We start from the raw sequence: 60553 nt of genomic DNA on the forward strand, positions 1-60553 counted from the left end.
TGGAGGACCTTACCGCTAATCCAGGTGGTACTCCTAGCTCACAGGTCATTGCCCGTGATGTTGTGGACGGTGTCTAGGCTCCCAGCAGCCCAGGGTCGGTGCCACTCAAACCATTCCTGAGGCTTGGTACAGGGAATTGTTTTAATGATAGAAAATTTCAAACATACATAAAAGTAAAGAGAATGGAGTCTCTATCCCCACACCCACCCCTCACCTGGGGATTTTTTTTTTTTTTGGTAACTTTTTACTTTGATATATAATTTCAGATACATAGAACAGTTGTAAGAACAGTACAGGGAACTCCCATTTACTCTACGCAGACTGAACAATTTCCATCTTATCCCATTGGCTTTATCATATTCTCTATGTGTATATGTATACATATGTGTGACTACTATTTTTTCTGAGCCATTTGAGAATAAGTCGGAGATATTGTGTCCTTTTATCTCTAAATACTTCAGTATGTATTTCCTAACAATAAGAATACAATCACAGTACAATGTTCAAAACCAGGAATTTAACCTTGATATTATCTTTTTTTCTTTTTTTGTCCACACCCAGCAGCATATGGGATCTTAATTCACCCACCAGGAATGGAACTGGCCCCCACTGCTTTGGAAGCACAGAGTCTTAACCACTGGACCACCAGGGAAGTCCCAACCTTGATATTATCTAATCCACCGTGGATAGTCAAATGTCATCAGGTATCCTAGCAATGTCCTTTATAGCTTTTTTTTTTTCCCCCTTTCGGATTAGGTTGAAGCAAATTCAAGACAATTGCATCTGTAAATACTTAAGTATCCAGTATTAGTCGGGGTAACTGGCTACATCATCCACATGGAAAACCTCGGGGACCACCTTTCCCCTACCAACTGCCCCCAGCTTTTTGCGGGAAAACATTTGTGAGGGTCAGTTTTCAGAAGCGGGAAGGGGTAGAAACTGAGAAGCAGACATAGGTAATGAGCGAGGCAGTAGTTCTCAGGCTGGTCTGCGGACTGTGTATTGGGGGTCATCTGAGTTGCTCGTGCAACGTGCAGATCAGGGGGCTCTACCCAGACGGGAGCTCCACCCAGGCCCTACAGGATGAGAACCTCTGGGAGCGACCCGGACTCTGCATTTTAACAGGTGCCACGGGTAGCTCTTATACCCTGTGGGTTGGAGGTGCTCTGACCTGGAGGCAGGTGCCCTGGGAGTGATGCTGTGTCCCTAGCAGTTTAATGTCACATCCCCACACACGTGCCCCGTCTCAGAACAGGTGCAAGGCTTTTACATTGCCTCCAATTCCACTAGCCCGAGATTCCTTAGGGTTGATAAGAGGCAGCATTTGGGGAATGGGAATAGCTGCAGGGGCTCCTCTCTCAGCACACAGCTTCTTACACAGGGCTGATCCCGAGGGGGTGGGAGTTTCACTGGAGAGAGGAGCGTTAAAGCGGAAGGAGAACCTGTGATCGGACCCGTTTCTGGCGTGGAGTGAGCTTGTTTTCCCAGGACGGGGTGGGGGTAGGCGCTTGGATCATCCCTGGGGTGGAAGGCTGTTCAGAAGAGGTGAAGAAAACCCAGGAGAAAGCCTCAAACAAATAGCCCTAGGCAGAAACCTCCACCTGCTTGGAAGAGGGCCCTGAAACCTTTCTTAGGACTGCGGAGGGGACTCAGGTGTGGCAGCCAACTGTGCAGCCTCAGCGCCTCCCCTGCCCGATCTTCCCCTCCGGGAAGCCAGCCCCGGTACGAGTAGCGGTGGCATCATTATTATCGCTCCCAGGACCAGACAGCGAGTTGGTGCAGGAAATCCGCTGTATAGATGTGACCGCGTTCAGGAAACGTGTCCATTTAAAACATGGAGGTCGATGGAGCCCTTCTCTCAGGCCCCTTTCATTTCTGAGGGTCGGGGCTTTCCAGTCGTCTTCATTTGCTGAGGAGCAAATACTTCTTAGAGCAGGCAGGCGGGGACACAGTGCAGCTCTGCCTGGGACAAGGCACACTTTAGGGGCGTCCTGGACCCAGGCTCCTCTGCTACCTGAGATACAAGGACCCTTGTAAATGACTCTGACCCACCAAGAGATGACAACCACTGGGGAGACGCTCTAGATGTTCACTGTGCAACCGATGGGCGGCAGTGGGCTTATTTCTAACCTGCATCCTGTCAATGTGGCCACGTGACAAAGGTGACCAGGTGACACAGGTGACCACCCTCACCTAGGACAGTAATCCCAGTGGCTGTTTCAGTTCCTCCCGCTGTTGAATCTTCCTCTCCGTTCTCTTGAAAAGGCGCTGCGCTCTCCAAGTCCTTTTCCATTTTAGCACGAGTGGTTCTCAAGCTGTAGCTCGTGCCAGTTTAGATCTCGGGGCTCATTCAGCCTTGCTCAGGGGAGCCGGGCTGGGTTTCTCTCATTCAGAGGTAAGTGTGAAGAGGCAGCAGAGAGGCTTCCAAACCCGGGCAGGCTTGGAGTCTTCACAGAGAAAGAGAGATGCAAAGTCCTGAAAGCAGAGCTCGCATTGGCGCTGTGCCCAGACTGCGCGAAGTGTGGGAGCAGCTCCCGGAGAAGCAAACAGACAGGTGGGCCTCCTTGGCCCCCTGGGGCTGCCAGGTGCTTCTTCAGTCTAAAGGCTGGAGGCAAGAGTCTGGACTCAGATACAGCTTTGCTGATTAGCAAAAGTTCTCATCTCCCAAGTCTCTCCCTGGTCAGGGCCATTCCTAGTGGACATGAATTGGGTTTATGAAAAAAGTATTTGAAAGTGCCAAGGAGGTTCCCGCACCGTCGTGATGATGCTGAATAGGCAGACTGATGTTCTGATGTGTACCCGGGTTCAGGAGCAAGTGAGGGAGCACTTCTGGGGTGCGCTTTTCCACCTGCTTGGAGGCAGGCAGGTGGAGAGATTTAGATGACTAATTAACTTGTGTTTTGCACACATTTATGGACATGTGCCCAGCATGGGCCAGATGCTGGGAATACACAGGTGAGCAAGCTATCATTCCTGCCCACAAGATGCTCACGATCTAGAAGAGGAGACAGACCTAGGAGAATTGTAACTCAGTGTGATGAATACGAGGACTGAAGTGGGCCTGAGGTGCAGGGATGGCTAGAGGAGGTGGGCACTGTAACTGTTTTAATCCACACAACAATAATCCTACAGGGCCTTAATGTCTTCACGGCTGTTCTGAACAACAGCAAAACTTTGCAAACAAAATTATTTCCTAACTAAGTAGAGGGGAAGCTTAACCCAATGAATGCATTTGGTGGCAAAATCTGACCTAAACTGTTTATCCTTTTTAGTCTGAATGTTCGTATTGATGTGTTGTGTGACAGACCCACCATGGGTATTACCATAATGCATAGGCACTCTATTACCTTTATCAAATCTGAACAATTCTGAACCTTGAAGCACATCTGACCCTTGGGTTTTGATGAGGGACTGTGGACTTGTCCTGGTATCGTCTGCATTTTGCATCTGAGGAGGCAGAATGCAGGGCGGACTCATTTGCCCAATATCCAGAGCTGCTAAGGGGCAGTCAGGGCTTGCGGGAAAGTCCTTCTGATGCCTGAGCCCTGCTGGGCACCCTCAGGTGACACTGCCTTGAGAGGCACCGACTTACACAGCAGTGGTTTGGGCACCGGGCTCGTGGGTGGCTCTGGAGTGGGAATGGATCAGATAGCATTGCCCAGGGATGTACCCAGGTGGCCGTGATGGGGATGTGGGTGTCAGTCTCCCCCTTGGCCCGGGCTCATCCACCTCACTCTGGTGGTAGTCAGATCCTATTTAACAGGGAATGGGAATTTTGTGCCTCTCTGCCCACAAGATATGCTGTTGCCATGTCAAAGTCTGTCCCCCACCACACCCCGCCCAGGTCATCTCTCACTGCTTCTTGTCTCCATTCTTTGAACATTTTGTTCCCATCACTGGCTTCGGGTCTGTTACCCGTAAGGTCTCTTCAACCAGTGGGAAAGAGGTACTTGTTAATAATTCTGGCGTTTTGTAGGTTGGCCCCACGATCAGCTTCGTGTACAGGCAGGAAGTAGCCAACAGGGAGAAGTGATTTTAGGGACACAGGCCTTAAACAGCCTTCAAATTACCTTCCTTAGCTGTCCTAGCAATTGGAGCAGGGGTTCTGGGCTGAGGCTGGATGCCTCAGTGGTTTCATGAGCCCCCAAAATAGGTTTTGTGTGTGTTGGCGTTTTTCTTCCATTGGATTCTTAGCAGAGCCTGTGACTTTAAAAAGGTTAAGTGCTGCTGGGTTGGAGTGAGGCTCATTAAGCATGTCAGCATTTCCCAAAAGGATAAACAGCAAATGAGTGTTCATTTATATACTCTCTTCCATTATCCTGTCGTATATCTATAGTCAATATGATCACTTTCATGCTTTAGTTAATAGCTAGGATAATTAAACCTTGATAGGCTGAAGGGAAAACTTGGGAGCTCCTGGATTCAATAGGCCTTTATGGGGTGGGTCTACCTGGAGTCCCCCAAATGAGGGATCCCGTTGGATTGTGGCACAACCCAAGGACAAAAAACAAAGGGTGTTTTTCATCACTTTGCTTACTTCATAATTTTGCCAGGTCTTCTCATCACGAGGGAAGCAGTGATGGTTCCTCCAAGGGCCTTTCCCTGCCTCAGCTTAGCTCTGCTTGTTAAACACACCCCGGTGATAAGAATCTAAGGAGGTAGTGCATGATTTTCCTCTTGCTGCTGTAACAAATTATCACAAAGTTAGTGACTTACAGCAAAACAAACTTATAAACTTACAGTTCCATAGGTTAGAAGTCCGACACAGTTCTCACTGGGTTAAAATCAAGGTGTCAACAGGGCAACATTCCTTTGTGGAGGCTCTAGGGGAGAATCTGTTCCCTTGCCTTTTCCAGCTTCTGGAGGCTGCCAGCATTTCTTGGCTCATGGCCCCTTGTTCTGTCTTCAAAGCCAGGCTCTATCTTCTACCTAGAGGTCAAGTCCTTCTCACATAGCATCACTCTGACCTCCCCTTCTGATTCTGTTCCACATTTAAGGACCCTTGTGGTTACATTGGTCCCACTTGGACAATTCGGGATAATCTCATCTTTGAAGTCAGCTGATTAGCAACCTTAATTCCATCTGTAACCTTACTTCCCCTTTGCCATGTAATGTAACATTTTCACAGGTACCGGGGACTAGGATGCAGACATCTTTAGGACATCATTATGCCTACCACACCCAGACACCAAAGAAAACTAATCTGCATTAATTCCTTTGGTTATTCTAAGTACCACCTGGACAGAAACACTCAGTTATGTATAACCTTCCTTCGAGGAGAGCTTGTCCTTGTGAGAGGCATATTGAAGGGTCACGACATTGCAAGTTCTCTGACCTCATCCTCCCCTTCCTGGGGCTGGGGGCAATGTCTAGCCATCCCACAGGCTGTGACCTACTTTCCAGGAACAGCCCTGGAGCATGTAGCCCTCTTAGGGACCTTCTAAAGGATGTGTTGATGCTAACGTTTGACCTCCCACCTCTGGCTAGTCCCAGGGGTGACGTATGTTAGCAAAAATTGGCTGGAGGCAGCTTAGGGTCTTGAAACCATCAGATAAACATTTTATTAGGGATGTGTGTGAGGAGAGATTCGTGGCCTGCCTGGAATATAATTTATGATTGTGTGTGCAGTGTGTGAGCAGGGATGAGAGGACAGAGATGGGAAAACAGAAACCCAACAGTAACATTAGCCACAGAAACAGGTGCAAATCTATGCAGGAAAATGCAGAGGGGAAAAAAGCCCCTGGTCATTTGACTTGTGTCACATCAAAATGGCAGCAAGACCTTGGAGGGTAGGATGTTCAGGGGGAAAAGGAGTCTCAAGCCAGTAGCAGCATCTTTCCGGGCAGAGGGGCTTTGTCTTGGTGAGGAGATATTGGCTAATTGCATGGATCTGGGGCTTTTGTTGGTTTTGTTTTGGTTCCAAACGGTGGTCGGAAAAGCATCTCTTATAGTGACTGTGTGCAGCCCTGGCCCTGCACAAAGTCCTGAGACTGGGGACAGGGAAGGTAGGGAGAAGGTGACCAAGCAACTTTCCCAGAAGCAGGACCAGCTACATAATTTACAGGGCTGGGTGTAAAATGAAAATACAGGGCCCTTGTTCAATAATTATCAAGAATTTCAAGATGGTGGTGGCAGAGTATTTAGCCAAGCATGGGGCCCTCCTACGGCCTTGCGTTCTCACACTGGTCACACACCATGAAGCATGAAGTGGCCACTGCCCAGGGCAACGTTCCCTGTGTGTGTCCTTGGCTCTCTCTGATATCACGAGTGATGTTCGAGGCCTCTTTCCCAGGGAGTTAGCAGGACCATGGGCCTTGGCCCCGAGGACTTACTTTCATATCTTAGAACTTGTCTTGATTGCACTGGATATTTGATGCTGCTTGACAGGTACTTTGCTCCGTCTGGGGGGAGCCCACATTCCAGGGGCAGGAAGCAAGAGGGGCGAGGAAGAGAAACTTGGGACTCTTAGAGCCTTCCCTTCTGGCGGTGTGACCTCAGACAAGCAACTTAGATCCTCCCCATCCCTATGGAGTGTGAGAAAATATTTGCAAATCACGTGTCTAAAAAGAAGTTAATATCCAAAGTATACAAGGAGCTCATACAACTCAGTAGCAAAAACACCATATAACACAATTTAAAAGTTGGCAAATGACCTAAAAAGACATTTTTCCAAAGATGACAAACATTTGGGGAACAGGTATATGAAAAGGTGATTCACATCACCAGTCATCAGGGAAATGCAAATCAAAACCACAATGAGATATCACCTCACACCTGTCAGTGTGTGCATTATGAAAAAGACAAGAGATAAATGCCGGTGAGGATGTGGAGAAAAGGGAATCTGTGTGCACTGTTTTGGGGAATGTAAATTGGTATAACCAGTACTGAAAACAGTGTGGAGATTCCTCAAGAAAATAAAATTAGAATACCATGTGATCCAGCAACTCCACTTCTGGTCATATAGCAAAAAGAAACAATATTTTTTTAGGAGTTCCCCGGCAGTCCAGTGGTTAAGACTTCGTGCTCTCACTGCTGAGAGGAGGGCCTGGGTTCAATCCAAGGTTGGGGAACTAAGATCCCAGAAGCCACGTGGTATGGGAAAAAAAACAAAAACAAAAACAAAAACAAACCTTGAAATGTTCTTCACAGTAATGGTATGGAAAGAACCTGCCTGTCTCTCACAGATGAATGGATAAACAAAATCTGATACACACACACACACACACACACACACACACATACACACAAATATACATATATAACATACACAATGGGATATTATTCAGCCTTAAAGTAAATCCTTACACTTGCAAGAACATGAATGAGCCTGGAGAACATTATGCTAAGTGAAATAAGCCTGATGGAGAAAAGACAAATGCTGCCCGGTATCACTTATGTGTGGAATCTAAAAAAAAAGTTGGAATCATAGAAACACAGAGCAGAAATTGTTGCCTGCAGTTGGGCATGGGGGGAAATGGGAACATGCTGGTAAATGGATACAAATTTTCAGTTAGAACATGAGGGATAAAATGAAGGAATAAGGTCTGAGGAGCTAATGTATAACATGGGGACTAACTGATGATGCTGTATTCTGTAACTGAAAATTTCTGAGAGAGTAGAATTTGTGTCCTCACACACAAAAAGTGAATATATGACAGGTGATGGGTATGTGAATTAACTTGATTGTGAGAATCCTTTCACAATATATATGTATATCAAATAATCACATTATACATTTTAGATATATTACAGTTTTGTCAGTTATGCCTCAAAATAGCTGTAAAAAGAGGTAAACGATCAACAAAATTGACAAAACTAGTTAGATTGACTATTAAAAAAAGAGATAAGAACAAAATATGTAAAATCAGAAATGAAGAAAGGGACATTACCACCAATTTTGTAGAGATAAAAAGGCTTACAATAGAGTACTATTGACAGTTGTAGACAAACAAATTTGATAACTTAGATGAAATGAACACATTCCTAGAAGCACACATCCTACCAAGAAATACAAAATCTGAACAGATCTAGAAGTTAAGATATGGAATCAGTTATCAAAAATCTCCCAACAACTGAACGCCCAGCACCAGGTATCTTCATGGTGAATTCTACCAACAACTTAAAGAAGAATTAACACCAATCCTTCTCAAGTTCTTCCAAACAATTTAAGAGGAGAGAATGTATCTTCACTCATTCTATGAGGTTAACATTACATCAATTACAAACCTAAAGACACTACAAGAAAAGTACACTACAGACCAATATCCCTTATGAATACTGATGCAAAATCCCTTTAAAATAATAAGAGACAGAACAGCCCATTATAAGGATTATACATCATGACCAAATGGGATTTATTCTTGCAAGGCAAGGTTGGTTCAACATATGAAAATCAATCAATGTAGTATAGCACATAAACAGATTGAAGGGACTAAACTCCATGTGATCATCTTAATTGATGCAGAAAAAACATTTGACAAAATTCAATGCCATATTATGATTAAAAAAAAAAAAAAACACAACAAACCAGGAATACAAGTTGATGACTTCAACATAACAAAGGTCACAGATAGAAAACCAACAGCTATTATATTCAGTGGTGAAATCTTTCTCCCTAAGATCAGGAACAAAGGAAGGATGCCTGTTGTCACCACTTCTATTCAGCAAAGTACTGGAATTCCTCGCCAAATAAATAAGGCAAGATAAAAAATAAAAGGCATCTAAATCGGAAAGGAAGAAATAAAATTATATTTGTTCAGAGACAACACACATGCACCAAAAAAAATCTGTTAGAATTAATAAATGAATTTAGAAAATTTGCCAGATACAAAATCAACACTCAAAAATCAGTTGTTTCTCTATACACTAAGAATGAAAAGTTTGAAAAGGAAAGTTAAAAAAAAATACCATTTAAAATATCATGAAATATAGTAGAAGACGAGGAATAAGTTAACCAGCGGGACAAAAGACATGTACATTGAAAACTAGAAAACGTTGCTGAAGGAAATTAATGAAGACACCAATAAATGTAAAGGCATCTTGTGTTCACAGATTGGAGGACTTAATGTTGTTAATATGTCAACACGACTTAAAGGGATGTACGGATTAAAAGCAATCTCTTTAAACATCACAGTGAGGTTTTTTCAGAAGTAGTAAAATTCATCCTAAAGTTCATATGGAATTTAAAGGGCCTGAATAGTCAAAATAATGTGGAAAAAGAACAAAATTTGAAGTTTCAAATTTCTTGATTTCAAAACCTACTACACAACCACAGTAATCAAAATAGTACTGGCATAAACACACCTACAGGACGGAGAATAGGCCAGTGGAACAAAATAGAAACCCAGACGTAAACCCGTATATACATCACCAAATGATTTTCAACAGGAGCGCCAAGACCACCCAATGGGGAAAGGATAGCGATTTCAACAAATGGTACTGGAAAAACAATATCCACATTCAAAAGAATGACGGTAGACCCTTACCTTACACCACATACAGAAATTAACTCATTGAATGAATGACCTAAATGTGAGACCTAAAACTATAAAACTCTTAGAAGAAAGTTCTGGGAAGAAAACAATGACATGAAATTTGGGCAAGAGTTCTTGAATATGACACCAAAAGTGGAGGTTGTAAAAGAAATAGATAAACTAGGTATTCAAAATTTAAAAATACTTCTTTCATCAAAAAATAAAACGAACCTGCTGAATGGGAGAAAAGATTTGCCAATCCTATAGCTGATAAGGTTAATATCCAGTATGTATACACTTGTACACTGTTGGTGGGTATGGAAAATGGTGCACCCAGAAAGGAAAACAGCATGGTGGTTCCTCAAAACATTAAAAATAGAATTACCATATGATCCCATAATTCGAGTTCCTATTAAATACTCAAAAAGAATTGAAATTATGAACTCAAAGAGTTACGTGTTCACCCGTGTTCATAGCAGAATTATTCACTATAGGCAAAAGGTGAAAAAACTCAAGGGTCCATTGAGGGATGAAGGGATATACAAAATGTGACCTATACAAACAATAAGTCAATATTCAGTCTTAAAAAGGAAGGGAATTCTGACACATGCTACAACATGGATCAACCTTCAGGCATTACGCTAAGTAAAATAAGCCAGTCACAAGAGGACAAATACTCTATGATCCCACTTATATGAAGTACATAGAGTAATCAAATTCACAGAGACAGAAAGTACAATGGTGGTTTCCAGGGGTGAGGGGGCAAGGGAAATGGAGAGTTGTGGTTTCATGAGTACAGACTCTTATAGTTTTGCAAGATGAAAAGTTCTGTGGATGGATGATGGTAATGATAGCACAGCAGTGTAAATATATTTCATGCCTCTGGCCTGCTCTCTTAAATTGTTAAGATGATAAATTTTATGTTATGTATATTTTACCAGAATTTTTTTAAATAGAGGAAAATTAAGACATTCATATAAAGAAACACGAAGTTCATTACTAGTAGATCTGCTCAATAAGAACTGTTAAAGGAATCCTTCAGGCTGAAATGAAACATAACTTGAAACCATATGAAGAATTAAAGAACAATGGTAAAGGTAACTACACTAAGTTTAAAAGGCCAACACATTTGCAGTTAAGGTTTGTAACGCCTCTTTTCAAAATGTGATTTAAAAGACAAATATATAAAATAGTTATTATAAGGCTATTAATGGGCACACAATACATAAGGATGTCATTTGTGACAAGTGCAGTGTAAACGAGGATGCGGGATGTAAATAAGCAGAATTTTTGTTATTATTAAATGAAAATTTTATTACTTCAAATTTCTTTTTTCGTAAAATTAAGATGTTTACTTTAACTCCTAGGATAAGCACTAAGAAAACTACCTCACAAGTATACAGAAAAGAAATAAGAAGAGAGTCAAAATGGTAAACTGGGAAAAACATCAACCACAAAAGAATGTAATAATGAAGGAACTGAAGAACAAAAAGGGTATAAGATATCTAGAAAATAAATAGTGTAGCAGTAAAAGTAAGTTCTAAGGGCTCAATATAGGATCAACACAAAAAAGACTACACACAATCACGTTATAATCAACTTGTTAAATGTGAAGTACAAAGAGAGAATATTGAAAGGAACAAGAGAAATGTGACTTGGCACATATGAGGGAACTCCCAGAAAACAATTTGTGACTTTCTCAGCAGAAACCTTACAGGCCAGGAGAGAGTTGGATGATATATTCAAAGTACTGAAAAAAAAAAAAAAACCTGTGAGCAAAAATGACCATACCAAGCAAAATTATGCTTTAAAAATAAAGGAGAGCTAAAGTCAACAAAATCAAAGTCAGTTCATCACTACTAGACCAGCCTTATAAGAAATGCTTAAGGGAGATCACTTTGAAATGAAAACATGTTAACAGAAATGCAAAAGCAAACAAAAGCATAAATTTCAATGGTAAACTCATACACACACACACAAATATAGCATAATAACACTGTAATGGTGCTTTATAAAGTACTTTAATCCTGAGATAAAAGTTTAAATTTGTTAACAATATAAAAAGAAGGTAACTGACTATAAGGACACAAAGTTTGGGTGGGAGTAAAAGAATAGATGTTTAGAACTACAAGATTTCTATGTAGCCTTCAGCTAACCACAAAGAAAAGGCCTACTATAAATAAACAAAAGATAAAGAGAAAAGGATCAAAGTAAATCTCTACAAAAAAATAATCAAACAACAATGAAATAAAGCTACAGAGAAAGAGTGCAAAACAGACATAAGACAATTAACAAAACAGCAATAGTAAGTCCTTACTGATAGATAATTCGTTTAATATAAATGGATTAATCTTCCCAATCAAAAGGCATAGAGTGGCTGAATGGATACAAAAACAATATCCAACCTTATGCTGTCTACAAGAGACTCATTTTAGATTAAAAGACACATACAGGCTCAAAGTGAAGGGATGGAAAGAGATACTCCATGCAAATGGCCACCAAAACAAAGTGAGAGTTCCTATATGCATAACAGACAAAATAGACATTAAGTCAAAAATTGTCTGTATAGACAAAGAAGGTTTCTATATGATAATAAAAGAGTCAAGTCAACAGGAGGGTATAACAATTATATATGCATCCAGCATCAGAGCACATACAGCTCTAAAGGAAATATCGAAATTAAATGGAGAAATTGATTGCAGTACACGAATAGTAAGGGACTTCAATAACCCAGTTACAATAATGGATAGAACACCCAGACAGAAAATCAATCAACAAACATGACTTGAACAACACTATGGACCATATGGTCCTTACAGACATATACAAAACATTTCATCCAACAGCAGCACATACACGTTCATTTCAAGTACACACACACCATTCTCCAGAATAGATAATATGTTAGGCCACAATCAAGTCTTAACAAATTTAAAAAGTCTGAAATAATTTCAAGTATCTTTTCTGATCACAATGGTATGAAACTAGAAATCCCATAATAGTAACAAAACAGGAATATCTGGATGTCCCTGGTGGCACAGTGCTTAAGAATCTGCCTGCCAATGCAGGGGACATGGGTTCAATCCCTGGTAAGCAAAGATCTCACATGATGCACAGCAACTAAGCCCATGCACCACAACTACTGAGCCTGCACTCTAGGGCCCACGTGCCGCAACTACTGACCCGAGTGCTGCAACTACTGAAGCCTGCGTGCCTTAAAGCCTGTTCTCTGCAACAAGAAAAGCCACTGCAATCAGAAGCCCGTGTACCACAACAAAGAGTAGTCCCTGCTCACTGCAACTAGAGAAAGCCTGCATGCAGCGAAGAAGACCCAACAGAGCAAAAAATTACATTAAAAACAAAATTTTAATAAAGAAAAGAAAACAAGAAAATTTACCAATACGTGAAAATTAAACAATATACTCTTTTCCCTGTTCCACTTTTATTGAGATATAACTGCCATAGAGCCCTGCATAAGTTTTAGGTGTACAGCATAAAGATATGACTTATGTACATCAAGAAATGATTACCACAGTAAGTTTAGTGAACATCATCTCATATGGCCACAAAATAAAAGAAAAAGAGAAAAATGTTTTCCTTGTGATGAGAACTCTTAGGATTTACTCTCTTAACCTTCATACATAACACACAGCAATGTTAATTATATTTATCATGTTGAATAATACAGTCTTGAGCAACCATTGGCTCAAAGAGAAAATCAAAAGGGAATTTTAAAAGAATCTTGACACAAACTAAAATGAAACACAACACACCAAGATTTATGGGATGCAGCAAAAGCAGTACTACAGGAGAAGTTTGTAGTGATAAATGCATACATTAAAGGAGAAGTCAAAACTCAAGTAAACAATCTCACTTTATGCCTCAAGGAACTAGAAAAAGAAGAAAAAAGTAATCTCAAATTTGGCAGAAGGAGGGAAATAGTAAAGATTAGAGCAGAAATAAATAGAGAATAGAAAAACAATAGAAAATAGAAACAAAACTAAGTGGTGTTTTTTGGAAAGATAAATTTGACAGACTCTTGACTACATGAATTAAGAAAAAAATACGCAAGACAACACAATAAAATCAGAAATGAAAGAGGAGACAATATAAATGATGCCTCAGAAATAAAGGAATCATAAGGGTCCATTATCAATTATGCCAACAAATGTGATAATCTAGAAGAAATGGATACATTCCTACAAACATACAACCTACCAACACTGAATCAAGATAACACAGAAAGTCTGAACAGTCCAATAACATATAAGGAGATTGAATCAATAATTAAAAAAAAAAAACAAAATAGAAAATCCAGGACCACATGGCTTCCCTGGTGAATTTTGCCAAATATTTGAAGTATTACTATCAATCCTTTTCAAACTCATCCAAAAAACTGAATAGGAGGGAACACTTCCAAACTAATTTTACAAGGCTAGCATTACCCCGATACCAAAGCCAGACACAGACACTACAAGAAAAGAAAATTACAGCCAATATCTTTGATAGACATAGATGCAAAAATCCTCGACAAAGTATTAGCAAACCAATTTTAACAATAAATTTAAATTATCATACCCCATGCTCAAGTCAGATTTACTCCTGGGATGCAAGGATGGTTCAACATACACAAATCAACCAATGTGATACACCACACTAACAGAATGAAGGAAAAATCATATGATCATCTCAATAGAGGCAGAAAAGGATTTGACAAAATTCAACATCCTTTCATGATAAAAACTCTAAACAAATTAGGTGTAGAAGGAATGTACCTCGACACAATAAAGGCATATGAAAAAGAAAAGGCCACAGCAAACATCTTACTCAACAGTGAAGAACTAAAAGCTGTCCCTCTAATATCAGGAAGAACGCAAGAATGTCCACACTTACCACTTCTATTCAACATAGCACTGGAAGACGGAGGAATTAGGCAAGAAAAAGAAATAAAATGCATCCAAATCAGAAAGGAAAAAGTAAAATTACCTCTGTTTGCAGATGACATGATCATACATGTAGAAAATCCTAAAGATTCAAAACCAACAGCAATAAAAACTGTTAGAGGGGCTTCCCTGGTGGTGCAGTGGTTGAGAATCTGCCTGCCAATGCAGGGGACATGGGTTCGAGCCCTGGTCTGGGAAGATCCCACATGCCACGGAGCAAATGGGCCCGTGAGCCACAGCTACTGAGCCTGCGCGTCTGGAGCCTGTGCTCCGCAACAAGAGGCCGTGATAGTGAGAGGCCCGTGCACCGCGATGAAGAGTGGCCCCCGCTTGCCGCAACTAGAGAAAGCCCTCGTACAGAAACGAAGACCCCAAACACCCAAAAATAAACAAACAAACAAATAAATAAATGAAAACCAAAAAACTGTTAGAACTCATACGTGAGTTTAGTAAAGGTGCAGGATATAAAATCAGCATATAGAAGTCATTATACAAAAGGAATGACCTACCCAAAAAAGGAAATTAAGAAAACAACCCCATTCTTAATTTCATTTCAAAGAATAAAATACTTAGGAATAAATTTAGCCAAATGGGTGAAAGATCTCTACATTGAAAAGTATAAAAAGTTGATGAGGAAAATTAAAGATGACACTGATAATATGGAAAGACATCCCATGTTCATGAACTGGAGGATTTACTATCATTAAAATATCCATACTACCCAAAGTGATCCACAGATTCAATGCAATCCCGATTAAAATCCCAATGGGGGACTTCCCTGGTGGTGCAGTGGTTAAGAATCCACTTGCCTGGGCTTCCCTGGTGGCGCAGTGGTTGAGAATCTGCCTGCTAATGCAGGAGACACGGGTTCGAGCCCTGGTCTGGGAAGATCCCACATGCCACGGAGCAGCTGGGCCCGTGAGCCACAGCTGCTGAGCCTGCGCGTCTGGAGCCTGTGCCCCGCAACGGGAGGGGCCGTGATGGTGAAAGGCCCATGCATCGCGATGAAGAGCGGTCCCCGCACCGCGATGAAGAGTGGCCCCCACTTGCCGCAACTAGAGAAAGCCCTCGCACGAACCGAAGACCCAGCACAGCCAAAAATAAATAAATAAATAAATAAAATTTAAAAAAAAAAAAAAAAAAAAAAGAATCCACTTGCCAATGCAGGGGACACGGGTTTGAGCCCTGGTCTGGGAAGATCCCACATGCCGTGGAGCAACTAAGTCCACATGCCACAACTCCTGAAGCCCGCGCACCTAGAGATCGTGCTCTGCAATGAGAGAAGCAAGTGCAATGAGAAGCCCGTGCACCACAACAGAGTAGCCCCCACTCACCTCAACCAGAGAAAGCCCACGCTCAGCAACAAAGACCCAATGCAGCCAAAAATAAATAAATAAATAAAATAAATTTATTTTTAAAATTGGGCAAAGGACTTGAATAGACATTTCTCCAAAGGAGGCATATAAATGGCCAACAGATGTATGAAAAGGTGCTCAACATCACTAACTGTCAGAGAAATGCAAGTCAAACCACAATGAGATATCACCTCACACCTGTTATAATGGCAATTATCAAAAAGACAAAAGATAACAAGTGTTGATGAGGATGTGGAGAAAAGGGAACCCTCGTGCATTTTTGTTGGGTATATAAATTGATACAGCCACTAAGGAAAACAGTATTGAAGTCCTCAAAACATTAAAAATACACCTACCTTATGACTCAGCAATCCCACTTCTGGGTATACAGCAAAAGGAAATGAAATCGGTATCGTGAAGAGACATATGCACTTCCATGTTTACTTTTCACAGTAGCCAAGACATTGGATCAACCGAAGTGTCTGTAGATTCATGAATGGATAAACAGAGTGTGGTATATAAACAGGCATATCTCCTTTTATTGTGCTTTGCAGATACTACGTTGTCTACAGATTGAAGGTCTGTGGCAGTCCTGCATTGAGTAAGTCCATTGGTGCCATTTTCCCAATTAGCATTACTTTCAAGTTAAGGTATGTACATTGGTTTTTTAGACATAATGCGATCGCACATTAACACACTATAATATAGTAGACACATAAGTTTTATATGCACGGGTAAACCAAAAAATTCATGTGGCTTGTTTTGTTGCAATATTTGCTTTATTTTGGTGGTCTGGAACCAAACCTGCAGTATCTCCAAGGTATGCCTGTATACGATGGAATATTATTCAGCCTTTAAAATGAAGGAAATGCTGCTATTTGTGACAACATGGATGAACCTGAAAGAGATTATGCTACGTGAAATAAGCCAGATACAGAAAGACAGCTACAAACACTTCAGGATGCTACTTTTATGTGGAATCTGAAATAGTCATAGATGTGGGGTGCAGAACAGTGGTTGACAGTAGATGAGGGCATGGGAAAATTGGCAGGTATTGATCACGAGGTACAAAGTTTCAGTTATGCAAGGTGAATAATTTCTGGAAATCTAGAACTGTGCATGTAGTTAACAATGCTGTATTGTGTACTTGGAATTTGCTAAGAGGGTAGATCTGAAGTGTTCTCACCATAAAGAAAGAAAAAAGAAAATGGTAATTATATGAGGTGATGGATATGTGAATTGGCTTGATTGTGGCAATGATTTCAAAACTGTATATGTATATCAGAACATCAAGTTGTATATCTTAAAGATATATTTTTATTTCTCTATTATACCTCATTAAAGATGGGAAGAAGAAAGAAATGAGGTAATGATACATACTACAATATGGGTGAACCTTGAAAATTATGCTATGTGAAAGAAGCCAGACATAAATGGTCACATACTGTATAATCTACACTTATATGAAATATCCAAATCGATATATCTATAGAGACAGAAAGCAAACTGGTGACTGCCCAGGGGTTAGGTAGAAGAAAGCATGGGTAGGTCTTCCCTTTAAAGCGATAAAAATATTTTTGAACCACATAGAAGTAAGGGTTGCACAACATGGTGAATGTACTAAATGCTATTGAATCGTGCGAGTTAAAACGGTTAATTGTATCTCAGTAAAAAGTAAAACTTCTCCCCAAGTTACATTTAGTTAATTTACTGTGTCCTGACAAGTTTTAATATGAATCATATCGTTAAGAAGAAACAGCCTCAATTCACACCAAATAAACATTCAGTTTAGCGAGGTATCTGTTTTCTAATGGTATTTTTAATGTCCTAACTTTAGCATACTACTCCATCCCTGTTGTTGTGGTAGAGCAAATGGAATGAACCAGAGGTGGAAACCTAAATCAGACCTTAGAACTCTAACTGAATTTTTGAGACAATGCAATGGCGGGGTTTACGTGTTTTTGCTTCAACATGTTTGTACCTACAATTTCTTATCTTGTTCTACCTGACTTTTTTAAATCTTTAATTCATTTACCTTAAAATATGTAAATGGTTTATAAAAAGCAAGTAAATATCTATGTATTGCTAGAAAAGAGATAATTTAATGATGAGCTTTCTTTATTCGTCATATTTTATACTGTTAGAAGAATGAGGCTATCAACTGAATTCTGTCCCCCCAAAATTCATATATTCAAGCTCTAACAAAGTGATGGTATTTGGAGATGAGGCCTTTGGCAGGTAATTAGATTAAATGATGTCATGAGGATTAGGCTCTATTAGTGCCCCTATAAGAGGAAACCAGAGAGTTTTTTCTGTCTCTCTCCACCATGTGAGGACACAGTGAAAAGACAGTTGTCTGCAAGCCAGGAAGAGAGCCCTCACCAGGCACTGAATTGGCCAGCCCCGTGATCTTAGACTTCCAAGCCTCTAGAACTGTGAGTTGTTAAAGTCACCAAGCCTATAGTATTATGTTATGGCAGCTTGAGCTATAAGAGTACTAAATGGAAGAGACATGGAGGAACCCTAAACACATATTGCTAAATGAAAGAGGCCAAACTGAAATGGATACATACTGTATGATTTCAGCTATATGACATCCTGGAAAAGGTAGGGCACTGAAACTATTCTGTATGATACTGTAATGGTCAATGCTTGTCATACATTCGTCAAAACCCATAGGATATACAACAGAGTAAACTGTAATGTAAACTATGGATATTAGCTAATAGTAGTGTATGAACTTTGGCTCATCAATTGTAAAAAATGCCCCACACTAATGCAAGACGTTAATAATAGGGGAAACTTTGGTTTGGGGAGTAGATGTGAGGGGGTGTATGGGAACTCTATACTCTGCTCAAATTCTCTTTAAACTTAAAACTACTCTAAATATAGTCTACCAATTTATTTAAACAAAATAAATCTAAGTTGCCTCATCATATTGTGAGGTTATTACCATCTTATAGTTTTTCTATTTGACCGACTTCTTTAATGTTCATTTCTATCTTCTTTTATCCTTGTAAAAAATATATCAAATGTTTTGTACTATTTCACCTCCCAGCCTATTATCTTTTTAGTTATATGTCTTTCACAAACTTTCATTGGAAACTACATGAGATATCCTTGACTTATTACACTCTATGCCCATTACTATTTTCACCACCTCCCTAGTAATGCTTGAACCTTGGCTATGACCCATTGTCACCTCTGGACAAATAGTTTCTGCTCTATTTTCTGTCTTCTGTCCTTCTGGGCCACTTCTATCTACCATCACTACACAAAGAACTGACTTTACAGATTCTATATGCCAGTGTGTAAGACTTGCAGTGTTTTAAGAAGTATCCCAACTTCATGATGATGATTTGGGGTCATTACCAAAGCACTCGGGATCATACATATTATTTTAAGGTAGTTTTATAGGACAACACACATTGGTATTTTCCTCCTATTAACAGAGTAGGAAACTGTGGGTTGATCTGCAGCTATTTTGATTAAGAAAGCAGGATATGAACCCTGCTTCTTTGCTGGGGTACTTGGCACTGCTCCTTCTCTTGCTGGGACATATTTTGCGCCTTTACAGCCTGGCATCTAGGCGTCCTGATCAGACTAATGTTTGGCTTTATTGGATACGTTGACCAGTCTGATTGATATTCTGGTACATACAGGGTACTTGGTCATGGTTGCTCACCTCTGAACCTCAGCTTCATCACCTGCAAAGAGCAACTAATAGCACATCCGCTTTGTGGGGTGTTTATGGATTTGGCAAGCGTCATAGTGCCTGGCACGTGCTAGAGACTCAGGTGATGCAGTAATTACTCAAATTTGCATTTTCAGTGGATCCTTCCCACCTGGAGAAGGTGACTCAGCAGCCTTGGGGGAGGAAGAGCAGGACAAACAGCAAGGGCAGCATGGGCCAAGGGAAGGAGGTGAGAACTGACATGCAAGGGGGCCTCATGCTGGTATCACTCGAGGGCCCAGAGTGAGCCAGGATGTGGGGAGAGACTGGCCGGTCAGTAAGACCAGGCCAAGAAGGGCCGTGTGAGGGGGCTTAGCTTTTACCTTGTGGTAGAGGCCATCCAAAGGAGAAAGTGGAAGATGGCTAGGTATAGACTTCTCCCTTAGGAATTGTCCTCGGGGTCTGTTTATCTCCTGGCAGGGTCCGTTCAATGAGTTGGCCCCTCCAGCACATTCTAGAGAGGACTGGCCATGTCTGACCCTCTGGAGATACAGCCCTGACCTCCTGGCCACCTCACTGAGGAGAGGGCTCACGGGGGAATCAGCCTCACTCTGCATCTGTCCACCAGTCCTGCACCCTGGACTCCAGGACCACTCACTTGCAAGAGACACATCCAGCTGCCAGAGGAAGTGACATTTCCTGACTCATCCGGCTAAGAATGAGCAGAGTATTGCTGACCGTTCCAGGGGCGTTGCTGCCGCAGAAGATCAGGATGGGTACAAGCCATAGAAGATCAGAAGGAACAAAGGTCAGTCCACGTGGGAGTTCACATGGGCGCCTCACAGTCACCAACATGCCCTCGAGTTTCCCTTCCAGCCCAACACACACTCCACCTGCCCACAGTCGCCTGTGCCACCATCACGCAGCCCCACAGAGCTCCAAACACCCTCAAACCCACACACTCCCTACCTATAAGCAGATGCCTGTGTGCCCAGAACCCTCCTGCTCCAGTATACATGCACTACAAACCCCAATAAAATCACAGCCACAGTCTTGAATACAAAAACACACCCCCAACGGCCCCCGATAATCAAACACCGAAATCCTCATATCCCACAAAAGTCCACCCAACCCCATATAACCCCCCAATGCAAACACACAAACCCTTCAACAATAGCCAAATACATTCAAACCAAACTCACATACTTCTTAATATAAGACACAACCCCCAAAATCCAAATATAACACATACAGTCCCCCCACAGCTGTGAACATCCACGTATGTACAATGCCTCAGAAGCTGAGACAAACACAAAATACCATCAGAGAGACACAAGGTTTCCAACCTTCTCCTAAATACTCCCCCCACAACACATGATGAACTCACACCCCCAATACAAACATACACCCATCTCCCTCTTGAGATATTATAAACAGCCTCTGTCACATCCCCTGATTATACACACACAGCTAGCAACCCCAATTTACACTGACAACCCCAATCTCTGCAAATTCCTCCACACCGAAAATACACTCCCTAAACTCTTACCCTACAGGATGAGCATATGTATAACCCCTATACTCTGAATACACACAGATCCAACACACAAAGCATTAAAATGCATACCCCTACCTCTTCTCAAGTGCCTGCACACAGAGCCTCAAAACACCCAGAACCAGCCCCACCACCCAGCCGCACCATGCTACACCAACCGTACACTCATAAAGGCACTCAGGCCCCTCATCTCTCCCCAGATCACACATACACAGTCTCTACACAGCTTTACTATTACCCCAAACCATCCTATACCCCAAACATACATCCATGAGTTCCCCACACAGCCCTAACCCATGACAGAGGCAGCTCTACCAGGGGCATCATGGCACCCCGAGCGGGCAAATGCCGCTGAGGTAAGTGCCTCCTATGTTGCTGCAATTCTTGCTGCTGTTGCAAATCATCCCTTGACCCCACCAAGGCTGACCGGGACACCCTAAACAGGAAGTGGCAGCATATGAGTCAGGGAAGAGGAAAACTCCCTTCCAGGTATTCCCTGTCACCATCCATTGCAGCAAAACATCGGATGACCAGCATGAACAAGAAACAGAGACATGTAACTATACCATGATAGAAATGCAAATTTTTCTAGAAAAAATTTCTCCAAGGGAAGGGGGAGAACTGTGTTCCCCCTAATTATAAAGCCATGCTGTTACAATTCAAAGAAACGTCAGATACAGTACAACAGGCATTGGACTGCATCCATGTTGTAGCTAGATATGAGAAAGATAATTTTTCTGAAGCCCCGAATCTCGCTTGCCAGTAAAGGCACATGGGCCCCGCTGCCCCATCGGCCAGGAACCCAACAGAGGACCCTTAAGGGATATAGGGACTTCTGGGACCCTTACTGGTCTCCACCAAGGGGTGGTGCTTCACACAGCTCCATCCTTCATGAGATGACTAACAGACCTCCCTGTACTGGCAGCTCTGGAGATCGGGGTCCCTAATGACGTAACCTGGGGACAGCCCAAGCACAAGGTAGAAATGTTTGCTCAGGCATTACAGACTCTTCAGCAGACTGGAGTGATGGGCAGCTGTCACCTCTCCGAATCCTGTACCCTGACCTCTGCCAAGGCCTCTGCCTTAGGGACCTGGCAGATCCCTGGAGCGTGGCCCTCCTCTGGGACAATTGCCCATATACTTCTCTAATTATCCTTGGGACACACATAAACAACTTTTCTTATGGCTCTCATTGACAACTGGAGCTCAAATTACACTGCTTCCTGGGAAACCCTTCAATTATAAGCAAGGGCCACACGTTAGATTACAACGCATAATAGTCAGGGGAGTAGAAAGCATTCAACTTCCACTGAATGTCACTACTGAAACAATCTTTATTAAAAATCTTTTAGCGCTGGTAGCCCCTTTCGCCCTACCCTTTCCCGTTACAGCTATGGATGCCTTGATGTACCACAACGCCATTTGGAACAAACCCAAATTCCTGGTCTTCCTGGTGGAAGCTGAATATTGGGAGCCCATAAGACTGCCACCCAAGACAGTAAATATCCCCCAATAACATGTATGACAGGGGGCTGTGGGATTGCAGCCCAAAATTCAAAATGTATGACAAGAAGAATTCATTAAACACACCATTTCTCCTTTTCAATTCCCCCATTTGGCTGCTATTAAAGCCTGCTATTAATGAGTGGCGCCTTATAAGCAACTACTGAAATATCAATGCTGATCCCCACTATTAAGGCTCCCATTTCCAACACTGTCCAGTTAATTAAGGATATCCAAAGGGCTCCAGGGAATTACTTTGCTGTGACAATCTAGCTATTATGTTCTATTCAGTACCAGTTATTGAGGAGTCCCAGCTGCAGTCTACTTTTACTGCAGAAGGCACCCAGTATGTTTTAACCTGTCTGCCTACTGGCTATCTTAACAGCCCAGCTATTGCCCACAGTCTTTGCTGGCAAGACCTGGTGTCCCCTTGCACCGTCTGGCACTATACTGAGGTTCTAATCCAGAGCCCCTCAGGAGATTGGTGCACGAGGCCCTAACATGGTTGGTGACCCATCTATAACATACAGGTGGGCTACTGCCCCACAGAAAATTCAAGGGCTGTCCACAACTATTACATTTCTGGGCATTAACTGATCCTCTAAAAGCCAGGAAATTCCTCTTGCAGCTAAACCTCAGCTGTTAACTATTCAGCCCCCCAACACACTATAGCAAGCCCAACTCGTCTTGCTTAGGTCTCTTCACACTTCGCAGGCAACAAATACCACACTTGTCCATCCTTCGTAGACCCATTTATGCAGCCACGTACAAACCCTCCATATTTTACTGGCGAAGAGCTAAACAATAAGCTTTATAGCAGGCACAAAGGTCAGTTAGTCAAGCCCTCCCACTGGTTCCCCCTGGCTGTTCCTTCTGGGCTGAGAATGGACTGTGTGTCCCGGAGCCTTTGCACTAACACAGCTCCTCCTAGCTGCCTGTGGGCTTCTGGACCAGACGGCTGCTCTCTACACCACTACACCCCCTCAGAACCGATTTGGGAACTGGTTCGTTGGTTTTGGTCTTGGTTTGGTGTGCACTGATGCCAGAGTTTGCTTGCGTCTTTTGCGTTTTGGTGTACAAAACGGGAAATACTCCATCTACCCTGAAGGAGAGCCCTTTGGGGCCTATATTAGATAAGTGGGTGAAACATAGCCCTGAGCCTATGACTAAGAAACACATGATATATTATTGTAATAGGGTGCGGACCCAAAATATAGGATCAGAAGGGCGGTAGCCCCTGAATGGCTCACTCAACTTTTATAGGATCTCACAGTTACAAGTGTTTTGCAAAACAGCAAGCTGCACCGGCAGTTGTTCCAACTGCCCACCCTCCCCCCATGCCGCCATCATATTCACCACCTCCTGTTTCCCCTACCCACGGGGGTCAAATAGAAGTTTCTGTGTTAACGCCCAGAGCACAGGAGCCGGATTTAGTATCACCATCTAAGACTCCACAGGCCACCCAACTTGGACCGGGAGCCACTTCCACAGCAGGGCAATTTCCCTTGTGCTGATAACCTATGAGAGGCCAGGCGACGCCCTTGGACTTGAGGCGTCCGATTCCAATTTCCCCACAGGAGCCCCAGGGAACTTTGACAGTGGGGAACGAGTTGATTGACTCTCCAATAGATACCACTCCCCAACCCCTCCCTGTTTATCTTAAGAGGCTTGTAAATATTAAACAAAGGGGAAACAAAGTCATCCTAGGAAAAACTTGCCTGTATCTTTGAGATGCAAACGTCCTTTCTGGTCTTCTCAGGAACCCTCATCTCTGCCATCTTTTTAAAATGCATCTTTTGAAAAGAGGGTAAAGTAATTTAGAAATTGACTTATCAAGGATAAATAAAAAACCTAAGTGTCTTTTCTGTAAAAATTCAGCCATCTAGACAAGTGAGTTTGATTTTTTTCCATCTGTCAGAAACCTAATTTGAATCCAACCTTTTTGTAAACTGATGGGTTTCACATAGCTGTACCTGACTCCCTGCTGAAATTTGGAAGTGACAACTATGACGTCTCTGTATGTTTGTGTCCTTGTATGTGTCTTTGTCTTTGGATAACATTGCTGAGGTTGATTTGTGGATGAGCTCTATTTAATTGGCTTAAAGAAAAGTGAGCACTTACAAACCAAACTATTCTAAATACAAGAGAAATTGAGCTAAATGAGCTTCAGGTTCATGTGAACTGGGAAATATTTAGTATTAATTCAGACCTGGTACTAACGGTCGTTTGTTGATCTAATAAATATAGACATGCTGTTAGAGTCATCAACATTAAGTATAATACTTTTATTGTGCCTAGGTTTAATATAAGCTAAATAAAATCTTGTTATATCTATTGCAAATTCGTCAGCAAGGAAATAACCTGATGTGAAGAAACTTTTAAGGAAAGAAAATGCAAATGAAATAAGAGCTTTAGGTGAACTTTTTAAAATACTTATCTTTTAGGAAGGTCTATCTAAAATTAGTCTCTCCAGATATTTGACCACTTGAAAGTCAGAACTGTGCTAAAATAAGTGACAGAAGGTTTATGGAAAGTGGACCCTGAAAAAAAGAGTTCTGTACGTGGTCAGGATTGACTAAGTTTAAAATAAGTTTAACTGAGTAAATAAATTTTAAAAGTAAGCTGGTGCAAAACTTGAATTTCGCTTTTCTCTCTGTTAAGTAGACAAGGTTTCTTAAGATTTTGGACTGCCTTTGATACCAGAGTTTAAGTTTTTCTGCCTTTTAAGAGATTGTTCTGTACTTGCCTTTGAAATCTTTTATTGTTACTTTGGCTAACTGAATAACTATTGTTTCACAGTGACATGTGATCCTATCTGACTGTTTTAACCCCTTTTCTTATTTTTCGGACAAAACTTCCCAAATCAAATTATAATGAAGTTCCTTTGACCTCTAGCCAACTTTGGGGTGCTTCAAAGGGCCCCTGAAACATCCCAAAGAGAGATATTAACTAATTAGGTTGACTTGGTATGTTGAATTACACGGGAAGTGTTGTCAAATAAGCAATAAATCTTCTTAAGTTACATTGTATGCCAAATGATACAGGTATTCTACAGATTATATGGAGTTCCTAAAATTTGGTATGTCCTGGTAAAATGTGACCAGTCAGAATTCCCTTTATTATCGGAAAGTGTTGCATGTCACCGCAGTAACCACGTTACTTTGTCAATTGCATCGTAATCAGATTTAAACGTGCCTTCTCTTTGTTTCTTTTCAAGTAGCCAAATGTATGTCTCAGCCCACTCATCTTTGTAAAAATAGACCTAGAAGTCTTTCAAATGCTGTTTTAGCAGGAAGTTACTGATGTGTATGTGCCATTTACAGTGATTCTGAATATACTCCCCAGCTTCAAAAACACTTAGAACTGCTGCTGTGGTTTCTGGAAGAGTCAGTTGTCGGTTCCTCAATTACACCTGTGCAGCTCGGGTCTGAGTTTTTAAAGAATAGTTAACTTTTAAAGAAGTTTCTTTATCAAAAGAGCAGTTTGAGTTATAGCCATGGTTTTTGCTGGGTTAACATTGGCTTCAGTTAAATCGTTTCAATTATAAAGTAAGTATAACTCTGGTGAAGAAGCTTGTCTCATTTTTAAATGCTGAATCACATTTTATTTCTTGAATTAATGCGATAGAAATGTCAAAATTCCGGACCACTGGAATATGCCAACTTTTTTGTTTTGGGGTTGTGTGTATAGTTTTTGTTGTGCTGATTTGTTTGCTTGTTTTTGAAAGAAACTGAAACTGCTATGTCTGCTAGTGGAAGAAAATGCTTTGTTTTGCTCTGAAGATTCTGAAATTATTCAGGCATATCGTGGTTCATAGATTACAAAGAATAATGCTAGTTAAATGCCAATGAACTATTTTTACTCTTTTTATACGAAATGTACAAATTTCGGGGGGGGGGTGGTGGTGACGGTGGCAGCGGTGCCTCTTAACTACCTTATGTAAAATACTTGAACATTTTCATCAATATTGCCATCATCTGTTTAATACTCCCAGTATATTTTCTCAACGTGTTTACCTAAAGTTGTATGGAATGACATAATAAGCAATAAAATCTGAATTACACCCAAAAAAAAAAAAAAAGTGCCGCCTTAAGTCTTTCGTCATTGTACACAGTTATGGTTTCACTCTGATGCCTTTGCAAAAATGCTTCCTCTTCAAGAAGATTTATAGAAGGGACCTTTGGATAAATACAAGTTTCTGGGTTTCAGACCATAAAGGTGAACTGGGTAAGATCTTGAAGAATTCTAATGGGAAACCTGATGGCTTCATAAAGCTGTTAACAAAAACGATTAGTTGCACATGACTGGGTAAACTGGTGACTATGGTTATAATTTTTATGGTTTCTATCTGAAAAATGACTGTTTTCAATCTGTGTTTTCCAGGTGTAAGCAAAACCCTCCCCTTAAACTAATTATGACTTACAGTAATTTGTTAAATTATACCCTTGTAAGCAGAATTGAAACATTTATCTTTTTCTCTCTACCTGGTTGATCCTGCCAGTAGCGAATGCTTGTCTCAAAGATTAAGCCGTGCATGTCTAAGCATGCACTGCTGGTATACTGAAACAGCGGATGGCTCACTAAATCAGTTATGGTACCTCTGGTCGCTCGCCATTGCAATTGGATTACAAGTAGTTACACTGATCATTGTTCTTTGTTTCCAGATTGTTTGCTCTTTGTGTCTCCCTGCTGCACTGTGTCTTTGTTAACGTTACTAGCTGCATTACTTATATCCTGTCTACTTTATAAGATGGGTGTCTCTTACAGTACCCAGTATGTAACCAGGCCTCCAACAATACTTCTATGGCTAAACATCTTGAGGAAATAGATCACATTTATAACGTAAAATAATTGTAATAGTGTGATTCTAGGTATGGGAGGAAGCAACAAGGGAAAATGTCTCCTGGATCATAATGAGATAGAGGATCCAGAGGATCTTTAATTATCAATAGGGCCTAGTCCAAAAACTAGCACCTGGAGTGGCATATCAAGAATTCTCCCCTGACCTGGGATGAGCCTCCCAGCACCGTGGGACAAAATTTGATCCTGAAATGTCTCCCAAATATTGGTCAAAATCCTGACCAAGAGGAGAGGATCTGGGAAATGGAATATTGCCTGACACATCAGTCATTAGCGATTGCAGCCCTCCAACGTGAGCCGGTGAGCCCTGACGAAACTCAGGATATGAGAATATAGGATACAGGCCCCGGGTAGCTGAGGTACATATCAAATGAATGATTTCAGTGAGCCCAGACTCTTGCATCTTCCCATACATAGAAAACTGCCAAATTCCTTAACTTGAGATGCTGCTTCCCAGGCTTGAAGCTCTCAAAATTCCCGTCAAATAGATCATAACTCTCAACTTTTAGGCTGAGAATATTTTTTTAAGGCTACAGGTGTAAAGGAGACACTTTCCAGAGAGGAACAAAAAAAAAAAAAAAACAACGTTTGGAACACTGGCACCGATGGTGGACACTCCCGGAAAGTTCCGTCTGACGAAGCAATTAGAAGGGCCGTCACCCCTTTTTCCACAAGACTGTAGAATGGACATTGACAGTAGGGAATTGGAACAGGGAGGAGCCAAATCTGACTACACGTTGGATCTGTTTCTTTGACTTTAACCTTTGCCTTCCGCTGCTTTTGTTCACTAAAAGGATACTGTCTGTACATAATGGCCTGCCTCGGGGAACCCTGCCCCTCTGCCTGAATGTTAAACCAAAGTGCCTTTGTTCAGGGAAACATACGGACTCTGTCCACCTGTGGATGGCTGCAATTAAGAAGAAATGAACACATCCCCTCCCTGAGGCTGGCCATTCCAGGGGATATTCGCAAAACTTATGGCCCTTTTACTTTACCTCCTCATCTCCTCCCCCTCTCTGTGCTATAAAAGAAACTGGCATCCAAACCCCGATAAGATGGTTTTTTGAAACTTTAGTCCGCCATCTTCTCGGTCTGCTGGCTTTCCGAATAAAGTCATATTCCTTGCCTCAACACCTCATCTCCGATTTATTGGCCTGTCGTGCGGCAAGCACAGCAAGCTTGGACTTGGTAACATCTTTACTCAGGACACGGTGTCACAAAATGGGACATTGTTTTCTGTTTGTTTGTTTTGTGTTTGTTTTTTGTGTTTGTTTTTGTTTTGGGCTGCGCCACGTGGCTTGTGGGATCTTAGTTCCTCGACCAGAGATCGAACCCGCGCTCCCTGCAGTGGAAGCTCGGAGTCCTAACCAATGGACTACCAGGGAATTCCCATGGGACACTGTTACCTTGCAGTCATGGTCCTCACCTTTGTGAGACAGAGGTAGTAGTGTAGCAGGATGGAGAACGTTGTAAAGTTTAAGATAAAGATTAGGTGGTGAAAGCAGGATTTCACAGGAAGTGAAGCTAGTGACACTTGCAGTGAAATGTTGCCAATTCAGAGTTAAGAAGACTGTGGACAATGTGTGGAGTTTGCAAATAAACTTCATTTTCTAGAGTCAAATCTGCCAAGGCTTCCACTAAATTTGCAGTTGTGGCTATAACCTTAAGACAACTGAGATAGGCATAAGCAACTGAATCAAGTTGCCTGCTATAATAGGCAAAAGGCCTATGTTTACTACCATGCTCACATAGTTCCGCGGGGCCTGATTATGCCATTCATGCACAAATCAAGTAAAAGGTTTTGAATAACCTAAAGTTAATCTGTTAGGTAGAGATCTCTTTGCTAACTTAAAAGGGCTAATATATTTTGCCTCCAGTGGAGATCTCACCTTAAAGTTTCCGGATCAACCTGAACCTGATCATTTGGGTAACCCTAAGGCAGGCAGCTCTTGCAGTGCTTGTTTTAGCCTTATAAAAGCCTGCTTATGTTTATCTTCCCAAGCAAAGGATTCAGGAACTAAATCTTTAATAAGTTCATAGAGTGGAAGAGGTAACAGAGAAAAATTTGGAACCCAGAGCTTGCAATAACCAACTAAACCTAGAAATCCACAATGCTAGCACTTAGTTGTGAGTCTAGGAAGTTCCTGTATCAGCCTAATTCTCTCTGGACATAGCTGAATTCCTTCAGTGCTTAGATTTTGTCCTAGGTAATGAACAGTGTCTAGAGATAATTGTAATTTTTCCTTTGTGTTCTTTCTCAGCTAACTGTTGCAGGAAATAAATGGAATCTTTTATGCATGCCTTATGGAATCTTTACAGTAGCTGAGTACAGCAGGAGGTTATCTCCATATGGTAAAAAGGTGGATTTCTCAGGGAACTAGAGGGTACTTAAATCTTGGTGAAGTACTTGGGAGAAAAAAGAAGGGGTCCCAGTGAACCCTTGAGGCATAAAAGTTCAGGTATATTGTTGACTGTTCCAAGTAAAGGCATATAGATATTGGCTGTTGGGTCTCCGGGTTGCTGAAGAAAGGTGAACAAAGGTCTCCTACAGTAAACCATTCCGAATCAGTTGAACCTTGTGACAGAAGGGTGGCTAGGTTTGGAACAACAGGAAAACAGGGAATAACTATTTTGATTAACAGCTCCCAAGTCCTGGACAAATCGCCATCCTGCCAGGTTTCCAACCAGGCAAGATTGGCATGCTGCAGGGACGAGTACAGCAATGACCACCTCCCGGGAAATTAAGTCTTCTACAATAGGTGTGAGACCTTGTATGACCGCAGGCTTTAATAGTTGTTGAGGAAACCTAGGGAGAGGTTTAGCTACATCTATCTGAATCTTTATAGGTTGGCATTTTTTTATTCTTCTGATGTTAACACTGTCAGAAGTAGCCCCCAAATTTGCAGGCATCTCCATCAAATTAGAGAACTTGTGCTGAACTTCCTTTTTATGTCCAGGACAGATTGTAAGGAACATAAATAATCAGGTTCAGGTTGATCAGGAAACTTTAAGGTGAGATCTCCACTGGAGGCAAAATGTACTGGCCCTTTTAAGTTAGAAAAGAGATCTCTACCGAATAGATTAACTGGGGCTATATTGCATAGCAAAAAGGAATCTTGGTTGAGATAAAACTTCTCTTTGAACTTTATTAGGTACTCCCACTATGGAAACATCCTCTTGACTCAGAGGGACCTGTTGTTCTTTGAGGGTGGGATTTAGAGTAGAAAGCACAGCTCTGGTTAGGGCTAGGGATAGGGTGTTAAAGGGTTAGGTAATTATGTTTACAGTTAGGGTTAGGGTTTAATGTAGATTTCAAAGTAAACTATGAGAGTGGGGTTTAAAGTAGAAAGCATAGCTCCAGTATCAGCTAAAAATTGGCAGTTTTTCATTAATTTTCATTCTATTTTCCTCTGGGCTGTTTAAGGTAATTGCTGGTAATAGTTTACCAGAGAACCTCTGGAGTTCTGCCAACTAGGGGAGAGGGTCATGGGGGGGGCCCTCCCTTTGATACAGATATGAGAGCATTTGTGAAGAGTTTGCATAGGACCTTTGAGGACACCTTTTTTTCCAGTGTCCTCACTGATTACAAATGAAACGTCAACTTTGGGTCATCGAATTGATCATGGACCCCTAGGAGGTTGTAATGGGGGAGACCTAGGTGTTATTTTGTGTCTCTTGCCTTAGAGCTGTTGTAACTGTAAGGCTATGAGCTTGGTGGATTTCTGTTTGTGATCTTGCTCCAAGGTCCTTTCAAAATGCTCAGCTATAGTCAGGAGTTCAGTCAGGCCTACAGCCTCCCAGCCTATTTTCTGCCCTTTTATCAATCCACTAATCTCAGAAGATAATCCATTTACAAAGAGGGCAGTTAAAGTAGGCTGAGTGGCCTTTTTATTGCTTGGAACCCCGAATGCTGTAAAAAGAGAGCCTACAAACTGGCTCTAAAGTCTTCCACAGATTCACCCCTCTTTTGTTTGTATGAGTGAATAACAGGCCAATCATTATTAGGCCAATTAATAATAGACCAAGTGTGAGCAGGGAAGATTTTAGGAATAGCTTATAAAAGGTTAGTTGTTATTCTGCAAGCCTTTTTAGGTTGAGGATCTTGAATATCATTCTAGGGATTATGTCATTTTGCTTCCCGCGTCCATTCTGGGGCTTCCCCCAGTCCTACCAACATGTGTACAAGCGGATAAAGATCTAGCAGTTTGGGGACATAGGCCGTGACGGTGACTCTAAATTCTTCAAAAAATGGTGGGAGTTCCTCCCTAGGTTTAGAGAATTCTTTGACTATAGCTCTCAGTTCAATCTTTGACCAAGGGGTAAAGGACACCTGAGGGGGCTCACCTGCAACCTCAGGTAGTTTTACTTTAAGTGGCAATTGTTAAATATTCCTTTGGGAATAGAAAAGTATTTCAGACAGAAAATGAGTAAAACAAGAGTACTCAGGTGAAAAAGGAAAGGGGGGGACAGTAGGAGTTAAATCTGCAGTCACAGCCGTCCTATGGTCTTTTGTTTCAGGTACCTCTTGTCTCTTCAATTTTTCATTAGCTTTTTGTTCTAAGTCTCTAAACGAAGCTATTTTGGAATCTTGAAACCTTCTGTAAACTTTTACATACCAATTAAACAGGTATCTCATTCTCCCTGTCCAATTTGGGAACCCTTGCTCTCTAGTGTTTTCCTTAAATGAACAATCTTGTCTAACTGGAACATTCCCCACAATGACCATTGTAATTCTAGATCAATATTAGTATAATTTTGCCATCTTTCTAAATATCTACAGCCTCCAGGACCATAGTTCTCAAATATAAAATAAGCAGGTGTGCCAGAAGCTGGCATTCTCAACCCTTTGGTGATAAAGGATCTCATTTCCTTAGCTAGCCTTTGTCAACCCAAAAGAACACACAAAAGAACTGCGCCTTAATATATCAGCAGTAACAAAGAGATGTCACTATGTCCTGGCCAAAAGAAGGCCTGGTATGCACCACCACCAATTCCCAGGGATCCCTGGACTGAGGAAAAAGATCCAACCAGCAGATCCCAAGGAATGGGGACTGCAAACTGATGCCAAACAAAATGGAGAACTATAGCCACCACCAACAGTTCCAAGCATGGAAACTGAGGGCTGATTCCAAACAGATGGGGAAGTGCAGACTACACTGCCAGCAGTGCCCAATGTGGAATCCAGGGAACAAAATTAGGGGCTAGGGTTTCCCACTCAAAAATATACTGGCAATAACCAAGAGATGTTACTGTGTCCTGGGAATTTCCATCAGAAAGGGCTAGGGGTTTGGCCTCAGGGAGAATCCTCTACCAGCCAAACTGACCTGCCCTGTAAAGGAAAGCCAATTAGATTTCGAACACAAACTCAATCAAAGAGAATGGAGCTCAAACCAAGAGGAGCTTCCCAACAACCTTCAGGAATGGCAAGAAAGACAGTGAACTCAAAGGAGTTGTGGGCACTACACCTGTTTCTCCTTGTCCCAAATGTTATCAGAAATTTGCTTCAGATCCCATCACTGCCACCAATATATTTATCTTTTTCTTTTTAAAAAGATAAGCATTTAATCATAAAATCATCCTGTTAGCAGGAGGAATCATAAGAGTGGATTTTAGAAAAGTGCACATACATATTTTGATACAGAACATTTCTGGAGGGATACATATTCAACTGTTAGTGGCCACCTCTGAATGCCACCAATGTATTAAAAAACAAAATTTAACCGAGTAAATGTGAAGATTTACTTTGAATTTTGAATAAATTGGCTTTATTAAACGATTCATGAATCAGGCAGCATCTCATCTGACAGAAAGGGAGATACTCCAACGGGTTACACAACATGGAAGGCTTTTTGTTTTTTGGCCACGCCACACGGCATGTGGAAATCTTAGTTCCCCGACCAGGGATCGAACCCATGCCCCGTGCATTGGAAGAGCAGAGTCTTAGCCCCTGGACCACCAGGGAAGTCCCAGAAGGCTTTTAAAGTAAAGAGGCTGGGACAAGGAAAGAAAGTCATCATCAAGGGAAAAAATGAAAGTTCACTGGAGGAAAGTGAAACTTCAGGTGACAATGGCTTCTCATTGGCTAAACTGCGGAATTTTCTATTAGCTATTTCTATTTTCTATTTCTTGTTGCTGGCCAGGAAGGAAGTCTTCCCTCCTCCAGCTGGGGTAGTAAAGTGGTTGCACTTCCTGTTTGGGGTCACTAAATGACCTCTTCCTGTTGGGGTCATGGATGATGAGTGACACGGCATGAGAGCTCCCTCTACGGGCCTTCCAGACTCCAATTCTAGTTGAGGTTTCCTTTTGTTAACACTCACAGCATGTTTTATTGGCAGGAGGATTCACAATGAGGGAGAAAAGGCCACAAGACTCACCATAAAGAAGGCTCAGAAATTCCTGGGTGGGTCCAAGGGAGGCACAAGGTGGCTGTGGGGTCAGCTGGCGGCCACAATGATCACATGGTTCCATCTGATGGGTTTGCAGCTCGATGTGGAATAGTGAATAAAAGGGTCAGTTCATCCTATCAGAGAAACATGAAACTGAGCTAAGCTTCCCACTGCTAGAAGCATCTTGAGCCTTCAGAAAAGAACAGAGAACATGTCTGAAGGGTTTGGGAACATCAGAGCCATATCTCCTCAGAGTGGGACTCCCTAGGCTCTCCAGGTCTCAGTCCCCAACTCTCCCTCAGGGACAAAGCCTCCTCACCTCTGTCCTTGTCAGCTCACTGATCCCTAGAGGTCCTGCCTATCCCTGAGGACTTAGATTTCCATGGAGACAGGTTGGTTGAGACCTAGTGATACAGTTGACCAGCCTGATACGCAACAGTTCCCACCACCCTGGGGCAGTTGGGCTCAGGGACACGTGGCTCTGGACCCCATGTGGAGGGTGTCCTTGCACGTCAGCTGTGCCCCAGAAGAGCCAGTAACGCCTGTAGCTGTCCAACTGATTCTCAGGGTATTTTCCTGGGAGAGCCCTTGGTCATCTGACCTCCTATCCAGGAAGCCCCGTGACTTTCTGACTGCTGCCTGTCACGCCAACAACACACCTGTGAAGGTTCTGCTCTGCATGGCCATCTGTCCACCAGGCCCCCCCCCTTCTAGGGACCCAGATGCTAGGACCACACAAATGCTGAAGGAGTGTCCACCTGCCTAAGGTACAGACACCCCTGTATCCATCTGCATGATTTCTACTGGGAATCTACAACATTTGTGGGGATTCTTTGGCCCTAAAGAACAGACCAACCTGATAGGAGCAATGCAATGATTCACAATTACCAGGGTCAATGCACATATACAGGGGCCCATAGCCCCAGATGCCCCACTCACAATTCACATGGGTGTCCCATGCGTACCCACCGATGCCCAAATATTCTTGCTTCATACATACATACATCCAAACACGCACATCAGTGGTGTGCTGGTAAGTGCTAAAAAACTCTTCTAGAAAGGTGGGAAAGACTTCACCTATGCTATCTACGTGGTATAAATATTCCCAGCATGACCAGTTTCAAGCTACCCACCTGAAATCACTGAACACAGAGCTGGGAAGAGATATGCACCATTGACTATCCCAGGATAGTATGAACCAGTTCCAGCACATCCCATACCTTTTCCTATGAATTTGTGCACACAATCCACTTACACCCCAAGTAGAACCCTCACCTCCCATCACAGATATATAACCAAAAGGATACCACATACACATATGTGTTTGTACATATACATATATATATATATATATCCTGAACACACACGTACATTTCTACCCTCACCCTGAATAAATACACAAACAGACTACCTCTTACTACCTAAATTTTTACAGACAAAACCTTACTCACCCTGAATATTCACATTCCACTCTCACGACTATATATACACACACAACATGGGCCTGAAAACAAACACGTGCAACCAATATGCCATCCAGATGTACACACTGAGTACCTAAACACACAGGCTCACCAAGTACACAACTGTCTCATGTGCAACCCAAAAAAGACCCATATGCAATCCCACAGCCCTAAAATACATATACTCCAGGATTCCGGCACACACACATAACCTACACCGTCTACTGGTTTCCAAACACACAAACTAAACTCTCACATCCCCCAGAATACATACCCCAGAAGCCCCAGGAACTCAAAAACACACACAGCCACAAATAACCTATTCTTATCAAATACAGCTGACCCTTGAACCACTTGGGGGTTAGGGCGCCAACCCTCCATGCAGTGGTTCTGCATCCATGGATCGTGTAGTCGTCCTGTAGTATTTACTGGAAAAAAAATCCACTATAAGTGGACCCGTGTGGTTCAAACGTGTGTTGTTCAAGGGTCAACTGTACATATAAGTCCGCCTCACTAATACTGAGAACACACATACAAGCAACACCACTCAATTCTTCAGGCATTACATTTGGAAATAGACACATAGAGGACTCTAAGCCTCCTGATATACTCACAAATCACAAATACACACACCCACAAACTACTCATGAGTATACACCCCAAATGCTCAGACACACTCAAAACAGAAAAACACCAACAACCTCTGCAGTCTTACTAATATACATACACAATTCTCACACACCTATGGACACACACATGCAAATATTCCCAAGCCCTGAACATACAGATCCCCTCCCAAACACTATACATTATGCTACCTCTCCAGAATACAAGCTCCCCACCACTACCCCAACATATAAACTGTATATGTGTGTGGGGGTGTTTATATATATATATATATTTCTACCCTCACCCTGAATATATAGACAGACCACCTCTTACTCCTACCAAACACATGTATAAACACCCTAGCATTCTCCAAAGAAATACACTTTGAATACTCCTAACAACTCCATACCTTATGAACAAACTTTGATAATGCATGAACCTGATGATGGACACACACACAGATTAGAATACACAAGTAAGATACATGGAAGTGTCTCCAGCAAACCATTTATGAAACAACTTCCATGTATCAAATTATCCCTAGCTATTAGGAGCCAGCTCACACATATGCAAGTACTAACAAATACCCATATCACGTATTTCTAATACATAGAAATGCAATTGTCCAACTTCCCTGTAGAAACATAGAACCCCACCTCTTTATCAGATACACATATACTCACTTCCCAAAATACATAAGCTTCAGAGGCTCCTACTGAAAATTACAAATGCACAGCCTCAGCAAATATTCCTCCAAGTGGCCATGCCCCTTGAATACACACACAAACTCATTTAACACATAACTCTCCACAGGTCCCAAATAGAACCACAATTACCCAGTACACCACAAATATGCAATAATATCATCCTATATGCCCTTTGTTCCAAATACACATACAGTACGACACTACTGGCATATACATAACCCCACATTCCCAACCTCTCACACAGAATTAACTCTGCCATCTTGCAGAATACAGAATCATACAAACACAACGTACCTACATATACAACATCCACCAGTCCCATAAAACAGTCACAGACTTGCCCTCTACACATCCAAATATACATAGACAGCTCCTGAAAATGCACACACACAAACACCCCAGAACCATACAACATGCCCTGAATACACAAATGATCATCCTACATTCCCCAAATATACAAAATAAACAGACTGGACACCCAAAGTAATATACACCACTACTTTTCCTGACATTGCCCTTATGCATATGCAGAGAATCCTTCCAAATCCACCATTAGACACACATAAATCCCCAAATTCATGGGTGAAAAAAACCCATGTAAACATATTCCCCAAACACCTAATTACAAACACCTAACCACCAACTCCTTGAGTATGCCTGCGTCACATCTCAACACCCTCCAAGTACAACACTCACTCTTACACACTCTCACAAAAACACAGGCATGACCTCCCTTCAGACACAAACATCCACAGACAAAACCAACCCACACATTTGACTACATATCAGATTCCCACCAACCAATTAAATATGTACAGACCCCATCTATGCTTGCAAATCAATCATGGTTTGACATCAGACTACAAATACATGTTTATTACCACATTCAGCAAAGTTGCTCCCATCACTGACAAAAGAATGCAGTTTGAACATAAGTGGTGATTGATGTTTTTATGATAAGAAGGAAGACACTAGTGAAACCATGAGTGTGTTCCTTCGCTCTTCACTCATTTTCCAATCACCTGAGCTACACCTTTGGAACCAGATGAGGGTTTTCAACTCGCAAGAACGTCCCTCTAGCTTTTGTACTCTTCAGAACGCGCAGCCTAGAACGGCACCTGGGCACCTGTTTAATAGCTCACACACACTATTGACCCCCCACTGTAGGCCCCGCAATCACTGAACCCTTCATGCAGCCGGCTCCCCAGCGGTGCCAATAACCCTGGGGTAAACCCCTCAAGGGAATCGAGCTCTATGGGGGCGTGAATCCACATTGTGGGGAGTCTCCTTACACGGACAAGGGCACAAATAACCCACAGGGTGAACAACAGCGCAGAGCGGTGACACCTGAGGGGTGAAAAGTCCCCGTACCCCTTACCTCAGGGTTCCTGGAATTGACTCTCGAGGCCGCCATGACAGGCCCCGCCCCCGCCGGACGGCCGTTGGGGCCCCACCCTCCGCGCTCGCGCATGCGCTCCTGTCTTCCGGAGCGGAGCCAACTGCCCCAATAGACGCCAGGAGCCGTGGGAGGACGGCGGTCCGCGTGCCCGAGAGCCCCGCCCCAGTGGGCGTGCGCGGGCGTGCAGGCGCGGGGCACGCGGGCATCTGGTCCTGCAGCTCTCTGCCAGAGAGGAGAGAGGTGGAGTGTCGGGCACGCTGCGGAGCGGCTCTGGCGACGCTCCCCGCCGGGAACTTTTGTGCTGGTCTCTTCTTAAAACCAGCTCTTGTGAGATGTGCACTTGTGATTTTTCTATTGCACACGTGAAACCCATGCACTTAGCTACAAAGAGTTCTGGAGAGCTCCGCTCTAAGCACAGTAGCCTCCAATTGGGGCAAGTGCTTTCATGCCCTTTGGACTGCAGTTCCTTGGTTCTTGTTTATGCCTTTCAAAAAACAGTAGGTCCTTTTTCCTAGCAAGCCTGAAGTTTCCGTTAAAGAACAATTCTAGCAAAGAATTCAGACCTGGGAAACACTCTTAAGATACTGTCTCCTGACTCCGTTCCTAGAGTTTTTCCAAACGCATTTACTCTACTAGAATATTTTTTCTCAGTGTATTTAATACATGGAGGTTTTTCAATAAATGTTGATTCACAGGTGTTTCCTTTGTACGGTTTGTTTTTTTTTTTTTTTTAAATAACTTTGAGAGAGAGTGGACAATCTGGGCCAATTTCAACACAGCAGGTAGTACGGGAACAATTTTACTTTCCCTCCCTCCTTTTTTGTAATATCTTGCAGACTTTCAGTTGGCATTAAAAACAACAACAACAACAAAAATAGTAGCGGGATCAACTTACTGACCTGACTTTGTAATACTTCCCAAAGAAACTTCAATCATCAGATCCTCTTTCCGGTCAATTGCAAGATTAGAGCATTTCTCACTCAACAGGATGCCTTTGAAGACCCCTCACATCTAACAGCACTAAGCGCCTCCAAGTGCACAGACTTGAAAACTCCACAAGACACAAACATGGTATCTCTTCGTTTCTTTAATGTTTCGTGATTGAGTGGAAGATGAACTGTCTTCTGAGGCTTGTGATGCATGTCCAGAGTTGTTTTTTCTCAGTAGTCAATGCCTGCCTGCAGCCTCTGTGCAGGAATAGTCAGAGATCATGATCCAAAGGACTTTTAGATACTCCCTTCTGTGACTGCTCTTCCCAAATTACATTTGGGCTAATTTGATTATCTCTGTCCCTGGGGTGTAGGATTTTGAAGTATTACCAAAGTGATTGCAGAATTGGGACTGGCTAATTTTTGCACAGTGCAATTTTTGTATCAGTGGCCTTGAGAAGAGTCCTTCAAATACTGTATCAGAATTATGAGTGAGAATCTTGTAAATAACTGGTTGAATGACTGAACAAAGGGAGGAAGCAACAAGGAAGCCTGCCTTTCTCGAGTGCCTGGGTACGATATTTTGCCTCACCATCCCTCTAGTATGAAGTTATTGGTTGAAAATCATATGAGTTTTCCTTCATTGTAAAAGCTCCAGTACTGAGCGATATTCCCAAACTGTTTATTTTTTTCAGTCCCCGACAGGAGTTTCTTTAGATATAAAGTTCATTTAGAAACTTTATGTCTAAAGTTTCTTTAGATATAAAGTTTCACCATGATGTTGCTTGAAATATTCTCACCTTATCTTCTTATCTTCTTCTGAGTCAGTTTTTCCTGACAAGGGGCAAGGAACTTCTTAAACACCAACAGGAGTCTTTTTCACCCTGTGGAACAGTCCTTCTAAACCTCTGTTTCCTTCCCCAACACCCCACAATCAGTTGGAGTTCTACTGCAGCTACAGCAGTGAGAGAATCTCGTCTCGCAAGAGATTTGGTTGCCATCCTCTGAGGTTTTCAGCCTTCATCTCCCTTGACAAGTTTCCTAACAGTCCTCTCTTCTCACGACACAAAACACGAATACTCTTTCATATCATTTTGATAGTGGTTACCTGACTGACATGGATTCTCAATATGAAAATAATAATCAAACAAGTTTTGTAAAAGGAATGCTACCATGATTCCCATGCAGCTGGGGCCATATGCAACGATGAGCCTAGATGGTAAAGAGCAAGTGTATGTAATGCAGACAGGAAATGAACAAACTTGTAAGCAGGGCTTGCAGGCTGGGATTTAGATGGAAGTGGGCTTGTCTGAATGGGGATTGGACACTGGTGGATAAACTCTTGGCATTGTGTCAAGGTGCACATCCATCTCATGGGTAGTGGACTTTTAACACCTAGAAAAAACAGGGCTCTAGGATGTTTAGTCCCTTTAACATAAGGAAAGAGAAGAAGACTTTCTGCCTTCTTGTTCCTTACTTCTGTCCTTACCCCTACTAAGCCAAGATGTTCAGTGCTATATGATGGCTCTTCCAAATCCATTTCATCCAAAGAGCCTGCAGAGTGTGTGTATGTTTACAGTTGTGTTTTCTGTTGGAGCCAAGGTGCACACTTGAGTCTCATCACTCCAAGTTCTCTTTGTCATAAGGATGAGTAGCTGATAATAGCTTAGTATGTTCTGATTTTTTGGTAGTGTTGCCAGATAAAATACAGATTTCGAGTCTGTATCTAAATTTCAGATAAACAGGGAAAGAATTTGCAGTAAAACTATGTCCAAAATGTTGCATGGGACAAAGTTGTACTAAAAATGAATTCATGGTTTATGTGAAATTCAAAAGTCAAATTCAGTTAGGCATTTGTTGCTTTTCTTTACTAGATCGAGCCACCCTATTCTTTCAGGTGCGTTGAAATTTAAGAGACTAGAAAGTCTTGTTCTAGGAATCTAGTGCAGAAACAGAGGAGCCACGATACCCGTACAAAGACAATCATTGAAAATATCCTCAGATATATTGGAACATATATGAATTTTCATCTAGAAAAAAAATGAAGGCATTTTAAAAACGGAAAACAGGTTGCCTTCGTTTTTAGTTGCATGACGTATCTCTGGGAAGATTTTAGTGAAAGAGATAACACTGGTTTCCTCCGGGAAAGAGGATTGGGTTGACAGGGGAAAGAGGTGGGAGGAGGACTCGCCACTGCATATTCCATTTTGCACAATTTAATTTTGAACCATGAGAAGGTGTTGCTCGCTTAAAATATTATACTAAAATCATTTAAAAGGTACAAAACTAAATCTTTTACAACCATGGAATACTATGAGAAAGACATTTAGTGAATTCTGGTCTTGGACCTGGGGGCTGCATGACGGTTTTTTGATGGACGGGGGCTTTCCAGCACAAAGGGTCATTAGTAAGGCTGGTCCTGCTGGATGTTGGTTGGAGCACAAGGACCACTCCCTTGGGAGTGATGTACATACAGCAGTCAAAGACACTGGATCTGCTGAGACAATCCTAATTTCAAATACTCAGTTCCATGTGGCCATAAATACCCAAGTGTTTATCAGACTAACAGTTCTGAATTTTGTTCAGAAAGTCTAGTCTCTGTTGAAGTAAGTCAAGAGCCAGGTAGGAAGCAGAGTGTGTTGAGGGACACAAAACTAGGTTGATGGAAAAAGAAGTGAAAGGAAGGGACCGTCAAGTCCAACCTCGGTGCCGTGAATCAAAAAAACAATCTATAAACTGCGTAAAGAGGCACATGCCAATTGTGTTGCCACTGTGTGAGGTGGAAGGAACTTCCGGTTCTTGCCTACCTGCCAGAGCCCTCGTGGAATGTCTCCCCACCCCCACCCTACCCAGACCCACGTGCCCTCTGCCCCTCCCCCACTGCAGAACGTTTCAGCCACATTCTACTGTTATGACTCAAAGCTGCCCCTCCTTCAGTTGGATCCTGAGCGTCTGTTGAAGCAGGTCGCTCTCTGGGTCCTGGTCTTGACTTTTCTCATTGAGGCTACCAGGCAGCAGTAGTCCGTGCCCAAGCCTGCAGGATGGCTTCAGAAGGAGGTAAGCCTATATAGGCTGGGGGTGTCTTCTCAGAGACCCTGCCATCCCTCCCATCCTTCGGGTTCACACGTGACACTTCACGGTGGGCACACAGTTGGACTGAAGTAGAGGGAGAAGAGAGCACTGGACACACGAGGACATTTCACCTGGGGAGACTGGGGAGCCTGAAGAAACCTGAGACTGCACTGGGGAGGAGGGGTCATTGGAGGTGGATCAAGAGGAATTGCCCTGGCTATGGAGAAAGGATGGCAGCAGGCAGGTTGATTCTTTCTAGAAGGGAGACAAGCCACTTTGAAACGTGTGTGTAAGGATGTGTGTGATGTCCTGGTGGTGACACAGGGAGGGTCATGAGGAAAGCCTAGACCTGTCTTGTGTTCCTGAGGCACCTGAAGCTTGCCTCACCGTACCTTTCTAAGGGATTTGAACAGGAGCGTACTGTATCTAAGGGGGCCGTGGGGAGAGATGGTCTTGGTGAGAAAACTATTCAGTGGGGCTGTGTGTGGCCACACCTGCAGTGAAGTGTCCTCTCCGAGAGCTAGGCAGGAGGTTACTCTAACTGCCGCAGCCCACACCTCGTCCACTCCTCCCAGCCCAGAGCTCACTTCTCAGTTCAGGCAACTGTTGCTTTGGATTCAACAGGGGATGGGCAACGTGTAACTTCAGCCAAGAGAGGGCTCAGGTTCCTGAGTTGCTCTGAATTGTTCTTCCTTTTGTGGAATCGCAGTACTTCAGACCTGCTTCATCTCGTCCAGTATCTCATGGTGGACCCTCAGGCTGCCTTGAGAGGAAGAGTTTGTTCATATTTCCTGTCACTCCTTCATGGACAGGGGACAGATGTGGAGTGGGGTTGTTTCGGGTGGAATGTCTGTGAAGGCTGCTTCCTCTTTTAAAGGGGGAAGGAGTGTAGCCCAGGGGCAGGAAGACGATCTTCTGTGTTCTTATTAAACGTCCTATGACACCTGTTCTGGTTAATTAGGTGCACCGTGGTGTGTACCTTGTTCTCCTGAACAGGGATGTGATCCAGACAACTTGATCGCCATGGCAACTGGCTTCTGCCTGCTTCTCAGATTGTCTTTCCGTTATTGGGAGCTGGAGGGGGAAGGACCACAGGCAGCCTGTACTCCCATGACCAATGTAACATGACAATTCCCTGGCCCTTGTTTAATCCTCTGCAGCCATCACTGGCTGTGAAATGACAGAATCTAAGGGACACGCGCCTACTTCTCACACACCACTCCCCCCACCCCCGCCTCCTAGGAACAGAACTCCTGAGTGAGGACAGTGACTCTGGGCACTGGGGAGGGGGTGGCAGGACCTGGCCCATGTTACGTGTCTGCTGTGGGTTGTTCTGAGATGCAGGTGCATTCTGGGCCAGTGTTATGGGTTTGTATCAGGATTCCATTAGAGAGCTATTTTCCAGCATTTTGTTTTGTTTTGTGAGGCTAGGAAAGAAAGAGGGGATTTCTACTGAGCATCAGGAAAAGGAGGACTGAGGAGGAGGTGGGGCCCTAATATTTTACACAATACCTTTCCACAAAGGGCTTTTGGGTGCCTAGAACTTACCTTGGAGAAGGTCCCTACCTGCTAGTACGCCGGCCGAGGGGCATTTCTCACAGAGCGGATGTCCACACAGTTCCAGATCTTGGGAGACAGCCTGTGAGGCTTAGGTGCCAGGGGGTGCCTTAGGGAGGCTCTCCAAGTCAGTGCTTGCTGAGGCGATTTCTTCTCGGCAGACAGGGGTCAGGGACCTTGGTGGATGGGCGCGGGGTCACCAGTGGAATAATTCTCAACTGGAGGTCAGGGCATGAAAATCACTTGAAGACATTTGCACGCTGCACAGTTTCCCTTGTCCAAGTGTCCCTCACCTGTGGAGATTAACACTCTGATGCCACAGAAAGCCTCAGTCCCACTTGCCCATTCTCCTCCTCCATTCACTCCTTTCCTTTGCCTCAACAGCATTCCAGTGCTGGGAACGGATGTGACCATGAACGCCGGTGCCTCCTTGTCTACTTTCACGGCAGGGCCCTTCCCTCCACCCATTCCTGGCGCCCAGCACCGGCCACCCTGGCAGCAGCACCTGCCACGTCCCATCACCCCAGCATTCCCTCCTGGCAGCAGCCTGCTGCTGCCAGCTTTCCCCAGGACGCCTATGGTGGCTAATGGTGGCCGTGGCCCCAGTGCCCCTGGGGCTTGCAACCTCACTGTCCAAGTCAGGTCACAAGGGAGGACAGTGGAGGCCCCCCAGACTCAGACCTTTGTCGTTACTCAGGCCCCCCTCACCTGGAGCGCTCCAGGGGCCCTCAGCAGGAGTGCCGCATGTCCTGCACCCGTATTCATAGCAACCCCTGTGATGGGGACCGTTGTGACTGCTTCAGCTGTTGGAGTTAGTCAGGCTGGCAAGGGAGGCTGGACCCCAGGCTTTCCTCCTCAAGCTCCACCACCAGCTGCCCAGCCGGCCCCTATCATTCGCCCAGTGAACCCTGGGCCATGGCCACATGGCACTTCCAGGGAGGGCCGCCTGGCCACCAACCAGTCCAACGCCTCGCAGGATGGCTCCTCTAACACCAAGAGCGAGTACAGTAACTTCCTACGTTGGCAGCACGTCAAGCCCCTGGCCCGGAGACACTTTTGCCTGAGTCCTGATGCAGAAGCTTTTTCCTGCTTTCTCATGTGAGTGAACGCTCAGAGGGTGCTGAGCTTATGGGAGCTTTTAGATGAAGAGGAACTGGGGATGGACTCGCACGTTAGGTTTCTAGGGATACTGGAAGGAAGGTGTGAGGGCGATGTCCGTGCTATGAGAAGGCACACTGTCGGTCACATGGGTGGGCCTGCCAGTCCGTGACATCAGGACTGACGTGTGCCCTATCTCAACTGGCCCCACCACCCTGTGAGTCTGGCCAGCTTGCTCTTCCATGATTCTCATGGTAATACGGACTGAAGACTTGCAGTCAGAGAGGGCCGTGGTGTAAGGTGAGGAGCCAAGGAGTGGATGCCGCCCTCTCCTGTGGTGCCGTCTCCTTCATACAGGACTTGCGTGCACGTGGCCGGGGGAGGGCACTTCAGAGGAGGGGGAGGAGCGCGGGGCCCAGGAGAGCGCTTTATGCATGCCTCCACTTCGTTGTGGAGAATTCCACTAGGAACAGGGTGATGGTAGAGCTCTCCTAAGGGCGTGGGCTCTCTCCCACTAGAGTTGTGAGCCTGGCAGGCATTTCCATCCTAAACCTCCGGTCCCTCGTAAAAAGGGGACAATTACACTTCACTCAGAGGACTGTGCAGAAGACGCCTTGGGCTAATCTATGAAGTGTTAGCAGATTGCTTGGCACATGCCACGCCTCATTGATGATAGTGATTTTTATGATGAAAATGCAGCCTTGAGGAGGAAAAGAGCTCCCCAAGGCACAATGTCCCAGCTCTAGCCTGGGAGTGGATGGTCATCCTTGAGTGAGTGTGAGGCGGTGACAGCAGTGGCCGGGAAGGCTTGTCTTTACCCTCCCAGACACCTGCCTCTCACCCTCCTGTTGCTCAGTCATGCTGGGTTGAGTGATGTGTGGGTACATTGGCGGGTGGGGTCAGGCAGGTGGGGGCTGGGCTGGTCCCGGAGACTGACCCCGAGGGCTTACAGCCCAGTGCTTCGATCCCTGGCCCACCTGAATCCCACCATGCCGCTGGAGGAGGGACTGCGGAGGGCCGTGCAGGAATGGCGGCGCAGGAGCAACCTTGACCGGATGATCTACTACGAGACGGCGCAAAAGTGAGTCAGCGTCCTGGGCCCAGGGGCTGCGTGGAGGGTGAGGCGAGTGGGTGAGGGCAGGATCTGGCCGTGGGGGTGCTCATCAGAGAGGACAGAGGAGAAGGGCTGTCACCCAGCACAGGGTCCCCGCAGCCCAGGGGCCCTACTGTCCCCCAGAAACCCCTCCTTCACCTGGAGAGTTTGAGACTTCTGTCCTTCCTCCACCAGGAGCTCTGCCCTCCCCTGATTTTGACCTACCCTTACCTTGACATGAAGGTCTCAGGACGGGGCAGGGTGAAGCTGTGAGTCCAGTAGGGGTCCAGCTCCGGCCATATGGGCTGGGCCGGGGAAAGAGCTCCACCCGCCAGCCTGCTGCTTCCTTAGTGGTGGGTGGTTGGCGGCCACTAACATAGATTTGGGACCACCTCTCCTCATGAAAAGTGCCCTGAGTGGGTACCCTGGCATCCCTGAAGAGGCTGGGGAAGCCAGCTGTCGTCGGCCCAAGGGTCTCCGGCCCTTCCAGTGTTTGCTCCATGGTAATCCCCTTGGTTTAAGAAACAAAAGCAAACAAACGAGCGCCTCTCACAGGAAGGGAAGGCCTCTCCTCTAAGCTCAGCATCCACATCGTCCAGCCTCTCCTGGGCCCTGTCTCCAGGTCTATGTTCCAGGAGGCTCAGTCCTAGCCCAGGGTCCTGGATTCGGGCAAGGACCCCTGTGGGGAACACATGCCTGTTCCAGCCTCTGGCTGTCAGCCCTTCATGTGGTTCTGGATGGGGACGGGGGCATGAGGAGGGTGCCCCCTGGGTCAGCCATGTGTCCCGTTGACCTGGTTCAATTCAGCGACCTGGGTCTATGCTGTTGAATGCCCTCCAGTGCTGGTGAGGCAGGAAGGGTCCCAGATCTTGTTATCGCTTCCAGGAGCAGCTCTCTGCTGTGGACAGCACCTCACAGGGCCCTGACGGCCCCAAGGCACGTCCTCTCCCACTGCCTCATTCTTGGCTGCCTTTGTGGGGCTCCAGAACCCAGGCCTTTTTCTCAGGGTGGCCTGTGTCTCCGTCACCCCCCAGGTTCATGGAATTTGCGGCCGAGGAGGAGATGCACATTCAGAATTTGCAGTGGATGCAGGACCTGCCTCCTCCAGCCCCACCGAAGCTGGATCCTCGGGGGCCCCCAGCCCCGAAAGTGGGCCTTCAGCCAGGCACCCAGGTTCCCACTGGAGCTGAAGGCACAGGTAACAGGGGCCTAGGGTTGGCCACCGTCCCCATGTGGATCCTTTTCTTTCAAGACAGGGGCATTGGTCTTTCAACCAAAACAGCCACCGAGGCGGGGGGTTGGGGGGATGGGGTCTCAGCTGCCCTTTGTCACTACGGGGTATTGACTTGGTCAGTTTTATAACTCCTCTCACACCTCCCTGTCAAAGGACCCCACACTAAGTCTGCCGAAGAAGTGGGCTTGATGGGGAGACCCCTAGAAAATTGGAGGTTCCCCACTTCCTTACTTGTGACCCTCTGAGATGACCCCCTAACCTCCCCTCTCCAACTGTGCATGAGGCTTCAGATGGTCCTGACCCCTCCCACACCCACATCAACGTCCCCCAAACAATGCCCTCACCAACGTGCGCTCGGTGGTCAGGAGGTGGACCGGGAGTCCCTCACCTTCCTTCCCTTCCTCCTGCTCTGCCTCAGCCTGTGTTCCCAGGATGTCCGGCCGCAGGGCCCAGCCCTCGCACCCGAAGCCACACAGATCCCAGGGGAACCCGGAGCCCAAGGCGCCCAAGGAGATTCCCCCTGAGGCTGTGAGGGAGGATGTGGACAGGATGGAGGCGCTGGTGGGGCCCGTCCACTCAGCCCCAGGCAAGTCAGATGAAGAATGTGGAAAGGACGGAAATGAGCGGAAGCAGGAAGACGACGACACCTACTTGGACCCGTGTCTCTTGAGCTACACTGACGAGCTGCGTTCCCGGGAACACTCTGTCACCAAGGTAGGCTGGGCCTGGAGCCTGGGGTCTACAAGATGCCAGGGCATGGAACTCTCAGCACCCAAGATCTGGGTTCTGCTCAGGCCGATGGGACTTAAGCTCAGCTCCTTGTTCCTGAGCCTGGTGTTAGGGGAGGTTTACGCAGGTGTATGTGTGTATATGTTTGTGTCTGTGTGTATGCCTTTGTGTGTCTGTGTATGTGCATCTGTATATGTGCTCTTTTGTGTGTGACTGTGTATGTGCATGTTTGTCTGTGTGTGTGTGTGTGTGTGTGTGTGTGTGTGTGTGTGTGTGTGCTGACCATCCCCGCCTTGTGGAGGAGAGTGGGGGTGGGTCTCTGCTTTTCACTTTCCCTCCTGGTCTTCTTGTGTCACAGGCCACTCCTGGCCAAGGATGCTCACAGCCTCTTCTTTCTGTCCGAGGTGGAGGCAGTCATTCACCCTCGAGTCCCGGCAGAATTGTCTTCCCCAGACCCACAGCTGGATCTCTCGGCCCTTGCTGAGGAGCTGAAGCAGGAGGAAGCACTCACCCCTGAAGAAGTGAGCCAGGGGAGGGAGAGGGACACTTAGGGAGCCAGGGGACTCCAGGGGAGGGGGGACCCCAGGTGATCCAGGGGACAGGGGAAACCAGGTGACCCCGGGGAGCCAGAGGAGGGAGGGATCGCAGGTAGAACAGGGGCGACAAGGGACACCCAGGAAGACCAGGGCACGGAGGGACCCCAGTGAGCAGGGGAGAGGTAGGGCCCCAGAGCAGGAGGCCCACATGGCTCTGTCCGTGCCTTCCCTGCCTCGGAGGCCTGGCATGGGGAAGGGCCCTCTCTGGGGTGGGTGCAGCGCAGGGTGATAGGAAGGAGAGGATGGGGAGCCGGGAGCGGAGGGAAGGACACACAGCTGGGAATAAGGTGCAGGAGGATGGCAGGAATGCCACCGTGTCTGTATTTGGAGTCTAGTCCTGGGGTCACCCGTCCCCTCCTCCCCCCCAGGGCCATTGTCCCACTGCCCAGTGCTCCTCCTCTCACACGTGTGCGTGGAGCCGTCACTGTCCTCCTCCCTCCTACCAGCTGGTGCAGAAACGACTCCTGGCCTTGAAAGAGGACGAGGGTGGGCCGGCAGCCCCGAGCCACAGTGCACCCGGAATGGGCTCAAGTCCTTCTGAGTCCCACGCTGGCCAAGGTGCCCAGAGGCACGACCAAGACCGCCATCGAGGGGTCAGTGATGAAGCCTGCCCACCAGAGATTGATTTTGAGGCTCTTCATAGGCCCAACCGAGCAGACACTGGCCCGTTCGGGCCCAAAGTCTTTGTTCCCTCTCGAGGACGTCAGGAGGTCTCTCCATCCCGGGCCGGGCGGCCCTCCTCTCCCCAGGGTCAAAGACGCACTGGCCCTCGACTGGGACGCAGGGATGCGTCTCTTCTCAGAGAGGCGTCTCCTGTTCGGGAGGCCCGAGGGCCCAGGGACGCGGCCAGTGAGGACGAGGAGGCGTTCCCCAGCCTGGCCTCCCTCTTGGCCTCTCTGCCCAGCCTGCCGCCTTGCCGGCTGTCCCAGAGTCCTGCCCCTGCTTCAGGCCTGGCCTCCCCTGGAGGTTGGGGGGCCCAGAGTGCTCCCCAGGCCCCCTCCCCTCAGAGAAGGGGCCTCAGCCCAGCTCCACCAGCCGCTCCCAAGTCGAGGAAGCGGGCTCTGGGTGGGCGCCCAGCCGCTGCTGAGAAGCTGCCCATCCCCGGGGCTGCCCACGGGGTCTCTGCGAGGCCAGCCTTGGCTCTGGGGCTGGCTCGCCCCTCACAGCCGGGAAAGAGGAAGCGTGACCCGTTTGTCATAGGGAAGAGGAGGAACAGGAAGAGGAAGCGCTGCAGCCAGTAGGGAACAGCCGGGCCGGCCCTCCAGGGCGAGCCCCCCAGGGCGGCCCCCAGGGGAGCCTAGGGGCTCCTCCTCACCCCAGAGCTGATCCTGGGATTGTGGGGGGTTAGGGAGGTGGGGGAGGTGGGTGTGGGCAGGACCTTTGGAGTGATGTATGAAAATTGTGAATAAAGATAGTTTTGGTGGGAAATGCTCTCAGGCCACTGTTATCTTGTTCGTGTGGAGCTGCTCCACAGAGAGCGATCCTGAGAGGAAGGAAGGGTGAGGGAGGTCACAGGAGCTATGGATCTACAGGTGGCCAAACCTTTCCTCCACATAGACAAGGACTCCTCAGGCTGCCCCTGGGAACGCACAGCTCTCACTTTCCCCAGGGACCCCCTCATCATCCCCTTCTCTAAAACCTGCTTGGCTAGGGGCCTTCTGGGGCATCTGTAGCATCTTCTGCATCCCTGAACCGTCTGGGGAGGGAGAGCTGCTTTTGTGCCTCTCAGCCCTCTGGACACTAACCAGTTTCTAGGACGGAGCCTGGAGACAGCCCTTGTCTTTATGGAGCTTCTCTCTGCTTCCCTGAAGTGGCCAGACGATGGCGCTGGGGTGACCCTCCGCTCATCCAGGGTTTCCTGTGTGGGTGGCCTGACCAGAGAGGAAAAGTCTTGGCCATGGGGACAGGACTGTCTGCCTGGTCGTAGCGGGAGCGTTCTCTAGTCCCACTGGGATTACTGCAATGTGGAGCGTGGTTGAGGCAGCTACCTCTTAATCCCAATGAGGATGCAATAAGGGGAATGGGCAGAGGGAAATTCATGGGGCACCTGTTACAGGTGTGTATAAGGGTAGTGACAGTGGGGCCCCTTGGTGGGACTTGTGGGATTTCTGTGCAGCAGCATCTCTTTCAACTGAGGGAGGAGGACCCATCTGGCTGTGGCTGTGGGGACTGGCCTTAGGGGCCTAGGGGTGTGCAAAGACACCCCAGAACTACTGTCCCTTCCCTTTCCACCCATGGCTGGTCATGTGTGTGTATTGGTATCAACACTGATTTGTATTGCCATAGAAAACAGTTCCTCCTGACAAACTATGACCGTGTTTCACAAGAACAGCTTGCTCACAGGGGCAGCAGGGGTGGGGGAGAGGTGTCTGTGGCCCCAGATCTGGGTGGGAGCTGGGATCCATGCTGAGGAGTGTAGAGGCCTCAGTCACCGTCCTGTGCTTGCCGGCAGAGACTTTGAATCATCAGAGCTGGGGAAATGACCCGCTCCTAAGGGTGAGACGAGCAAACAATGAGGGGCAGGGAGCAGACCCGTGCTGTCTCCCTGAACTGCCCCCCCTCGCAGCCTGCTTAGCCCCCGTCACGGCCTGTGCTGGCCCACCTCTGAAGCCCCTTCCTCCTAATGCACTCAGATGCTCTGATCCTTTGTGGACCCGCCCTGGGCCTCACCCCCCCCCCCCCCTTCCCTGCTGGCCAAAGCCTCTTCTCCCGGTTCTGAGTTCTGATTCCTTCCCCAGGACCCAGGCGGGGGTTGGGACAGCAGAGACTCCCTAATTCTCCCTCCTCCTCCCTGAGATCTTGACAGTCACCTTTGCATGTTTCTATGATTTTCACTACTGTACATACTTCCTGTGAGTGGCTATGATATGTCCTTTTAGGAGTGGCTTATTTCACTTAGCATAATGTCTTAGAGGTTTATCCATGTTGTAGCATGAGACATGGCTTCCTTTTATTGCAAGGAAGGAAATACTTCCTTGTGTTTATAGACCCCATTATCCCTTCATCTGTTGATGGACATTTGGGTTTCTTCACGTCTTGGGTATTTTGGAGAATGCTACGACGAATGTGGGTGTGCAAAGATCTCTTTGAGATCCTGCTTTGAATTCTTTTGGATACATACCCAGAAGTGGGACTGCTGGATCACATGGTAGTTATATTTGTAATTTTTTGAGGAAACTTCATATTGTTTTCCGTAAGGGTTGTCCCATTTTACACCTCTCACCAACAATGAGAAAGATAGCTACCATCAAGAACTTGGTATATATCCATCTTATAAAAATGTTTATGCTTTTAGCAGAGCTGTAGATAATCAAAATTATGTATAATAACAATATTTTTGGTTATATATGGTGTCATGTAAATCATATTGCCTTTGCCTTCTTCTTTCAACATTCTTACTTTAAGAAAAATGGATATATTAGATGTTCTTTAATTTTTTAATTATTTATACTTTTGCATTGTATGCATACATTAAAAATATTTTATCAGTTCCCTTGTTGGTGAACTTTTATAAATTATAATGTGACAGGGTAATCAGTTCCAGAGGAAAAGTTTTTCCTTTCAGAACTTTGAATATTTATTCCATCGAATATGGCTTTTGTTACTGTTGTTTCAAATTATGCCATCAATACACCCTTTCATGGTGGGTGATCAGTTTCCTTGCTGATTGTTTTTCGTAAGACTGTTGTCTTTTGTGTTCTCCAGTTTCTTGACGTGTGATTAGTTTCAGGTTAAAAAAATGCATCCTCCATGTGATCTATTTTGCTTCATTAACTGATAATCCACATTCTTCATCTCATCTAGAACATAATATTATCTTTTTCAAATGTTCCTTCTACTCATTCTCTCCTGTCTCTACTTCTAGAACCCTGGATATATGTATATTAGACCATCTTATATATTCTCTGTGTCTTCATCAGCTTGGACGGCTATAACAAAATGCCATAGACCTGGTGGCTTGAAAAACAGACGGTACTTTCTTAACAGTTCTGAAGGTTGCAAGTCCAAGATCAAGGTGCCATATTCAGTTCCTGGTGAGAGCGCTCTTCCTACTTTTCGGATGGTTGTCTTCTTACTGCGTCCTCACGTGGCAGAGAGAAAGAGGGGTCCCTCTTGTGTCTTTTCTTTTAAGGGCACTAAACCCATTATGAAAGCTCCATTCCCATGCCCTAATTACCTCCCAAAGGCCCTATCCCCAAATACATTGAAGGGTAGGGCTTCAACATAAGAATTGGTGGGGGGGATATACGTCCATAGCATTCTGCCCCTGGGACCCAAAATTCGTGTCCTTATTGTATGCAACATACATTCATTCTATCCCAACAGCCTCAAAAGCCTTAACTCATTCCAACATCAACTGTAAAATTTAAAGTCCAAAGTCTGATCTAAACACCATCTAAATCACATATGGGTGAGACAGGAGGTACTATTCATCCTGAGGCAAAATTCCTCTGTAGCTGTAAATCTGTGACCCAAACAAGTTAAGTGTTTCCAAATACCATGTTGGGACTGGTATAGAATAGACATCCCTACTCCAAAAGGAAGAAATAGGAAAGAAGGAAGGGGTGACAGTCTCCAAGCTAGTCCAAATCCTAGCAAGGCCAATCCCATTAGATCTTAAGGTACGAGAATAATCCTCTTTAGTTTGATGCTTTGCCCTCCAGGCCCGCTGGGGTGGCAACATCATCCCCACAGCTCGGTGGGGCAGCCCCACTCCTTCAGCTTGGTGGCGTGCCACCCACACTGCAGCTCTCTGTAGGGCCTCCACCTACACCATGACTCTCTGTGAGGGCGACAATCTCACACTTTGAAACTGAGGCCCCCTGGGCCTGTGGTGGGATTGACAGACCCGATGACCTCGGAATCACCTTTGGGGTCCTTCTTCCCTTTTCTTCAAGAGGAGTACACATTCACAGCCAAATTGCTCTAGTCTCCCATTCTGTAGAATCCAAGAATTCTGACAGCCTTCCCTCATTCTGCCTGGCTTTCTCTGTCCCCTTTCGTTCAAACTGGCAGGGTCCCTGCTGGTTTAATCCTCTATTCCTGGCCTCTGCTGAGATGACTAATTAAATTAATAGCACACCTGCTACACCCTTCGAGATTTCTTCAGAACAAGCGTTCTCACTTTCAAATATGGATAGGCTGAGAAGTTTCCAAATCTCTAAGTTCTGATTTCTTTTTGCTTAACAATTTGGTCTTCAATTTCTCTCTCTCCTGACGTGTTTCACTGTGAGCGGTGAGGAGGAACCAAGCTACTTCTTCCAAACTTTGTTCAGAGATCTCCTCAGATGAATATTCCGTTTCATCACTCACAGGGTCTACCTTCCAAAAAACACTAGAACACAGTTCAGTCGAGTTCTTTGCCACTTTATAATAAGAACTGCGTCTCCTCCAACTTCTGATAACGTGTTCCTCATTTCTGTTGGAGACCTCACCAGAATAGCCTTTAACGTCCATATTTCTATCTGTTCATGATTATTTCTGTATTCTCTACAAAGATGGAGGTTTTCTCTCCAGTGTGCGTCTTTTCTTTCTGAGCCATCACCAGAATCACTTTGAATAGGTAAGGGCTGAAAGGCCTTTATGGTGATCTCTGCTTTTTTGTAGCATGCACTTCCTATCTCTTTCAGCCTTTACCTGCTATCCAATTCCGAGGCCACGTCCACATATTTAGGTATTTGCGACTTCTTGGTACCAAAATATGTGTTAGCTCAAGGGACTATAACAAACCACCACAGCCTGGGTGGCTTAAACAACAGACGTTTAGTTCTCACAGTTCTGGAGGCTGCAAAGCCCAAAATCAAGCCACCAGCAGACTCCAGGTCCCTAAATTTCTCATTCATAATTTCTGACCGTTTCTTTTCTGTGCTACATTTTAGCTAATTTTTCACGTCTATCATCCATGTCATCCACTTCCTCTTTCTCAGTATCTGATCTAACTTTTTCCCATTCCCTTTGCTCTACAGATGTGTGATGTTTGTAGGTTGAATTTCATCATCCACTATAAAATATTCAATTTCAATGGTCAAGATTTACTAACATCAATCATTTTTACTGTTGAAGACAGAACATTCTTAACTGGAACTGGCACTGTTAATACAAGTGTATGATAGTGAATACAAGCACAACTAGTACAGTTTGGTGCTACTCCTTGATTTGGGTTAAGGTGCCAGCACTTCTGCCACCTTTGCTTTTACACCATCAGTACCTATGTCAACACAATTGTTCCAGAGTAAATCATGAGATTAAAAAAGTTTCACCAACAGTTTGAATATTACAGCATCATGTTGTTTGTGATCAAGCGTGAAGATCGTCAATATTATCTAGTGCTAGTACTAGACAAATTCAAGGAACACAGCAAACCCAGTCACTTTTTGTTTCCTTTTCCATGGGAAAAGCTGTGAGCAACATGTTTTTGCCCTTTAAAGGGCTCCTATGTCTCTGTTTAAAATATTCCATTCCTCTCTCTCTCTTTTCAAATTCATTAATTGATTTATTTGTTTCTAGCTGCGTTGGGTGTTCGTTGCTGTGCGCAGGCTTTCTCTAGTCGCGGTGAGCAGGCTTCTCATTGCGGTGGCTTCCCTTGTTGCGGAGCACGGGCTCTAGGCGCGCGGGCGTCAGTAGTCGTGGCACACGGGCTCAGTAGTCGTAGTTCGTGGGCTCTAGAGCGCAGGCTCAGTAATTGTGGAGCACGGGCTTAGTTGCTCGGCGGCATGTGGGATCTTCCCAGTCCAGGGACCAAACCCATGTCCCCTGCATTGGCAGGCGGATTCCCAACCACTGCGCCACCAGGGAAGTCCCAATTCCTCTCTCTTTAAACAGAAAGTGATTGGACTTAAAGCAGTGCTTAAAGTTTACTGGTACTATAATCCTTGTTCAAAATTGCTCTGTGGCATAAGTCACAATGCAGTGAATTGTTGACACCTCCAAATCCCAGGGAGGCCCCTGAGTGCTCTCTCAGGAGGAAATTGAGGTCAGGTGTATCTGATGGCCTGTGTGCTCTCTGTGATCCTGGTGATATGTGGGGGCTTTCAGGTGAGTGCAGTGGGTAGACTCATGGACTCTTAGTCTTGGCTGGGGGAGACAGCACTGTCGGGCTTATGTTTCCACATTTGCCTCCTTTTGTGTTGCCTTTCTCGCAGTTGCATTTAGCCTGATTAGAGGGAAGGAGGAGATGTCGGTAGCTGGGCAGGTGGTTCTCCAGGAGCAAATGTCAGGGACGGTTGTGTGGGCAAGATCCCTAGGCCCCGTCCTGGCAATCTTGCTGTGCACTGAGCAGTCCAGCTGAATCGGCTCCTTGACCAGAAGTCCAGGAAACTTTTGGCAAGCTGGGCAAAATTTGGGATCTGAGGATGGGCTCAGAAATTTCAGCAAGGACTTGGCGGCATCTTACCCTCGGGCTGTTTAAGAGCCCCTGGTTTTGAATGGCATGAAGCACCAGAGAGCCTTTGATCACATTCTATACAGCTGTCCTGTGTGTGGCCCTCCAGCAGCAAACCTCCTGTGCTGTGACCTCAGGGCAGGCCCCATCCCCCCGCCCCGAGGCTCCTGCCCTGGGAAGCCTGAGGGTGTAGCGCAGGCTGACTGTCAGTGCTGGGCTCCTGGCTTGCCTGCCTCACAGGATGGAGCATCTGTTCACCTTATGCTGGTGCCCTTCCCAGAACCAATGGGCTCACAGCCCAGACATTTATGCTGAGTCTGGGGGCAGCTGTGCCCTGAGAAGCCATGTCTTCTCACTTGGCCCAGGGAGCACCTCCTCAACGGACCACGCTTATCATACGGGCCTCCTGCTCTTGTGCCCTCTTGTTTTGTTCTGAGGCAGGTGGTTGTGATGGCCAGTACTGTGGGGTCTTGTGATCTCAGAGCAGACACTGGAGGCTGACTGACCCCACAGAGGTGGACAAGGATGTGGGCTCAGGCGATGGGTCCTTTCTTGGGTTTCTGCCTCTCGTCCCTGACTCCTGACCCTTGCTCTCAAAAGCTCACCTTTCTGTTGTAGTTGCTTCACCAGGGGGCAGTGATGGGCTTTGCCCTGCTGAACTATACCCTCGGGGTCGGTGGCCACAGCCTGGCTTGTCACACACTGGGGAAATCCTACACTGGGGAAGTCAGGATTGTGCCTTGCTGGGCTTGGAACCCAGGTAGAAAGGTAGATGGTGTGGGTCTGAGGGACTGATGCCCCAGCCCCAGGGCAGGTGACTTCTCCTGGGAGAGGTTGTCCATGGCCCCCTTTGGCCCCTCAACCCTGCAGAGGTGCTGATAGACGCCCCCTGCAGGCCACAGCCTCTGTGCATAGGATCTGCCCCAGTATCGCATGAGAAGCCGGGGCCAGGAGCCTCGCTCTCTCTGAGAGCAGCTGGTCAACCCACGCTGAGGGGCGTCTTCTCGGACACAGGGCACATAGCTGACCTGTAACTGACATATAGACTCTTCCCTGGGCTTTACCCCGGAATTTACCTCCATTCTTGTCTCCTGTCTCACGGCCCCTGCCTTTTCCCCCAGACACCGGAGATCTCCAGGCTTGGGTGGAGTATGGCATGTTGTCAAGCTCAGTGGTGTCCACCTCACCAGCCAACTGGAATCAAGCCCCAGGGGGCCTTTGAGAGAGCAAGACCAAGGACTTTAAGAAGACTACGGTTAATGTTAAGGAGCATAGATTGTAAGATGAGGAATTTCACTAGGGTTTTTCAATCCATAAGAAGAATGAAATAGAAATTGCAGAATTGAAACTTGCACAGACATCAAGAAATAATAGTTTACAGGCCTCAAGAAATAATAGTTTAACAAATGACACATTCACAGAATCAAGGAGATGAGCACCATCCACAGGGTGTGCAAAGGAGGTGCCTTATCCCAGGAGCAGCGTGGCCACGGATCGTCTGAGAGCGAGGCATGTGCTGGGGAAGTTTTGTATGTAATATTCACCAAAGGGAACCTTGGCCAGTGATACCAGGGAAAGGCTATCATGGTGAAGGCCCGCTCATCTCCACCACCCTCAACTTGAATCAAAGTATTGGCTGAAGAAACAGACTTGACAGAGACTTTGGCCACCTGGCCTGGGTTCTCCCTACAAAACGTCATGTTTCTCCACGGACAGGGCAAGGAGTCACAATTGTCCGAATCACAGACTGCATATCTCAACGGTACAGCTATTACAAATTTGCACCTTTGTTTGAAGGGAATTGTTAAGTGGTGGGTAGGGAGTGATGTGTTCCAGGGAGGATTTGGGCCCTCTGGCTTGCAGGTGACCCTCTTATCAGACAGGGCAATTCTGCCAATAACTCATCACTGCCTTCATTCCTCAGGTGGTAGGGATACAAAGGGATTAAAAGGGGTGCGGGCAGAAAACAGCCCTCACTGACAGCACAGAGCCATCACCTACTGTCTCCTCAACTCCTCTGCCCATAGAGCCACTGAGGGTGCCAGCTTCTTGCGTTCACAGCAGCTGTTGATAGCACACCATCATCCAAGGAGTTCTTGAGCACCAACTTTGCACTACTCAGCAGCAAAATGGAGAAATCAAGGATGGTCCATGGAAATAGCTACGGGTCTTGTTTTAGGGCAAACGAGCTTATTCTGCAATATGTGCTTCTTAGTTAATTGGGGTTCGAATGTCCTTTCTTGTATGAAATGATGTGGATAATGTTTGACAAATAAAAGGTTGGCCACCCCATGAGAAACTATGCTTTTATCTGAGTGGGGTTGGGGAGCAAGAGGGAGTAATGAAAATTTGGGTTGTTGAAGTAGTGACAGGGCAGGGCTGACTTGTTCAAGACTGCCTCCCTGCAGGAGGAAGGCCGGCCTTCCTCAAGACTTCATGGACACTCCCCATAGCCAGGGCTTACGGCTGTCATAGCTGGTGATTCAGCCATGGGCCTACTGAGCAATACAGCTGCAACCGCAGCTTGGCTCAGCCCTGACCAGCAGGAGAGAGGCTGGGCCTCCCTCAGCCTGAGTGCTCGTTCCATGGAGAGGGACTGGACCTGGGTCCTGTGTGTCCCAGTGCTGGTCCTAGTTCCTGCCCACACGGGACCTGGGCTTCCCTGATTCTGCAATATAAACACCAGAGCCCAAAGTTTGGGTCCCTCTCCTGGACCCTGGATCCCTACTGGATCCCTGTGTGCTGGCCCAGAACAAAGTGTGCAGTGGGGACCCACAAACTCCCCACTATTCCTGTGACTGTGAACTGCCCCTGATAAACATGGCTCCAGCAGCCAGGGTTACATATTTTTAGGGGACTCTCTTATGGTTACAAGTACAAAAGACTGAGAACTACTATGGAAAACTAATATTTGAAAACTTCACTCCAGTGATATTTGAAGAACCTCTATAAAATAACTAAACAAACATAATCGCATTTTATTCCACTGTGTCCAAAGTCTAAGCTTTAAATTGTATAAAAATGAGAACGACAAGTAGAATGCCTCCAAACATTTGGGAATTAAGATGCACACTTCTAAATAATCCATGGTTAAAGAGGAATTTCAAGGAAAATTTTTAAGATAAATAGAACTGAGTGAAAATGAAAATACAACACATAAAATGTGGAAGGATCCAGATAAAACATTATTAAGAGGGAAACGAATGGCACTAAATGCTTAGAATAGAAAAGAGGGAAGGTCTCAGATCAATAGTCTAAGCTTTCACACACGGAAACGGGAAAAAAATTGCACAATAAAATCAACACATGAAGAAGGAAGCAAATAACAATACACTCTGATCAAATGGAGTCTATTCTCGGAACACAAGCTTGGTTTACTATTCAAAAATCATCAGCGTAATTTGCCATATTAATAGATTGAAGAAGAAAATCTACATGGCCACATCAATTAATGAAGAAAAAGCATTTGATGAACTTCAACACACATTCATGTCAGAAACTCTCAGGAATAGAAGGGCTCTACTTCAACCCAGTAAAGAATATCTACAAAAAACCGGCAGTGAACATCATACTTCATGGTGAGAGAATGAATGTTTTCCTCCTAAATTCAAAAGAAGGCCAGAATGTCCTCTTTCATCTCTGCTTTTCAACTTAGTACTGTAGGTACTAGCCAGTGCAGCATGGCAAGAAAAAGAAAGAAAGACACACAGATTAGAAAGGAAGAAATATTCATGTCCATACTCATGGAGAGCATGCCTGTACTCATGGATAGCATGACTGTCTGCATAGAAAATCCCAAGAAATCTCTAAGAAGCAATTAATAAGTGGCAATTACTTTAACAAAGTCTCAGGATACAAGATCAACACAAAAACATTAGTCGTATTTCCAAATATTAACAATGAACAACTGGAAACCAAAACTAAAAACACAATGCCGGGGCTTCCCTGGTGGCGCAGTGGTTGAGAATCTGCCTGCCAATGCAGGGGACACGGGTTCGAGCCCTGGTCTGGGAAGATCCCACATGCCGTGGAGTGACTAGGCCCGTGAGCCACTACTACTGAGCCTGTGCGTCTGGAGCCTGTGCTCTGCAACAAGAGAGGCCGCGACAGTGAGAGGCCCGCGCACCGCGATGAAGAGTGGCCCCCACTCGCCACAACTAGAGAAAGCCCTCGCACAGAAACGAAGACCCAACACAGACAAACGTAAAAAAAGAAAAATTAAAAAAAAAAAAACACAATGCCATACACAATGCTTCCAAAACATGAAATATTTGATTATAAATATTTTAATAGAGGATCTGTATGATACAACCAAACAAGACCTAAATCAATGGAGAGACATATCACATTCATGGATTGGAAGACTCAACATAATAAAAGGTCAACTTCCAACAGAATTTTTTTGTCAACATGGACAAGCTTATTCTAAAATGTATGAACAAAAGGTAAAGGCAAAGGAACCAGAATAAGTAAAACAATTTTGAGAAAGCAGAATATAGTTAGAGGATATTAAGACCTACTGTAAAGCTATAAGTAAGACAGTGTGCTATTGGTGGAAGGATAGATACATAGTTCAATGAATAGGATAGAGAATACAGAAATAGACACATGCCAATACAACAAACTTTTTTTTTTTTTACGTAAGTTATAAAGCAATATAAAAAGCAAAATCTCTAGTCCTTATAATAACCCTAAAAGGAACACAAATCTGTTAAATGACTAAGCAAGACCATACAGTTAGTGGCAGCACCAGAATCCGAACCCAGGTCTACCTACTCTTGCTGTGACTGAGCCTCTTCCTCTCCATCTCCTAAATGTCACTCTGAGTTGAAGAGGGGAACGAAATGGGAGGCCACCGTGATGCCACATCCCTGTGCTTTAACAAGTATGTTTCCTTTATATACTGGACCATCTAGTTCAGATTTTATTTGAAGCAAG

General features: G+C 45.1%; 1 protein-coding gene across 1 annotated transcript; it reads left to right on the top strand.

The window, feature by feature from the left end:
- Positions 1 to 55: 55 nt before the first annotated feature.
- On the top strand, positions 56 to 49855 carry LOC130706629 (NUT family member 2G-like). Its single transcript, XM_057539323.1, has 8 exons — positions 56 to 704; positions 43869 to 44582; positions 45535 to 45663; positions 46710 to 46866; positions 47063 to 47088; positions 47341 to 47623; positions 48043 to 48159; positions 48681 to 49855. The coding sequence occupies exons 2-8, from the start codon at positions 43897 to 43899 to the stop codon at positions 49473 to 49475; spliced, it is 2193 nt and encodes a 730-aa protein (XP_057395306.1). The 5' UTR covers positions 56 to 704; positions 43869 to 43896; the 3' UTR covers positions 49476 to 49855.
- Positions 49856 to 60553: the final 10698 nt, after the last annotated feature.

The sequence above is a fragment of the Balaenoptera acutorostrata genome, unplaced genomic scaffold, assembly GCF_949987535.1.
Source record: "Balaenoptera acutorostrata unplaced genomic scaffold, mBalAcu1.1 scaffold_1211, whole genome shotgun sequence".
In the NCBI taxonomy this organism is placed as follows: Eukaryota; Metazoa; Chordata; class Mammalia; order Artiodactyla; family Balaenopteridae; genus Balaenoptera; species Balaenoptera acutorostrata.

Excerpts from the sequence above, each read along its gene's own strand:
- LOC130706629 (XM_057539323.1), top strand. The coding sequence starts at position 43,897 with ATGAACGCCGGTGCCTCCTTGTCTACTTTCACGGCAGGGCCCTTCCCT. Across the intron at positions 47,089-47,340 it reads ACACTAAGTCTGCCGAAGAA|GATGTCCGGCCGCAGGGCCC; the intron begins GTGGGCTTGATG and ends CTGTGTTCCCAG. Across the intron at positions 47,624-48,042 it reads GGGAACACTCTGTCACCAAG|GTGGAGGCAGTCATTCACCC; the intron begins GTAGGCTGGGCC and ends TTTCTGTCCGAG.